Here is a 72,089-nt window from a genome sequence, read left to right as displayed (position 1 = left end):
CACTCTTCTCTTGTGATCTATTCAATCGTTCCTCATGTGCCTGCAGTGACCCCATGAGTCATCCACAGTGAAGACTGACAGATCCTTTGACTCCTCAATTACTGCAACCACGTGATCAAACCTTAGAGTGAGACTTCTCAAGATCTTTGCAACAACAGTCCCATCATTGATATTCTCTCCATAAGACTTCATGTGATTGACAACTGCTTGTTCTTGATAGAAAATCCTGAACAGATTCATTGGATTGCATTGACAATGTATCAAACTCCCTTCTTAATGATTGGAGCTTGACCATAATAACTTTGGATGATCCCTGGAATTCAGTTTTCAAAATCTCCTATGCCTCCTTTGCACTTTCTGTTGTTGAAATTCTAGAGAAAAAACTTTCATGAAGTCCTTGTTGAATGAAAAAAAAGTGCTTTTGCATCTTTCTTTCTATTCTCCCTCAACTTTCTTCATCATCAATCTCGCTATACCCATCTTCTACCACCTCCCAAAGCTCCCGAGACTTGAAAAGTGTCCTCATCTTAATCCTTCAAAAATCGAAATTCTCACCCTTGAAGACTGGAATCATTAACTGCATTGAGTTGGATCCTGATGAGGCCATTGTTGTTCAAGTCAAAACCTAGCTCTGATACCAAAATGTTAGAGTAAAACTTTAAAGATAGTGGAAGATATGAAAAGTAACACAATGCAAGAACAAAGCAATCCTTTTATTTGATGATTCAAATAACACACCCTACATAAAACATAACAGAGAACAAGCTAATAAATAGCTAAACTTAAATAACTAAACTCCTAGAAACCAGAACACTACATGATAACGTGGGATCATGATTCCACTAAATAAGGATCACTAATGACAGTTCCTACAATCAAGAAAAATTATCAAGACCACTTCCTACTAGCTGTTAGTGGTTTGAATCACATTCGTAACATCAGTTTCCTTTTCTTCAAGAAACTTAGTTGGACACTTTTGCCATTGATAAATCCAGTCAATTCATAATCTTTCAAGGCTGGAAGAACTTATGATTTCCAAATGAGATAAGTATCTCTATCCAATTTTCCAGAAACAACGGTGTTAAATGTTGAAGCAAATGGTGAAATAAAGCTTGATCTTTGATCACTAAAAAAAGAAGCACCAAGAGAAAGAGCTGAGGTTGAAGAAGAATTAGTATTCTAGAATTGATATTCTCGATTGAGATCTGCCATGACTTACATCTGTCAGCTCTGATACCGAAAGAAAAACTACGCAAGAGAGAGAATGAGGGTTTTTAGGGAATGAATCTTCTTGTTAACTGATCTTTGATAATTTCAGTTGCTCTATATATAGAGCTTACATTAAGCACAATATCAATACTGCTAAACTGTTACAACAGAATTCCTAAACACATTTATGGCGGGAAAGTTTGTTTCACTAGAAACCTCCTTGTTGACTTTTCTTTTACGCACTAACCACTTGAATGCTGAGTTGGCTTCACAGTCTTGATATGTTGTAGTGTGCTTTTCTTAACTTGAGCACCGACTGAACTCTTTATCTCATTACCACTAGCAGATGCGTTACTATTCTCAACAGTGTTGTATGCAAAATAAATGTTATAAATATTATAGTTAATATGAGAATACTTAAAATATTAATTACATTACTGCACCAAGTTTTATTTATTATTTAAATAGTCTATGAAACACCTATTACATAGCAAAATAATTTTGACAAGAATATAAAATGATGACTATAGGAAAAAATAATTAGTTTATTATAAATTTAATAATTAAAATAGTACGAAATAATTGTTCTATTTTAAAAATAAATTTTATTTATTATTGTTTCGTTAGGTCATTTTTTTTTACATTTGTTGACGTGGTTGCGTTTATAAATTCAATAAGAGTATTTAAAAATAATTTTTAATGTAAATTTCTTTTATTTAAATAGATGACACAATTATTTTCAAAATAATTTAATAAGAATAATTTTTAAAAATACAAATCAAGTAAACTATAATGGAAATTATAGTATACAAAAGTTATAATAAAAAAGTTAATTACTATTTACCTCTAAGCTTATACCAAACTTATTAGTCAGATCTGTATTTTATATTATTAATAGAAACTCCTTATATTTATATTTAACTAACTAAAAAGCATTATAATGGATCGCCCCACTACAATAACTTCACAAAATGCCACTTTTTTTTTATATATATATATTATTATTATACCAAACGTGCTTTTGTATTTTGAATAAAAAAATAACTATTTGATTTGCAGCAAACAAAAGCAAAAGAAGATTGTTGAAAAATAAGAAACAAAGACAATATTTGATTAAAATGGACAACAGTTGCATCGACAAGTGCAGAGAACCACTAAGGAGGTTTAGCATATGAAGTAGACAAAGCAATCCTACGCACAACTTTTAACCCATTCGAAGACATCAAGGATGTGAAAACTCCAGTCGTTCAAGACACCCAAAAACACAGTGCATCTTACTATTGATAAGGGATACAAATAGTTAGGAGATGAGAGAGAGGGGGAGAGAGAAAGAAAGAGGAATACTAGATCTGGTGTAATATCAATTATGTTTAAGAGTATTTTGGTCATTTTAAATGCATTTAACGAAGATATTCTGTCATTTCCAGTGGAGGTGTGTTTAGTTAATTAAATATAAATAAAAAGGGGTTTTTAATATATTATATAAAATACAAATCCTGACTAATGAGTTAGGTATAAACTCAGAGGGTAAAATTTTACCCTTAATAAAATGCAGTAACAAAGTTAGAACAAGAATGCATTTAGGACAGTTCAAAGAAAAAGAATGCATTCAGGAAGAAAAACTCTTAAGGTCTTTTAGTGAGAGGAGAATGGCCCATAAGCAGAAATAGATGAAGTAATGGAAATAGCTTATCACCTCTTCTTTTCCTCCTTTTTGCAGAGGGGCTTTCTCGCACTCGAGCTCAGCTATCTAATGATTGGAAGGGTCTGGAAATAGCTAAGAGTAGTTGAGCGATAAATTATCTACTTTTTGCTGACGATTCCTTATTTTTTTGTGATGCTAATCAGAAAGAGATGATGTGTGTTCGTGATATATTACAGGTGTATTCTAAAGTTAGTGGTCAGACTCTCAACTTGGCCAAATCAACTATTTATTTTATCCCAACCACAACATTGCCTTGTCAACTACATATAACTGGTACTTTGCAAGTTTCTAATATTGGTGCTCAAGATTAGTACTTAGGTTTTCCAGCAGTAGTTGGCTGTCAACAAAAACAAACCTTTTCAACTTTTATCTCCAAAGTGAATAAAAGAGTGACGGGATGGAAAGCCAAATTCTTATCAGTGGCAGGTAAAGAAGTACTGACTAAAGCAATTGCTTGTGCCGTTCCTGTTTTCTCGATGAGCTACTTCAGAATTCCTGTAGGGGTGTGCCGGGAGATAAATTCTACTGTTGCAAATTTCTAGCGGGGCCAATCAAAAGATGAGCATAGAATGCACTGGAAATCTTGATTGTCCATATGTCAAAGCAAAGCTTTTGGGAAAATAGATTTTAAAGGCTTGTAGAGTTCCAACACTACCTTATTGGCAAAGCAAGTTTGAAGAATGCTCACAACACCTCATTCTCTTTTACTCGAGATTATGCAAGTTGGTGAAAATGCAAACTCCTCCTGGGCCTAGCATAGTTTGTCAGTGGGCAGAGATATGCTAGCTTAAGGTTTAAGATGGCAAGTGGGCAGTGGGCAGTTGATCTCAACTCAGTCGGATATATGGATTTCTTCAATATTTCTTGAGAAAGTTAACCTTGTAAATCCTCAGGATAACCCTAATAATAAGTCTAGCCATTATATGATCATTTATTCAAGGCCTAGACTAGGGCTGAGCGCGGATTAGTCCAATTCGGTTATCTATAAATTACTAGTACCATACCAAACCTCGGTTATTTTAAAATTGAAGGTACCAGTACTGTACCAAACATAAAAAGATCCAATACCGTATTGTACCAATTTTATGGTTAAATACAATTCGGTTTGGTGCTATTTTTGGTTCTAAAATATTTTTAAAACACAACTTTAATCTCATTTTTAATCAAATACATTTAGAGAAAATATGATTACCAACCTAAAAAAAGTAGCATGAAAATCTGAATTAGAATTGCAATCACATTCTTGAACAACCTATTTTGCAATTCAGTCACTTGCAAATATAATAATTCATTCAATACTCAAATACAAACTATTAAAATATATGTTACTGCTAGCATAAAAATATTTTGCAGATGACAATCATTAAAATAAATAAATTTACAAACTTTATGTAGCACTAAAATACATGTCCAAAATTAGCAAAAGAATACTATTACCTCCCCTCAAAATTAGCACTCCACATTTAATCTTGGCATAAGGGACTCACCAATCTCAGGATCTTGAATAATTTTTACAATAAAAGTAAAAAATTACGTCGATAAAACTTAACAGCATCAACAATAAACAAACATATGTAAGAAGTAAAGAAATGTTACATGACTCTATGCTTTCAATATCCTCTATTGATTCTTCTAGTTGGATAGGTTTATTTGAACTTCTAAGCCAATCTTGACAACAAATGAGGACCTCCGCTGTTGTAGGAAGTAAAAAACTTCTATATTGATCTAGAGTTCGTCCTCCAGTACTAAATGCAGATTCAGAGGCTACTGTTGAAGCTTGGATAGGCAATACATCGTGTGCAACATTGGACAAGATAGGATACCTTACTCAATTTACCTTCCACCATACTAAGATATCAAAATCAATGGTGAATTTTTCTGCAAATTCTTCGAAGTACCTATCTAACTCAGATATCTTAGACAAATTCTGCTGCGCTTCTTCCTCTAAAAAGAACTCATCAATCTCTTCTTCTGTTTCCGTATCACTTGGCCCACTATCATATGCAGATTTCTTTGAGCTCTCTACAACCTCACCCATATATAATTGATCCTCAATTATCTTGTATTCATCCACCATCAACTCTAAAGTTGTTTTCACCATTTTTTCCAAATTTTTTGCCTCATCTTCATCATAATAAATGGTATATTTAGCTTTCAAGTACTTTAATTTGCACCTAGCTTTCAAGTACTTTAAGTCTAGTATTATAGTATGTATACTAGATTACTAGTATCAGTATACTATGTGACATATTAATATATATAACTTATATTTTTTATAGAGTATAAAGTATATTATAATATTATAGTTATTTTTAATATGTATTATTTTTTTTATTTCGATAACAATTGCTTGAATTATATAAATGATAAATATAAAATAATTATTTTATAGATTATAAAGTATTTTATAATATTATAGTTGTTTTTAATATGTATTATTTATATAATATAAATATTATTAATAAATATATGTAAAAAATTCAGTTCTACGGTTTGGTCCAGATTAGTACAAGAGGGATCGGTTATGGTACGGTTTTATAAATCTGACACCAGTACCATACCGTAATAGTAAAAAAATTCGGATCGGTTCAATTCGGTTATAAAAACTTTTAGTTATTTTGATTCTGGTATTTTTCGGTACGGTTATTTGATTTGGGCGGAAATCACCGAGATCCATGCTTAGCCCTAGCCTAGACGGTTAGTCTTATTCGACATTTTACTCCACTTCATATTGATGTTATTCTCCAAATTCCTATTCCAGTTCATATTGATGTCGATTTTACTCCACTTCATGTTGATGTTACTCGTGTAAATGACAGGTGTCTGGGTCCTGCAAATGATTCTGGCAACATTTTGCTAAAGGTGCAAATACTAAAACGCCCATAACAAAACGTCCCTGTTTTGTTGGCCAGCTCCTAAGGTAGCAGTGAGAAGATTTGTAAATGCAGAAGTCCCAAATTGATTTCAGTTTATTGTTACTAAGGCATAACACTCTTATTTTATTACAATAAATTTTAATTAATTGACATATGCTTGAGACCGTGTTAAGAGTGGAACGTGAAATTAACTTATATGATATGAGTCGTATGTTCACTAATTATATGTTAAATATATTTCTTCAAATAACTGCATTAGGGTTGTAATCAAACCGACTCGAGTCGAACATCAACAAGTTTAGGTTTGGTTTGTTTAATTCTGGTAGAGGGTCGAGGTTGGCTCGAGCTTGATTCGAACTTTTATAATGGAGCTCAAGCTCGGCTCATTTGAAAATAATTAGGTTTGCAAATAGCTCGAGCTCGGTTCGCAACTAGCTCAGTTCGATGAATAGTTCGAGCTCGGTCCGAATTTGATTCATTAAATAGTTGCATAATAAGAAAAACTCGAGTTCGAACTCATTATGCACAATTCAAGCTCGAACTCGGGCTCGTTAAGTATTTTTCAATAATTAAGTTAATCAATAGCAATATCTAAAAATATAGTAAGGAATGATGAAAGTATTAAATTTAGCAAAAAAAATAATCAAGATCGATATATAAAAATATAGCAAAACATGAAAAAAAAAAATATTACTAAAACAACATGAATAATGAAAGTAAAACCCAACAATACATAAAAATTACAAGAAAATCATACTAAACATATCATAGGCCTATATTAACTTAAAAGATGATATAAACCAGCCCTATGATTTTACTTTTTAGTGGCACTTACCTTTTAATGAATAATATTTATAAAATTTAAAATAAACTTTAAAATATAAAATAGTCGAAGTGTGATATAATAAAGTTTTTTAATAATAATATATTAACTTATAGAAATTACAATCTTGATTTATTATCCTTTATAAATATAAACATATCCTCAATCTAAAATTTTAATTGAATTATCATTTTCTCAAAGAAACTGTATGATCCACAATACTCAACTCTATTGATTTCAAGATTCAAGTTTGACAAATATGAGATATCTAAGAATTGAAGAATATGAGATTGAAAAAAAAAAAATACTTTGTGTTAGATTAAGATATATATAAGGTTTTGCAATAATGGCAATAGCACTGACTATACTCATTTAGACACAATGTTTAATTTTTTTTTCTGCGCTAGTGTCTGGTTAGTCATGACCTAATATATACTAATTAAGATTTAATAATAATTTTTTTTATTAAATTAGTATAATTAGAGGATGCATTTAAAATATTTTTATCGTCGTAAAATTATAATTAAATTTTAATACACAATAATTCATAAATAAAATAAAAAATGTAATAATGAGTCCACTTTATTTTATCTAATTTGAAGAATACTTATTTTATTAAATTGTTTATAGAATACATTTATTTATTATTTATTATTTTTATTGCAGTTGTTACTAATAATAATAATTGCATTTAAATTGTGTAATAATAATAATATAATAATAATATAATAATGTTATTATTATTGTTAATAATTTAAATTCGAGTTTGAGCCAATAAACGAGCTTGCTCACGAATCTGCTTGTCGAGCTTATAAATGAGTATTTATGAGCTTTATAAATGAGTTGGATCGCGAACCTATCTGCGAGTTTTATAAACGGACCGAGCTTGAGCTTAAGGTCACGAGCCTGTTCGCAAATCAGTTCGCGAGCCAGTAAACAAGCAGATTCGCGAGCTAACGAACTAAACTTTGTTAAGCTCGAGCTCGACTTATTTAAATTAACGAATGACTTCGAACGAATTTTTTATTGATTTGAGCTCCGAGTAGCTTGTGAGATGTTTGGTTCATTTACAAATCTAACTGCACATCGTCCTAAGTTACTATACACTCAAATTCTATTTATAAAAAAGAAAAAAAAATCTGACACCTTTTCTAATAGAGAAAAAACGTGAATCTTGGCAGCAATTTGATTATGTTACTTTCAACATAATATTAACTAAATTAGATTTGGATTAGTTAGTTAAGACAAAAGAGAAAAAAAGAATTGAATGTACTTTGTATTATACATAAATAACTTGTCCAACATTCAAAAGACTTTCATGAGGAACATTTAAAATCATGCTGTTTTCTCTACACAGCTTCCTCAAAAAAGAATACCCATAATTAATTGCTAATTTCTTGTACAACACTGAAGATTTCCTTGCTAGAACTACTGTATTTCCTAGTATATGCACCACCCCAGCATCTCTGCAATTCCTGAGAAGTGTCAACTCATCATTCTCCATTTGTTTTGCTTCCACCGGTGAACCACTTGCGGGCTCCCCGACAGAGGAAATTTCATCAGTATGGCCATCTTTTGGCTGCTCAATCTGCTCCTGATCACATGAACTGTACGCATCGGAATCAGAACAGTAATCCATCATGGAATCAAGCCGGACAAATGCGAAAAGGGTCTCGAACAGCTTGTTCTCAAACTCATCGTCCCTTTTATGGAGGTCCTTGTAGCCATATCTTGCAACACAGCGGAACATATGGAAATCCCTGGGTCCGATTCGCTTCACCAGAAACCTTTCTTCTTCTGGAACTGTGTACACAGGGAGATGCTTGACGCAGACGAAGATAACAACAGAATGGATGGCTGGCAGGTTGGTGATGAAGTGGGCAAAGATGTGAGGCACCCCGTGGGCTAGCTCTGTGTACATAAGTCCAATGCCAGGCACCCTTACTAGCCCTAAACTAGGGCCAAGTCCCAGAATCCATGCCATGGAAACCTTACTCTGCATTTCAAATTCGTAGCGTTTTGCACTGCCATATTGCCATAAAGACATGATTATGAAGAAACTTGCTGCGATGACAAGAGGAACCCAACCACCTTGGTTGATCTTGAAAAGCACAGCAACAAAGTAAGTGCCTTCCACGACAATAGATAGGCTCGTGAAGATCAGGACAAGGATCCAATGGCAGCGCCATACTAGGAGCATCACTAGAACCATAAGGAATGTTGTCACCAGCATGACAATGATAACTGCAGCTCCTGTAATTTGAAAATTAACTTCATTAATTCTTGTCAAACGAGACAAGACGACACTGAAATATAAAATTTATAAAAAAAAAGTATTACAATAAAAATATATATTCTTATATTTATATACATAAAATATAGTATAAGTATTAATCTTAGAGAAGTTTTATTAATAATACAAGATAATTGAAATTGATCATTATAAGTTAATGACAGTATCTTTTGATAAAATAAAAATAATAAATAAAACATCCATTATAAACTAAAATATAAAATTAAGAATATTTATTTTTATATTGATATAAGAAAAATTAAATAAATATAAAAATTACAAGATACTATATATACTATACATATTTATCTTATCTTTTTAAGTATATAACTTTTAAATTATAATCAGACTTCATTTCAATATTTTTAATTATTTTGCCAATTCTTGAAGTTTCAAAAAATAAAAATTGTTTGAAGTTTACGAAAAGTGTTCAAAAGTTTTCGAAGAGATTCGGTCGCCAAAATCTGTCGGACACGGAACCACTGCTCTTCTAGATGTTTCCATATCATTTCAACTTTATTTCAGTAAATCTTATTAGAGATTTAAGCTTACCAGAAGCATTTCCAATTTGGATTTGGTTTTTGAATCCAACAGTCACAGCAATGCAGAGAATCATAAGGACCCAATTAATATCTGGAATATATATTTGGCCTTGTAATTTCTTGGACGTGTGAACAACTTTAACTCTTGGAAAACAGTCAACTGCGAGGGCCTGCTTGATTAATGAAAAGGTTGCAGATATAGTGGCTTGGCTAGCAACAACAGCAGCACAAGTTGCAACTACAAGCACTGGCCAGTATATGGTTTCTGCAAAATGATGAATAATTACCATTTTTTGTAAGACATGCATTTGCCACAACACAAGGAATGAGATATCTATCATTTTTTTTGATAAAATTTTCTATAAATTTTATGTAATCTACGAGTTTTAATGGTGTTTGTTCTTTAAAGATTCCAAACTAAAATCCGCCCTTTCAATTTTAATAAATTTCAACTATTTATATTAAGCATTATCCAATCTCAACAGGAGAAGTGATAAGGACATTCTCTTTATTATATTCCCTTTACTTTCTCTCTAAAAATGAGACATGTAAAAATGGCATTTTCATAATACTCTTACAATTTTAAGATCTTTTTAATTTAAACACACTGGACCTTTGTCAATTTTTTCTTTTTATACTTTCTCACTTTCTAAGATTTTTTGTCCATTAATTTCGTTTTTTATTTGTTCTATTAGTATAATAAATTTTTAAAAGAATATTTCATTGACTCTACAAATATATCTATATATATATATATATATATATAAAAGAAGGTATAAGTAATATTAAGAGTCTAATTATAACCCAAAATCTTTTTAATATAAATTTTTAATCAGTTAAGAGTGTAACATCTTTAAAATTCAAAACTTCAATTTTGTGAATACAATCATTTCATATAAAAATAAATATTCCATTATTAATAAAATACGATATTTTTCAATTAGCAATCTATTTAAAGATATCAATGAGGTGTTGAAATAAAACTAGACAATAATATTAAGTTAGCATCATAAAATAAAACAAGAAAATTCTAATATTTTAAGAGTATTACAAAAGTGCCATTATTAGTTATCTTATTTAATATAATTATATTAACTTTGGAATATGACCCATGTTTTATTTATAGAGAAATGACAAAGAGATAATAATAAAAAGAATGTACTTAGAATTCTTTTTTCAATATATAGTAATAATATTTAATTTTTGAAAAATAAAATATTAAATTTAAATCACTTTTTCGAACTATATAAGTTATTATTTTTATGAAAAGCGGAAAGAAATAATTAATTCAAATTATATAGCCCGGCCATTCAAAAGTTAAAAAAAAACATCTGAAACCACTAAATAATAAAAATCTTGTGTAAGTACTACAAGAAAATAGAATGTCAGAATTATGTATTGAAGAAATTAGCTTTCTTATTGCTTCCATTTATTTATTTTTATTTATTTGGCTTCACCTTTCCCATATTAACTGGTGCTTGATACATCAAGAGAGGATAAGGACACAGTATAAGCAAGCAAGAAGTGGTGGAGCTTTAAAGAATCACTCAGTTACTCATATTCTTTTTCCATCAAAATTTGAGTGGTAACAAAAGAGAACTGGAAAAAAGAAAAGAAAAAAAAGAAAATCTTTTGATCGTTTTATGATTTATCTTTATCTAACAATCTTGTTATACTCTAGTCTTCCAGAACAATCTTCTTATATTTTGGTTGGTGTTTAAGAATAATTATTCTATGGCATAGTTATTCTTTACTTTTATAGAATACTTATTCCATAGTGAATTAAAGAATGATTATTTCGCGTCTAAAGAAATAATATATTTTTTAGTTATTTATCTTAAATCCACTTGACATCATTTTTAATTATGCATTGCTACAATCACCGTATGTATGTTAATCTATATAAAAATGATAATAATTAACATATAGAAACCGTTAATCTAAATTCATGAATTAAAGAGTGGAATGAGAATTATCTAGAAATAACTATTTTATTCATACTTATTCTATTATTTAGGAATTCTTATTCTATTCTGTACCGTTTTATTTTATGAACCAACAATAGCTTACGCCTTTAAGAATAAACAATTTTTGAAAAGTACGAGAAACACAATCAATTAAAATATAGTATATCATAAAAAATGCAGAAAAAGGAACATCATAACATGATAGAAGGTTCTGAAATCGGGTGCACCTCTTCAGGTGCCCTGTAAGCATATGTGAATGTGCTTTGATTTGCTTACTGCTTGGGGGCTAAACTAAATGGCACATAATCCTTGGGACTTCTAACTTGCCCCCAATCCCAAGGCATGCTTGAAACTACTTCTATGGCATATTGGGTAGCACCCTAAGTCCGAGAAGGGACAATTTAGAGATAAAAGCTTGAGATTTCTACTAGGTCTCAAGCTAAAGACTTGTGCCACTACCACAAGAGCTTTAATGTAAATCCTGATAGATTGAAAAGCTGAGAACAAACCTGGAATAGATAGATAAAATGCGTCAAGTACATTCTCTTTGTTTTTCATTAGGTAGGCAGCTTGTCCAGTATAAGCCAATAGAAGGCTAGGAAATACTACAACTGTAAAAGCAATTTGAATGGCTGAGACTGAAAAGTGGGATAAATCTGCAAAAAGGGCTTCTGTTCCTGTAATGGACAGTAATTAAAACCATTAACTGTAAAAGAGGTAGAAAAATAATCAGTATTTTAAAAACCAAACTAAATGGACCTTCAGAACTAGTTGGGCTAATAGCCGGTGAGTTTTTTTAGATCTTAAAAACTGAAATTTTTATTAAACTAGTATCTAAACTAGTCAATTTAATAAAATTTTCCAATTGAAACAAGCTTGTTGGATATGTTTTTATTATAAATATTCAAATTGAATTTTTTAAAAAAATTTCAAACTTTTATCAAACTGATTGAATGGGTTGAACTGGCGACCGAACTCTTAATCAGTTGAATCACCAAGCTCGGTTTTTAAAACACTAAAACTGAAAATGATTAAACAAGAAACAGGAGTATACCTGTTATACTAAGTATAACACCTCCAAGGGAGGTCCAACCACCTCCTCTCCCTTTCTTCAGGTACCAATATATATATAGAGGTGAGAAGGCTTTTAAAGCATTCCTATCATATTTGCAAATATTGAATATGCCAATGCCTCCAATTAGAAGGAACCACAGGAACACAATTGGAGCAAAGAGCCAACTGAATTTGTCTATGCCATGGTATTGCACACTGAACAAAATCACTAATATTGCGACTGCAATAATGACCACCAAATCTGTATAACAAGAAAAAAGTAAGAATGTTTCTTCAACAATGAAAATATTTAAAGAACAGTAACAAACATTTAGCCTCCTTTACCATCACTAATCTCAGAATGCTCCATTTTGATTCCTTTCACGGCCGATAAAACTATCAAGAAAATGTATTGATTAGTATCTTTTTCTTTGTACAATCCATGTTGACAGTATGGTGATCTTGAAAATATGTTCACTAGATGGGAGTGATTAACATTTTACAGATAATTAATAAAACAACATATAGGTGCTGTTCGGATTAAAGGATTTTAGACGAGTGATTTTATAAACTTCATAGTCGTAAGTGTTAAAATTGTAAATTTTAAAAAATATTCTCTATTAATATTATTTTATTATTTTATAAGGTTCTAATTCCCCATTTATGAGGTGGGCGTTTTCATAATTTTTAATAAATGATGAATTAATTAATTATATATATATTTTAAATTTTAAAATTACCTCTATTAGTTTATAGATTTTAAGTTTAGTCTACACAATGAAAATTTAAAATCCATTGATTTCACTATCTATGAATTTAGAATCCATATATTTTGATTAGATCTGTCGATTTATGAATCCTTTAATTCAAACTATGCTAAATAGTAAATAGGAATTCGTTGCATAAAATAGTCTAGGTAAGCTTTGAATGCTAATAAAGCATGATTTGAGACCTGAAATTGCAGGAGTGAGAATCCCATCTCCAATCACCATGCAAGAGCCAACAAGTACAAGAATAAGAAGTGCATTCTTCCTAAATGCATTTTTCTCCAGCCACTTCTTTGTCTTTGCAGCAACTGATTTTTCATAGAATGTGCAATGCCTATAAGTTGTTAGCTCCTCATCAGTTCGATCTTGGTTAGGGATAGTCTTTATGTTTGCATGTCTACAGAGTAAAGAGTAAAGAGCAAACGTTCCTCCTGCATCAAAATAGTGATAAGTTTAGGCCTTAAACGACATCATCATATAGCTTGTTGCATAACACATAACTAAGACAGGCAATTCGGGTTGTCGTGTTGTAAAATTCCTTTTAAATATATAATAAGAGTACAAAAATGATAAATTTTAATTCGATCCATTTATTAATTATGTCAAAAATTAAAGTTTTAAACTCTGAACTATACATGTTTGTTAAGTGGGTCACTAAATATGATTTGTTTAATATACGAATTAAAATAAATATTTATATATTATGAACATATAAACCTGTTCAGACTTATTTAATCATACAATATTTAAAGTATAAATATATCTATAACATATGAAATAAATAAAATTGAAACAACATAGTATAAATGTAACAATATGCAGCTTTAATTTTTTATAATTAATATGTTTAAATATAATTATCATTTAAAAAATTATAAGAAAAGAAAGTAAATATTAATGCTAAACTTGAATAGGTCATTCTTCATTCTTCATTCATTAATATAAAAATTTAATTAAATAAGTTATCTCATATTATTTCAAATTAGATGATTAATCCATTTAAATTTAAATTTTTAATGTGTCATAGACTGATTGGTTTATTTATATCCAAACACTACTATTCTCAATATAAACCTGTCTAATTACATATCATATCATATTACATAAAAAGATCATGTCAGAAATCACCAGCCTATAACAGAGATTTTACCTTGACCATTATCATTGGCTCTACAAACAATAAGGACATACTTGAGAAGTGGTATGAGAGTAAGGGAATATATAATCAATGAGAGAGCTCCAATCACTTCCTCAGGATCCTTAATCTCATCAGGAAATGTATTATAGAAAACATACAAAGGAGATGTCCCCAAGTCTCCATAAACCACTCCAAGGCTTTGGAATGCAAGCTGCAGCAGGACTAAAGCTGAAACCTGAAAACAATAAAACGAACCAACCCTCTTAACCATCAATTATATCTTCACTCATCTTCTCACTTAGGGCTAGTAATCAAGATATTATATTGCACTATAGTAACTATATATATAATCCACAACTATATCTATAATTACCATTCAATTATAGATATATATAGTGATTAATTCAAACATACAAGAAAATGTTGCTTACCTTGTTATCATATCTATTCTTAAGCCTCCCAGCATCATTATCCATCGGTTGATCAAACTCCTGATGTACAGCCCACATTCTGCCTTTATTACTACTAGGATCTTCATCATTCGGTGAAGCCATTTCCAACTTGGTTCAAATTATATCATCCTTTCTCTCGAGAGCATGTTTAGAATTATTATCATTTTTTCTTGGTGGGAGAGTAGAATGAACTGCACTGCCTGTGCTATTCAGTGTTAAAAGAAATAGATTTAGGAATTCTTTTTAATTTAACAGAATAATACTTTTAAATTTTCTACAAGATATATATATATATATATATATATATATATATATATGTATACCCTTATCTCCGAAAGCATTTTTCAGAACTCAAAAGAATTAAAAAAAGAATTATTTTTCTCAAAAAATGCTTTTCCGAACACCACTAATTATTCACTTAAGTTCTTATTCTTTTAATTTGATTTATCAAAATTAAAATGATCAAACCTCATAAAGCTTTGAATCTAACACCTCAAGAAAGCAATAGAAACTTAATCTATGTCAGCTTTTAATACAATAAATAACTAATCAAATTAGGCCATAAAGTGCAAGATTCAACAAAAGGATGAAGAGATTGATGCATCATAATGACAAGTTGTATCCAATTTGATGTTAGGACTTTGTACCTGAATGATAACGTTTCTCAGCTAAATCAACTCAAGTTATCACCACCACAGCATAATGTGAACAAACAAATCTAAAGATTAACAAAGTCATGATGGTATCAATTCACAATATACCCAAATAACTTTTGAAATCTCCCTGAAATCAAAAATCTATCAAATATGGCTACTTCTCCAAACCCACAAAAAGTAATGGTGAAAATTTTCAAAATAGACATACCCGTATAAAGAGCAGGCCTTTTCAAACCCCAGAATAGAAAGATTGATTCATAGTGGCATAAGCCATGTAGTTGCTTAATAGAAAGTTTTTAGTGACAAATGTAAAGAAATAGATACACCAAGAAGATCATAGCCTATTTAAAGAAAAGGAAGAGATTAATTGCCAAATACATTCTAAAAATAGAGAATTAAAAATGCCCATGCAATTCCATAAGCTTTTAACTGAAAAATTAAAAGAAAAAAATGACAGCAAAACTATGGCATATCTAACAATAAAATGTAATATAAAGAAATATAGTGATTTAGCCTAGTATTATAAAGTCATATTACTTTAGAATTGTGTGATTTTTTTGTACAAGGAAGCGAAATTGATTAAGTAATAAAGTGATAAGTAGAGTATTTATCCCGTGAGATTTCATTGTTAAATACCAAAAACTATATTAAAATTATTATTATCTAAACTAAACAATGATAAGGAAGCACTTGTTTTAGTTAAAACAATCTTATTTAACTTAATTGATATGAAAATCCAATTTTAGTTATCTAAATAGTAGTTGAATATTCCTAATATGCTTAGCACTCTTTCTCGATGTATAATAAGAATACTATCTAATGCTAATCATTTTATTTTCCAATAACAATAGCTAACATCAAACAAATACATTAAGCACTTTGAATAACTCATTAATCCACACAAAACAAATATTTTATTAATTATTCATATTTTCATAGTCGCATGTCGAATTCTGAGCTTTCTTGTACTATGATGTGTTTGCTTTGGCATAGATGGAATGTGGGAAGTCATGCAGCTTAGCAGTTACAGGTATGTCCTAATAGAACAGGTTGCTTCTCTGTTATTGCAAGCCTTTACTACTGTCTGCTCTAAGCCTCCTCCTCAGAGGGGCTGATACAACTTGTCCGAGAAAGTAGGAGCAACCCCCTCTTAAAGACAAGATGGCATTTGCATGATCCCTCCCATGAAAGATTGCTTGTTGAAACAGTTTTGAACACTATTTGTGGCTTGAAGATTTAAGTTTTGCTTGTAAATTTGGTATGTGGATACCTAAAAATGTGATTCTCTTAAGACGGTGGCTGATTCTAAATCTTCTTTTTTCTCTGAAAGAATCCTAATATAGAACAGATTTACTAACTCTTTCCCTTATTAGACAATGGTTCTTGTCATTTTGTTTCGAGAAATTGCAACAAAGTCGCCCAAAAATGTATGTTGGAGCTGAACTGCAAATGATAGGATACTTAATAGTAATATAGAATGAATGGAGTCACTCGGATGTTGAATACCAAAATTGATTATACTTACTATCATTCAAAAACTAAAATTGAATTTAAATATTAACCAAAACAAATTTACTAAATAAACTCAAATTGAGAAAACTTAAATTAAACATCCTATGGTTAATTAATTATACTAGTAAATACTTATGTAATTGACGACTAGATACCCTAGTGCATATGTTATTCCCAACAGAACTATAATACAAATAATACCCATTAATGAATAGATGGTATGAAAAGTATTTCAAAACAAAACAGAATTTGATAGAGAACGTAAAGTGTTTGTTGTTCATGAAGAAAGCTTGCACACACACACACACACACACACATATATATATATATATATATATATATATATATATATATATAGCATTACAGTCATGTGAATCAGGAATAAATTTAGCATCTATAAAGGAAATCAAATCTCTACCTAATCAAGAAAATATTTTTCTCTGTCTACAAGACTATACAGCTAATATACAGAGATTATTTCCTATTACCCCCCCTCAAATTGGAGCATGAAGATTAAGAATGCCCAACTTGCAAAGGAGATGTTCAAATTGATGACCACTTAATGCTTTTATGAAATTATTGGCTAACTGAGAACCAGTGGGAATATACATTGGTCGAATAACCCCATGATGAACTTGATCACGAACAAAGTGACAGTCAATCTCAATGTCTTTAGTGCGTTCATGGAATACTGGATTTGAGGCAATATGCAAGGCTGCCTAATTGTCACAATATAATTGTACAGGTGCTGAATGATGTACACCAAGATCAAGTAACAAACTTTGCAACCATTTTAATTCACAAGTAGTCATAGCCATAGAGCGATATTCTGCTTCAGCCGATGACCGAGAAACAGTCTGTTGCTTCTTGGTCTTCCAGGAAATGGGAGAACCACCAAGTTGAATATACCAGCCTATCAAAGAACGACGAGTGAGAGGACAACTCGCCCAATCAAAGTCGCACCAAGCAGAAAGATGCAGATTATTCTATGACCGTAGCAATATACCTTGACCGGGTTTCCCTTTCAAGTAACGAACTACTCTCAAGGTTGCCTCCCAATGTTCTTTGCGGGGTTGCTGCATGAACTGAGCCAACACATGCACATAATAGGATAATTTAGGTCGGGTCACTGAAAGGTAAATAAGTCGACCCACCAACCGCCTATAACTTTCTGGATTAGGCAAAAAATCACCTTTTGCCATTGCAAAATTATGATTTTGTTCCATAGGGAAAGAAACTGGTCTAGCACCAAGTAAACCTGCTTCAGAAACAATATCCAAGGCATATTTCCGTTGACACAAATAAATTCCTTCAGAACTACGTGCAACTTCAATGCCCAAAAAATACTTCAAGACTCCCAAATCCTTCATATGAAAACAACTACTCAAATACTGTTTAAATATTTGTATAGCTGAGTGTTCATTGCCTGACACAATAATATTGTCAACATAAACAAGAACATTGATTTGCACTTTGTTTTGTTGCAAAGTGAAGAGAGAGTAGTCATAATAAGATTGCTTGAAACCATATTTCTTTAAAGCAGAAGCTAATTTCGCAAACCAACATCGAAGAGCCTGTTGTAGCCCGTACAAAGATTTCTTCAAATGACACACCATTCCTAGTTTGTGAGCATAAAAACCATGAGGCATGCGCATGTACACCTCTTCTTGCAAGTCCCCATGTAAAAATGCATTTTGCACATCCATCTGATGAAGTTCCTAATTTTTAGCTGCAGCAACTGTAAGAAAAGTACGGACATAAGTCATTTTTGCCACAGGTGCAAATGTCTCATTGTAATCTATTCCTTCAACTTGCCTATTTCCTAGAACAACTAATCGAGCCTTGTAATGTTCAATTGTTCCATCTGGATTATACTTTATGCGAAACACCCATTTGCATCCTATTGCTTGCTTTCCCGGTGGTAATTTCTTTACTGTCCATGTTTTATTGTCCTCTAAGGCTTGTATTTCCTTTGCCATAGCATCTCTCCATTGTTTATCTTTGATAGCTTCAGCAAAAGAATTGAGTTCAACTCCTACAGTAATTGCTGCCAAGAAAGCACAGTGACACAAAGAAAATGTATCACAGTTCACATAATGTGTAAGAGGATAAGGACTAACTGAGGAATGCTAATTATCTAAGTGATTTTGCAGAGGGGCTCATTACTTTCAGAGTATGTAAGACAAAATCCCTTAACAAAATATTGTCACATTTTTCCTTGTGACCACAACCAAGCATCTCTTCGGGTTGCAAATCTTAACTTGTTTCAGTTTCAGTCATACCCCCCTCTGGCTATAGTCATATCTTGATCTTGCTCATTATTGGACTCAATTACTTCTTCATCTGTTCTATCATTGTTCTTTTGTTCAGGCATTTTATCGAAGAAATCTAATTCTTCTTCAGTCAAAAGATCATCATTTGTATTGTTAGTCATTCTTGGTTCATCGTTAGATTTTTGTATATAGGGAACTGATTTTCTACAAAAATCACATCTCGAGAGACAAACAAGTCACCTGTTTCAATATCATACAAAGTCCATCCTTTCTTTCCAAAAGGATATCCAGCAAATGCACATTTATCTCCTTCTCGTCGTTGATTATGAGCATAAGCCAAGCAGCCAAATACTCGAATATTTCCATATGATGGAGCTTGACCATACAATAATTCATAAGGCGTTTTTCCTTTTAACAACATCGATGGAGTCCTATTAATTAAATAACCTGCAGTCAACACACATTCTCCCCAAAATTCAATAGTTAAGGTTGCCTGAAAACGAAGAGCACGAGCTACATTTAGTATGTGTCGGTGTTTTCGTTCTACTCTTCCGTTTTGTTGAGGTGTTCCAATACAACTTGTTTGGTGCATTATACCATTCTCTGCAAAGTACTCATGTAGACAAGTAAATTCAATTCCATTGAATTGTCTTTATATTAATGCAAAAGAATTACGAAGAGACTGTCCCACCTCAGATTTATTTTTTGTAACAAATAAACCCACACACTTCTTGAAAAATCATCAACTATCGTCAAGAAATAATGTGCACCATAAAAAGTTGGAGTTTTATAAGGACTCTATAAATCACAATGTATCATTTCAAAAATGCTAGAAGCTTTGCTGTTACTAGATAAAAACTCTCCTCTAATTTGTTTTGCTCGAAAACAAATTTCACAACTATCACACTTATCACTACTAACATCAACAACAGGTAACAAACTAACAATCTTATTGGAAGGATGACCCGACCTCTGATGCCAAATTCCAAAGCTGTCATTTGGCACCTTTTTCAAAGCCATTGCACTCTTCATTCCTCTGTTTTGCTTGAAGTAATAGAGCCCCTCATGCTTCTCACCTACACTAATCAGTATCCTCGAATTGTGGTCCTGTATTACATAAAATTTATTAGTGAATAGAACTGTGCAATTCATTTCCTTAGTCAGCTATAATATAGAAATCAAGTTACACTTCAAATCAGGAATATATAAAACTTTATTCAATTTTAAATGTTTATTCAACATCACAGCTCCTTTCTTCACCATAATCTTCTTTCCATCTGGCAATCCAACCGGGACAGAATGAGTATCTTTCACATTATTCATCAATTCAAGACTTCCAGTCATATGGTGAGAAGCTCCGCTATCAATTATCCATTTCATGGTGTTATATGTACCATTCAATCTTCCTTGATTTCCATCTTTTTGTGCATTCAAAAGATTGATTAACGTGTTCCATTGCTCACCACTCAGTCCACTCAATCCTCCTTTTTCTGTATCAGTTGCATCATTACCCTATCCTGGTGTACATGTCACATTAGCTCGAATTGATCCATCACGTCCCCTACCAGCTGGGTTAGTGGTCTGTTTTGATCCTCCCTATCCACGACGTTCGCTGCCTTTTGGCCTATCTCCCTACCAATCTAGATAACCAACAAGTTGGAAACATGATTCAGCATTGTGGCTCGTTTTGTTACAGTTGGTGCAGACCATGGACTTATCTTTACTTTCAGTTCGTCCTTTTGATGTCGAGCCTGTTTGTACTGCAAAGGCCATGTGCTCACTTCGTTGTTCCTTTCCATGAGTTATATTGCGAACCCATTCTTCTTGAACCACCATAGCATATGCTCGATTTAGATTCAATAATGGTTCAGTACTCAAAATGTTAGAACGTATTGTTCCATAAATTAAGTCATCTAATCCCATTAAGAATTGATGCAGCCTTTCTTCCTCTCGTTTCTTATCCAATTCTGCAGCAATAATATAATTGCAGTTCCCACATCCACACACTGGGTTCTGCTCATAGTTTGCCAATTCCTCCCATATCATCTTCAATCTTCCATAATAGTTCACTATTGCCATTCCTTGCTGTTTGCATTCTGTCAACTCAGTTTTGAGCTGATGAATACGTGGTCCATTCCCTATAGAAAATTGTTCTTTAATGTCATCCCAAAGATCTTTTACGATTTCCATTAATGAGATGGTTAATCGCAAACTTGGTTCTATTGTGTTTAACATCCATGAAACCAACATGGAGTTAATAGTCCACCAACATTCCATCTCTAAAGAGTCTTCTGTAGGTTGTTTTATAGCACCATCAATGAATCCGTATTTCTTTTTGGCTCTAAGCGCCATTCTTATTGCTCTTGCCCATTCGTCATAGTTCTCTCCTTTCAGCTGAACCTGTATAATGATATTTCATGGGTTATCATTTGTTGAAAGAAAATACGGAGACATCATTAATTTTATTGAGACATCACTGCCTCCCTTTTTATCACCACTCTCGTCCCTACTCATAGCTCTGATACCATGAAAAGTATTTCAAAACAAAACAGAATTTGATAGAGAACGTAAAGTGTTTGTTGTTCATGAAGAAAGCTTACACATATATATATAGCATTACAGTCTTGTGAATCAGGAATAAATTTAGCATCTATAAAGGAAAGAAAATCTCTACCTAATCAAGAAAATATTTTTCTCTGTCTACAAGACTATACAGCTAATATATAGAGATTATTTCCTATTATGGTGTGCATGACCTATCTATTGACAATGGTGATCAAGCATTCATACACACAAACATCATGTTTTAAAACATGAGATCATAAATAGACATTCATTAAATTTAAAATCAAATATGCAATAACAGAAGTTAAGAGATTAATCCAAATTCTAGTGAGAGAAATTAATTCATATTCATAAGTAACATGAACTTAAGAATAATATTTATAAAAGGAGCAAACACATGTATTAAGAAAAAATAAATTCCAGAAAGAGATTTTTAGAGAGGACTAGTTGCTTTAATAGTTAATTTTCGCTCATACTGTTTTTTTCTTAGACATTTAATTTGTTGTATTCTCATGCATACTTCTTATATTTCAATAGTTCAGGTTTGTTTAATGATTAGATTAGAAGTTTTCATTTTCAAAAACATGAATAAAACTCTCTAAGTAAATTGAGTATTATGAGTTGAATCAATAGAGCAAAGGCTTGGATTCATATCAACTAAAAGCTTAGGACTCAAAATTTGATTTAACTTGATCGAACATAAATCTTTTAAGATATCTTATGGCAATCAAGAGGCGGGTGAATTGGTTGTTTATAAAAATTAATTTAAACTAAAAAATTTTACTTTGAAAAACTTGAGTACTAAAACCAATATTAGCGGAAGTAATTAACTAATCCAATATGAGAATGCAAGCAACAAAATAAACACAATAAATAAAAAGAGCTTAGGGAAGAGAAAATCAAACTCAAGAGCATATAAGTGTAAGCTCAAACCCAAGTGTTTTCAAGCTCACACTCAAACTTCTTACAAATGTTTCAATGGCTAACACTCAAACTCAAGTGTTTTTTTATGGCTAACACTCTAATCCAAGTATTTTCTATGGATAACACTCTAACCCAAGTATTTTCTCAAGGCTCACACTCTAACCTAATTTAAGATTTTCAATCTTAGTTACAAGAGCAATTAATCCTTTACACAAGTGCTTAACTTAACCCTTTTGAGTTTTGAATGTAGAAATCAATCACTCAACTACCCAAGAATTCAAACTCTCTCTTGAATCTTCAATATAAGATGAATTTCATGAAGAAATAGAGATTGTTGAGAGATATAACAAATAGGAGGCTCCAGTAAATGCTCTTGCTTGACTTAGAACCATTAAAAATAAAGTTTAAATAGTTCTAGATGAAATATAGACGTTATATCCTTATTAAATGCAAATATAATCGTTCAACAACCTTTTTAAATACAGGTTCATAAGTGGGAACAATCCTTCACGGCCGTGAAGCATCAGCGCAAAAAACAGATTTGAAAAATTAGAACCCATCATGGCCATGAACTATTCTTCACAGTTGGGAACTTTGGCTGTGAAGGCTACTACCCTTATGAGAAAAACGCTATTCACGGGCATAAATCTTTGTTCACGGTTGGGAAGATTTTTTAATGGTCGTGAAGAGCTACTTTCCCAGGTGGGAATGTTGGCCTTGAATCTTTGTTCACGAGCATGATCATTTAAAAACTCAAAATCTTAAGCTATACAATTCCAATTGGTAAACCGTTTTTTGTTAAAAATATTGGTCAATCCACTACAACATTTTAGTTTTGAGAAACTCCAAAATCAACAATTTTCACACTCCAAAAGATCGAAATATTTTATTGCTCGTCTAGTCTTGACAGTTTGTATATACTACAGTATTTTGGCTATTGCACTTTTCATACACCTCGGATTGATGTAAAACCTTTTCCATATGAAAATAGACTCCCAATGCTATAAATAAAAAGAAAGGAATATTAAAATTTCTCTTATAGAAATAATGCCACTAATTCTAATTGACCTCATCTATTCTAGTCCAATATAACAGATTGAGCATAATTCACTCAAAAATTCGAAAATCTATTTTCTAGCTCCGAAAATTATTCTAATTTTTATTCTTGAAAGTAGATTGATGTAGTTATCCATCCATGCATGGCTTGCCCTAATAAACTCTTACAAGGAGTACAGTTTATTCTTTAAACTTCAACAACCAATTTTTTTCCATGGAGATCATACTTGTTCTTATGAATTTCTTGACTCCACATGCTCTTTGCATTGCGCTTATATGTTCTATAACTCTTTCCATGTTTATTACTTCATTATTTTATCTTGATCTTATATTGACTCAAGTATTCAAGTCCTTGACTCTTAAATCCATCTTCACACTTATGCTTTCATTTTCATTTATATGCATCAATGATAACTAAAGATTACCTATTAATAACAACAATACTAAACAAGATTGTTAGTAGTAATAATATTTTACATCATCAAAATCACATATGAAACCTTGGGATCAACGAAATTTAAGCACAACTTAGTTATCATCGTACAGTGCCATAAAGTATTTATTAATTTTAATTTATATCTCAAATAGACTTGTTATCTATACCCTGACATCTTATGAAGGAAATGTAGTAGAAAAATGAAGATGAGAAAAAGTAGAGCTAGATGAGAGAGAATGGTAAAATAAATATGAGAGAAATAAAGTCAATTGTATTCATGAATGATTAAAAGATTTTGTGTATAATGCATATATTATTCCCTATGCATAATTTTACTTGTACAAATTTTATTACAATTATGTGATGAAAAGTACACCTCGGTAATCATTCAACCAATCATAGTTACAAGCTAACATTGCTTAACTAACAATCAACTAATCATTCCTCGTCATTCCTTAGAGAACAATCCACACCTTGCCATATCAACAGTGACCATTGTTGAGCAATCCATAATCCAAGGCCAGCTCAATCATTGATTATTAATACAGTCACAATATTACCCTCCCCTTCAAAACGAGTCTTCTCCTCAAGACTAAAGTCTAGAAATTGAGTTTGAATCATAGAAACATCTTCCCAAGTACTATCTTGAGGAGTCAGATTAAGCCAATGGATCAACACTTGCAGAATAGGAAGTTTCCTTCAAAAAATAGTTTTGCTACCCAAAATAGCTAATGGTTGGACTTTAAACTAGCCATAAGGACAAACAGGAGGTTAAACTTGATGAATAGAAAATTTGTAGGAACTTGATTAATAGAGAAACATGAAATACTAGATGATTAAAGAGTCAGTTTTTAAGTTTATAGGCAACATGACTAATCTTATTGATTATCTCAATGGACCATAAAACTTTGCAAATAACTTCAAAGACTTTCGAAATGCCATAAAACTTTGCTTGTAAGGTTGCAGCTTCAAATAAACATAATCACCAACTTCAAAATTTATGTTTATTCTCTTAGAGTCATCATACTGTTTCATTTTATTATGAGCTATGGATAATTGCTCCGTAAGCAATAAAGTGAAATGTTACCTCTATTATAACCATTCATCCACAAGAGCTAAGGATGGTGACTAGTCCACCAAATCAGGAATTAAAGGAGGAATGTAAGCATAAAGAGCTTAAAATATAGACATTTGTAAATTAGTATGAAAATTGGTGTCATGCCACCATTCTAATAATGCAAGTCAAGAATACCATTGCTTAGGCTTGAAAGCTATCATATATCTTAGAGAGGATTCAATGCATCTATTCAGTCTCTCAGTTTGGTCATTTGTTTAAGGATGGTATGTTGTGTTCAAGTGCAACTTAATACCCATTAGCTTAAAAGATCCCTTCCAAAAAAGGCTAGTGAAAATTTTATCTCGATAAAAAATGATAGAAATTGGCATGCCATAAAACTTAAAGACATGGTTAATGAAGACTTTAATTAGTTACCATAGGAGCATCAAAAGGGTAAGCTAAAGCAATAAAATGGCCATATTTTGTAAATCTAGCAATAACCACCAGAATAGTATCAAAACCCTTAGATTTAGACAATTTTTTAATGAAATTCATAAATATGTGAGACCAAGGCATAGATTCACTCTTGCATCTCTAATAAAGATCACATTGAGACACTGCAGTGTACACATTCTTCTGCATAGCAGGCTACAAAAAGTAATACTTAAGCCTTTGATAAGTACCACTAGTTCCAAAATATCCACCAATGCCAGGCTCATGATATACTAAGATTAAATGAGATATATAGTTGCCATTACTTCCAATATAAACCGTACCCTTCTTCCTCAAAATTCCCTGATGTAATTGATACTTATAATTAATATAAGCATTAACTAATAGAGCTTGAACCAAGGAAGCATCAAAAGAATCTCTTATATAGCTCTACTGGACATCATTAATCCAAGTAGAAATTACACAACTTGTCAAGGTCATTATAAAGCCATGATTGAGATCAAAGTCCCTTATCGAAAGTGCATTAGCAGTTCTATTCTCCATCCCTTTCTTATAAAAAATTATGTAATTGAGTCCTAATAATCTTGTCATTCTTTTTGCTGAATTGAAGTGTGCAATCTCTACTGTAAGAGATGCTTAATACTTTGGTGGTCAATTCTATTGACAAAAGGAGAATATGAAAAAGTGCCTCCATTTTGAAATAACAATCAAAATTACCAAGAATTCCCTTTCATAAATCGACAACCTTTAATGCTTAAAGGTAAGGTTTCTACTCATAAATACAATTGGCTTGTCATTTTGCATCAGCATTACTCCCACACCAGTTGAATACGCATCAGTCTCCAAGATGAATTCCTAAGTAAAATCAAGCAATGCAAGCATATAAGCTTTTGTCATTACTTGCTTTAATTGCTCAAAGGCATTAGCTGCAGCTTCACTTTACACAAAGCCATCTTTTTTAAGTATATCAGTTAATAGTCTATTGATGAGCCCATAATGCTTAATAAAGTTTCTATAATAGTTAGTAAGGCCTAAGAATCCCTTGAGAGACTTAAGTGTTGTTGGTGTTAGCCATTTAACCATAGCTTTAATCTTCTTAGGATATGTATAAACCCCTTGTCAGAAATAATGTAACCAAGATACTCAATTTAGATATTTTGGCATAGAGTTGATTACTCAGGATATTAAACACCTCATACAAATGCCGCAAATGCTCTTCCCGACTTATGTTGTATATTAATATATCATTAAAGAAAACAAGTATAATTTTTCTAGGATGACCTAGAAAAACATGATTCATTGGGGCTTGAAAGGTTGTTAGAGCATTGGTTAGCCCAAAAGGCATAACCCTAAACAAATACAATCCTTGGTGAGTTTTAAAGTCTGTCTTTGGACAATCATCAATTTTCATTCGAATTTAATGAAATCCAACCTTTAGACCAAGCTTAGAGAAATATTGAGCACCTGTTAATTCGTCAACCAAATCATCTATGATAGGAACAGGAAATTTATCTTTGATAGTCAAATCATTGAGCTGCCTATAATAACACATAAATCTCCAACTAGCATCCTTCTTATTAACTAATAGCACAAAAATAGCATAAGGGTTATTACTTACTTGAATGATATGATTCTGCAACATTTCTTTAACAAGCTTCTCAATCTCATCTTTCTAGATATGAGAATACCTAAAAGGCCTAATAATGACAGGTTGGGCCCTAGGTTTTAAAGGAATTACATGATCATGAAATATTTGAGGTGGCAGTATGGTAGGCTCCGAAAAGATATCCCCATATGCATCAATCAAATTCTATAAATCTTCTGGCAACACTTTTGATTTAGAGCTTGGAGTAGCTTGCAAAGAAAACAGTTAAGCCATGACATGAACTACTTTTTTAATCAACTTATGTAACTTCCTACCACTCAGAATATGGATGGATGCATTTGGTTTAATTCCTTGAATTAACATGGGCTTACCATCCTTATGTATTATAATTTGCTTCTGTATTAAATAAGATAATATTGGATTATACTTCTTCAACCAATCTACTCCTAACACAATTTTATATTCTTCTAACTCTAAGATACTTAAGTTATGAGAAAATGATTGATCCTGCATAGTTCAAGAGAATTCAATACACTTTTGATTACTAACCAATTTAGAACCATTAGCCATAGCTACTAGAAATGGAGTAGCTTTAACCATTATGCATTACATTTCCTCAACCTATTTTCTACTTATAAAGTTGTGAGTATTGCCCCCATCCATTAGTATAATAAAATTTTTATAATTAACCATGCCATTAATGGATGTGGTATTAGCAGACATTTGACTCTCTAAAGTGCTAATAAACATGCGCAAAGCGTCTTCTTCAGAATTGTAGCACATCTCATTCACATATGCTTTTATTGAATCTTCCTCCAAAACCTCATCTTCACCATCTGCATTTAAGGCTAAAAGTTGTTTTGCTTTACATTGATGGCCAGGAATAAAATTCTTCCCATGTAAAAAACATGCTCCTCGTAGTCTTCTGGTGTCATTAGATCTTGTTTGGTAAGGCTTTGTGATATGGAACCTCCATGAATAAGCTTGAGACCTTTTGAGTTGTGGACCCCTAACACATTAACATGAAAACCATAAAAATCAATATGGTTCAACCCCTAAGAAAGATTAGAAAATAGATTACTTAGAAAGATGATCAAGAATTAGAATTTAGACAATTTGTTCCTAAATCCTAATTTCGAAATACTCCATAAGTAGATGATCGATCTACTTGAATATTTCTTAAGCATGCATTCTACACAAAAACATAAAGACAAAGCAAACAACTTTAAGGTTTAGTAATCAATTATCATACAAATTCAACTTCAACTTTACATTAAAATTCGTACTAGCCTTCTATAGGCCTTAGAAAACCCTAAATCTTAACTAATAAGGATTTACATCTCATATAGGATAAAAATAACCTTCCTAACTAAAAGAGATAACTTAAACAAAGTCCTAATTAGGTTAAAATACATGTTTGACCATTCAAGTCCAATATACCGAATTAGATTAATGAGACTTAAACTTAAATCCAATTCTTCAAGCCTTGATGTGTCCTTAGCCCAAATGTCTTGGATAAGCTCATTGACTTGTAATTTGAATCAGACTAGGACTCATAGTTGAATTAGGATACTTTTTGTTGCTTGAACTCCTAATATCATCAGGACTCCTTCCTAGATTAGGATTCCTAGTTAAGTCAAGACTCCTTATTAGATTAGGATTCCTTAAGCTAGTAGGATTTGCATAGTCAAGACTCCTTGTTGGAGTAGGACTCGTTGTGCTAGTTTGGTTCGTATCACTTTGATTGGTTAGAATAGGTTGGGTTGGTAGTGTTTGTATTTTGGTTAGTACTGCTAGGATTTGCAATGGAATTGGCTAATGAGTTTAGTTAAGAAAAATGCTTTTGAAAGGTTGTAGTATAAGTTCATGGAGTTTGGTTTTGGTTAGGTGAACAAGAATATCTATTATTGAAGGAGTTGTAAGGTCTAGAAAATGTTTTTTAAGGGTATCTCTGCTAAGTAAGGGTTTTATTATGTTTTTCTTGTAATTCGGATTGTTCTAATGCTTGATATAGTGAAGTTGGCTTTATCATTTCCATAATAGGCTTTAGAAAATCATTTAACCCACTGATATAACTTTGAATGAAGTAAGTCTTAGTTAACCGACACATATTTCATCATTAAAGACTTAAGCTCTTCAAAACGCTCATAGTAATCCATAACAGTTCCCTCTTGTTGCAGCTTATTAAATCCTTGTATTATTGCATTGATTCTTTTCTCACAGTAAACTTCTCCCAATTATGAGCATATTATCAACCACCCTTGAAATCATATATCCACTTTTAGAAAAATAAATTGATGCTACTTCAACTTTTTGGTTTATAGGTATCCCTAGGAACTGAAAGAATTTCTCACACTTCCTAATCCATCCTTTGGCATTAGCACCATTAAACAGTAGATTTTTTGTTTTCAAAAATCTAAGTTTAATTCCACTATTAAATGCTTGTACCATATTCACAATATCAAGAGCTTCCTTTTCTTTTTTCTTTAGGAGTAGGTAGAATGCCATGATTGCTCCCAGTTCAATATTTTTCCTTTGAACACCAATATTAGCTCCAAACCTTATATTTTGGTTTCCCTTAGATGGACTAAGATCAAGATTGGCAGGTGATACAAACGTTGCTCAAACCTGTATTCAATGTTGATGTCTTTACCAAGGATCGTTTACCTAATCAAGCAAGAGAACTCTAACTCCCAACAAGACTCTTACGTAACTTATACTTAAGAACCTTAATTATAAAGAATTAAAGGTTGTTTAACATAAACATTAGTTTAGATTAAACTAAGTTTGTAAACTACCAAGCCTTAACTTGGTAAATTCATCAAGTTCATAAAGAACAAATGAAGCAAATTAACTCCAAAATAATCAATATTTGACAACTCCCCTTATATAGAAATTCATACTAGCTTATATAGGTTTTTATGATAAGATAACAAAATAACAATAAGACTAGGAGTATAACTCCTAAACTAAATAGATAACTTAAAGCAAAAAACCTAACTATTAAAAGACTTCTTTAAATGAGCAAATACTCCTAAAATTAGTCCAACCCTAGCCTATATATAAACATGACAAATTGGCTTAAGTAACAAGTGATATGCGGCCCATTCTTGAGTATTGGACTCCAAATAGCTTGACTTTATTATCTTAGGCCTATCTTGTCTTTATCATACTTTCATATGTTGAATTAAGTTGATGAAAGTATCTTGAATCCCATTATTTTGATTAAGCCCAATCTCATTTGGATTTTGAATCGGACTAAGACTCCTAGTTAGATTAGGATTCCTAGTGGAAATAAAATTCTTTTCGTCGCTTGAACTCCTAATATCATCAAGACTCCTTGCTGGATTAGGATTCCTTGTTAAAGTAGAATTCCTTTAGCAAGTAGGATTTACATCATTGGGATTCCTGATTAGAGTAGAATTCTTTATACTACATGGGTTCTCATCAACAGGATTAAGAGTTCATTTCCTTACCCATAGACTGATTCTAATACATTTGTAAGAATTGATCAAATTTCTTTCACAGATCTTCAACCTTTTCAAGTATCTTTGATTGTTCTTCAAATTTCTGGTCCAATATCTATATTTGCCCATTGCCATTGGTGCCATCAAAAATTCTTGTTCCATATTTTCTTCAAAGTCAGCAATGTCTATGGGGGAACCTTTGTTCTTGTTGCCTTTCTTTGTATTTCTCATAAAGAAAGCTATAGTCACTCCAAGATCGGAATGCTCCGATACTAAATTGTTGTGTCTAGTAGCCCTCATAGATCATAACAATAGCTCAAGAAGGAATTGTAGCAAAAAATGAAGATGAGAAGAAGTAGAGCTAGATGAGAGAATAGTAAAAGAAATATGAGAGAGAGGAAATTTATTGTATTCATGAATGAATAAAAGATTTTGTTTACAATGCATTTATTCTTCCTTATGCACAATTCATGTGTACAAATTTTGTTACAGCTGATGTTATTTAACTAACAATCAACTAATCAATCTTGGCCATTTCTTAGAGAATAATCCATGCCTTGCCATATCAATGGTGATAATTGCTGAACAATCCACAATCTAAGACCAACTGGTTCATGGATTGTTAATGCAATCACAACAAAACTCTTGCAAGCTGAAGTAACATTCATAATTTAAATATGAAAAATTCTTGTCTATGTTTGGTGTATGTCCACACCTATACACCAAAACAATAGATAATTGACACATATTTATTAGTCTTAAATGAAGGAGTATGTGTCAATCATCTAATACCAACATATAAAACATTCATACATGCGTGTCACTCTCCTATTAGTTGTGTTATATACACTCAGCCTAAATATAAATCTCTTTTTAAATATCATATCATATAACATATGTAAAAGTACGATGGAGGGAGAGATAGGCAAATTTACTAAAAATTTCTTCATGATTATTTAATTAATTGAATTATTTAAAATTGATATATAATATTAATAATTTATTAATTACATATCCAATTTTAGATGTTCAACTCTATTAGAATTTTTAATATTGGTTATAAAGAAGAATTTAAAAAAATAACAAATTTAAATTAAAAAAAGAAAAGAAAACATAACTTCTTTTATTTGAATAGTTGATTTCTTTTTTTACTGTGTAGATGAAAGGAGACAGGGGAGGCAGAAAAAACTAGTAAGAATATCTTATAACTAATGATGTAAGATTAGTTAATTTAATCTTTTACTAAGCTAATATAACTAATAAAAAAATAATTAGATTGACATAATCGGATTTAGTCTCATATTTATCAAGTCTATTACACAAAAATAATTATCACTTGCATCCATCTCAATACTTATTAACTAAAAAAATTAAATAAACAAAAAGAAAAAACATTTAAATAATCCAGAAAATCATCAAATCAATGAAATAATGGATAGCTCAAAAACAAAAGAATTTTATTAAAATTCAGTATCAAAATAAAAAAATATTTTATAAACATATACTAATCCCAATTCATCAAAACGACTTTAGATTAAAACAATAATAAGCACTAAATTATTAATCGGTAAAATAGAATCTCAAATACAAAGGAAATCTTGCACCTATATAAATTTGAGCTCTTAGAGATAAATCTGAAACATATAACTCTGATTCAATAAAATTAATTTTCTTAATGATTTAATAAAATTATTATCTTTTTAATCGATTTTTTGTTAATGATTTCTAAGATTCTCAATTCACCTCACTTAATCCTATAAATGGCAACAACCAAAGAATAAATTAATGAGTTTTATTATGACAGTCTAGTCTAGAGGAGCGGTCCGATGAGAGTGGGAAATGGACGTTGGGGCAAAAATAGAATGCTTAGACAAGGAACGACTTATGGCAAGCTTTTAGGACGGCAACACTCTAAGGTATGGGGTACATAAATGAATCGAATTGTATATCAAAATGGGATGGGAAATGGTTGATAATATATATGAAAACAGTTGGAACTAATCATATGAGGTGATTTTTGGTTGTTTGATTGTGTAGTTATAGAAACTCTAAAGTTAAACGTCTGGGAAGTTCTCAAACCCCCCATATGGACAAAACCGTAACTTCAGTGGAGGGCTAAAGCGGACAATATCTCATATAATCTGGTTCTAGATTGTTATATTTATATTTTTAATGTAAGAATTAAAATATATTAATATGTGATACAAGAAAGGCTTTCCAAGTTTTTAATTATTTATTTTTGAAATAATTCCAAGCAATTAGTAATAGTTTTGATGTATATGAAACGTTATGTTATAATTTAGTAATATTTATATTTTTTCATTAATGAAATATTTATATTTTTTTTGTTTTAGTAACCCCATGCAGATTAAGTGATACTATATTAAGCCTTTCAATTCCAATAAAGATTAACATTAATTTATATCATATCATAATTATATTATATCATAATATGCATAAAAGTGTAAAAAAAGGAGGACGGACTAAAAGAATCTTATTAATTGTTTAATTAATTGAATTAATTAGGTCAATATTAATTTAATATATTATTGACAATATTAATAATTTATTAAATCTGTATCTAACTCTAACTAAAAACTGAATTCTATTAGAATTTTTGTAATTGGTTATAATATAAAATTTTTAAACTATTAAAGTATTAAAAAAAAGTAGAGCATATTTCAACGGAATAAATTTTCTTGTAATTAGAGTGAGATCAAAATTCTTCTAAAATATTTTAATTGAAGCTTTTTCCTTTCAAGAACAAATTAGCTAAAGTATTCAATAGCTTTAATTAATTATTTAGTTTATAGTAATAAAATTTATCAAATGCACGACTACAATTATACATTCATAGATTTAGTAATATGCATTCATTGATTGTGATTAGGAGGGCTAAAGGATCAAATTTGCCCCTCAAATTTGGAATCATGAGCAATTTATTTATATTTTAAATTTGTGACAAATTTATCCAGACACTTGTCAAAAGTGGTCAGTTCACCCCAATAAAATATTTAACTCACAAAAATAATAATTTGATCTTTGACTTACTAAGTAAACTCTATTGAAATACTTTTCTAAATTAAGTTAGAGTATAATTATTTAATTTTATATAATTTAATATTTAATAAAAATTAATAATTATCAATTATGATAATCAATTATTAATAATTATAGATATGATAATTGTAATACCCCAAATTTTTATATATTTAATAATAAGTTTTTATTTAAGTTAATTTTAGCTTTATTTTTATTCGGTTTAATTAGTTTGATTTTTAAGGAGTTAATTAAATAAATTATTTGAGGAATAATTTATATTTTTATTTAGTTATTCAAATTTTCTCCAAATGCATATTTATATAAATAAAATTATATATTGAGAAATTATGATAGAAATTGTAAGGGATATTTTTATAAAAGAATTTTGAGAAAATTGGTATTATAATTGATTAGTAGTATTAAATTTTGAGTTGGAAATTGATTATTTAATTTAATTGTGTATTTTCAATAATTCGGATTTGGCCCAAATTAAATAGTTAAGGGTTTAATTGAAAGGATAAAGGAAAGTTAGGGGTTAAATTGAAATTCTGCAGGATGAGATTGTAAGTAATTAAGAAAGTAGAATGATCAAATTGTAATAAGGAAAAGTTCAGGGGTCAAATGTCGGTATTGAAAGGAAAGAAAATCGGGGAGAGAGAAAAGAAAGAAGGAAGAAGAAGGAAGGGAAGAAAGGGAGGAGAGAGAGGGGCGTCGGCGTCCATGGTGGACGGACGCTGGAGGCCAGGCCGAGGGCGACATTGACGTCGGAAGGAGCGCACGTCAACGGCGAGCACGATGGTGGCGGTGGAGGCGGTGGCGGCGAAGAAGCGGCTTCGGCGCCATTCGGCCGCTTTCCGGCCTTCCCGATCTCGGTGGCGATCAGCTTCCCTTGGAGAGAGCTTCCTTTTGGCGGCAGCGGCGTCGGTTTTGGTGGCCGGAGGAAAGGGTTCTAGCGAAGTGGTGGCAGCCGTGTTTTCTGGTTTTTCCGGCGAGCTCCGGCGGAGGATGGACGATCGGAGGACGTATCCCGACTCTCCTCAACTCAAGCTTCGAAATGGCACCGGTTTGGTGGCGATCGGGCTCCGTTTGCAAATCGACGGCCGTGATCGTCCGTAAATTTCTCCGGATGATCGGGTGTCAGATCGAAAAATCGGAAGCGGGGATCGTCATCAGCGCGTCGTTGTGAGTCCGATGGTGTGTCTAGATTGTCGATCGGACTCTGGCGGCCGGAGGCGAGTCGACCAAGCGTCTCGGTAATTTTCTCTGGCCGTTGATCTTGGAAATCCTTTGATTTTAAATTTGTGTTTATTAGGTTATATTGATTATTTGATAATATTGTGAGTCAAAAATAATTGTCTGTCAGTTTTTCCTGCCTCGTATTTTGTGCTGTGTGGCGGAGTCGGGAAATAGTAAAGTTTGGGGACCCGACTCCCGTTGTTTAAATTGTTGGATATTTGGAGTGTTTCTCTGGCAGGTCCTGGACCCGTTTTTACGGGGGGTAATGTTCGTGTTGTTGGGGAGGTTCTGCCGGATTTTCGGTAGAATTCTCCTGAGTCGAGATTCTTAGACAGTCAGTCCTAGGAGTCTAGACCTAGGATTAATGATCGATTGTTTCAGCGTTTTGATAAATTATTTTCCGTGATTAGATGATCTGTCTGTTCGGCTCACTCCAACTGAGGCACCGGAGCAGAGCTAGGAGGTCGCCCAATTCTGTGAGTTAAAGTCATTTAATCATTGCACTATTGCTAAGTTTGATTTTAATATGCTATTTTGGAAGTTTATGCTTAATTTGGTTATTAGTATCGCAATGTAAATAATTTTACTGGATTATTAATTAATGAAGATAATATAAGTATTATTATAGTAATGTTATAATAATACCAAATATAATCAGTTTTCCACATGAGTTGCCTGATGTCTTACTCTTAATTGTTAATTGTTATTTTGATATGGTTGAATGATTTCATTATACAATGATATTTATTATATGTGATGATTTCGATTTGGGAAATGTGGCTTGTAGAACATGCTGCCTGATGGGTTACATCAGGACCGCGTGCACACCGGTAATGATCATGGACATGTAATAAGATTTTTATGGGTTTGCCCTGGTCGAGCATGGCTCTCTGGGCTGATTTGTGTAAATTCGCCGGGAGGTAAGGTCCCTGGTCGAGCATTGCTCTCGGGCTTGATCTTATTGGATTAAGAGAGCCAAAATGGTCGTTAGAATTTGGGGTTAGGGTTCTACTGAGCCACTCGTCCCGTAAAAGTAAAAATATATTTTTATTTATTCATTTATTTATTTATTATGGTATGATTATAATATGGATTGTATTTACGTGCATGGTTGATATATTGATTCGAATGATCAATATTTTCTGTGAAGAAAGTAATATGGTATGATTATAGTATGATTGGTATTTATGTGCATGGTTTGATATACTGATTTGAACAATCTATATTTTCTGAGAAGAATGCAATAGTTCCCAGATTATTTGATTTTAACTCACTCTCGAGACTGACAGTCTCATTTTTACTGTTTTTCAGATTCGTGACTGTTACTCCTCTCGCGACTCTTATTCAGTAACCCGACTCCTTCATTATCGGGTGATGTGTTTGATTTGGTATGTAAATTGGTAAATCTTAGATTCTCCGCAGTAGTAATAGTAGATGTATCAGTTGTAAATTTTCTGAGTTGCAGGTCTCGCTTAGTTTTTCTGGCAGACCGAAGTATTTATGTAGAATGTAGCTGTTAAGATAAATTGTGGCTTTAATAATATTAATTTGAGATGAGATTTGTTTAAATCAGTGAGTGTCAAGCTTACTACGGGTTTCGGTGGCCTTAAGCCTACCCATTCCCTAGTGCCGGTCACGGGCCCACGGGTGGGGTCGTGACAATAATTTATTATATTTATAAAAAATTATTATAATTATACAATTATATAAATAATAAATTTAAAAAAGTATTGCAAAAGTTGAGATAAATTTTTGGCATATTATTCAAGTTATTTGAAAATATTAAGTCATATATATATATATATATATATATATATATATATATATAATGGTTGAAGCAATGGTCCATTATTCCGGTATGTTCACTAGATTAAGATATAAAACGAGTCCGAGACTGAAAAATTATTAAAATATTATTTTTATTAGAAGTTAAAATTAAATATTACTAAAATGTAAAATTTAAGTTATATGATCCATTATTCCAATATCCTCATTGGATCAAGATGTAAAAGGATTGTTGTACTTAAAAATTATTAAGTAATTATTTTTGTTAGAAATTAAAATTAAATATTACTAAAATATAAAATTTTACTCTAAATTGTAAAAGTACAATCCTATATAATTTTGGTACATTTAGTAGCACTTTATTACAATTAACATTACTGAAATCAACTTTCAATGCATGACATATTTTGCATATTTTTCATCAATAAATTACTTGGCCGCATGTATTATCATGTGGTTATTAAAACATTGTCAAAATCAAAAAATTCTATAAGAAATGAAAAAATTATTACAATTTAAATACATGTTATTATTATGTTGACTTAATGGGTTCATTATGCATATAATTTATAAGCTTTGGTATAATTAGTATCTATTTGACAAATTAAGTCAGTTTTACATATAGTTTACTGTTGTTATCCTATAATAATATATCATGGAGCACTATCAAATAAGTTTTTGCCATGTATTGATTAAGACATTAGTTAATGGTATTCTGTTTTATTTTGATTATGATTGTGAGAATGTAATTAAGCTTCAAATGTGTTGAGATGTATCTTAACTAATATTATTGATAATATATTTTATTACAACTTTATGTTGTGATCGATAAAATACGAATTTTATGATGATAATAATAATTAATTTATGAAAAATATATATCGGATAAGGAAAAAGACAACAATAGAGAAGAAAAAAGATTGAAAAAAAAATTGATAAGTAAAGGTTCAATAGAATAAAAATTTAATGAAAAAAAAAACTCAAATAGAAAGAGTCCTATTACATTACCCTTATTAGAAATAATATTTTTCAATGCTATCACATTATTCTATTAAATAAATATACTTTTACCATATATGTAAATCTTTAAATTTTTTTAATAATATATTAAATTTATTTATTACTAGCTATAAAAATAATTAATATAACTTGTATAAATTATAAATTAATTTATATGTAAATAAATTTATTATAATAAAAGAATTTTATCATTATTTTAACACTAAATATACTTATAATCTTAAATTAAAAGATATATATATATATATATTGAATAATAACGAGTTAAATACTTAATTTTCACATTCAACGCAAGTGAGTAAAAGATTAGTAATATAAATATATTTAAATTATATAAAAGTCAAAAACTAATATCCGAATCGAGTATTATACTACTTAAAACTACTCCCCACTCCATAAACTCAAAATTTAAGTATTTTACAAGTTGAAGTCGAGTAGCTCAAAAATTGATCGACCGGTTTACATTCCTAGCAATGAGTAGCAAATTCACAAAGAAGACAAAAAAAAGAATTATCTGTAATAATCTGGTGCGCAATCGTGCAGGCTACTGCCTAGTTTTTATTAAAGCCTCAAGACCATAGTGCATAATCCTTGTCTTCTAATGACTTAGGCAAATTATTAGAAAGAAAATATGACCTACTTGTTTGTATTAACCATAACAGCCAAAAAATTTATACATAGAAAATCTGTCCAACGTTCAAGAGACTCTCATGAGGAACATTGAAAATCACACTATTCTCCCTACAAATCTTCCTAAGAAATGCATAAATATAATCAACAGCTATCTTCTTGTAGAACCTTGAATCCCTTCTTGCTCTCACCACTGTATTCCCTAGTATATGCACCACCCCAGCATCCCTACAATTATTCAAAAATTCTAACTCATCAACTTCCATTTGGCTGCTGCTTGTTTGACCTGATGACCCAGTGGTGAGATTAGCATGTAATGGTGACTTGACGGGCATGATTGAGTCGACCGATGAAAATATGGAGTCTGCTGCAGAACAAGTTGTATTTCCATTATTATCAGTGAGTAAAGCTTCCCTCGAGCGTGCAGTTTGCTGACCATATAAACTATACTCATCCGAGTCAGAACATCCTTCCATCATCGACTCGAGCCGGACAAATAAGAAGAGGTTGTCAAAGAGTTTTTTCTCAAAATCCTCGTCTTTCTTGTGTAGGTCTTTATAGCCATACCTCGCAACGCAACGGAACATATGGAAATTCTTTGGCCCAATGCGCTTGACCAGGAATCTCTCTTCTTCAGGAACTGTATAGACAGGAAGGTACTTCACACAGACGAAAACAACAACAGAATGGATAGCAGGTAGATTTGTGATGAAGTGAGAGAAGATGTGGGGAACGCCACTTGCCAACTCGGTGTACACGAGTCCAATTCCAGGAACTCTTACCAGTCCTAAACTAGGGCCAAGACCAACAATCCATGCCATGGAAACCTTACTATGCATCTCAAACTCGTAGCGTTTCAGTGTACCGTAATGCCAAACATACATGATGATCAGAAAGGCTGCAGCAATTACAAGGGGAACCCACCCGCCTTGATCAACCTTGAAGAGTACAGCAGAAAAGTAAGTGCATTCCACAACCAGTGATAGGCCTGTGAAAAGCAGGACAATAATCCAATGGCAGCGCCACACTAGTATCATGATTAGAGACATGAGCAATGTGGTAACCAGCATGACGATCACAACAGCTGTCCCTGTTGATGAAAACATTTTTGTTCAGTTTACTTGCAATGTATCAAATAACTAGTGTGGACAGTTTTCAATTACTGAAAAAAAAGGTTCTTGGAGTATTAATATGTTAATGGATAACTACAGATACTCTCCAAGGTTTGCCCTATTATACACTTACATTCCCGCAATTTTAAAAATAACACTTTTCATGCCCCACCCAAATGATCATTGATTGTCAATTAGTAGGATATGAAACGACAAAAAAAGACCACTCGAGTATAACACAGTATATACTATCTTACAATTTGATCCCTCACTTGTTGTTTTGTATAGCAAATTGGTCCCTAATATTTGTAGTATAAAACACTTTATTTTCTAATAGAAATGACACCTCCGAATATTAACTAATTATATATACTTCGACCTTACGGATGGCTGAAAAGGCTATCATGTGGAACTGTATATACATGAGATGAAAGTACTAACTTTATATTTAAGAATGGAATTAAAAGAGCAAACCTCATGAGGGGTAATTCAAGTTACCCTATGTTTATTTGTAAACTGTAGGAAATATTGGAGAACTTCCTTTAAAAAAGAGAATATAGCTATGTATTATTCAATAATGCCAAAACAATCACTAAAGAAAATCCTCTTTAAATGGCACTACTTACGCTCCAAAAATATAGAACTGCACCCCAATTTTATTATTTTTTTAAGTTAGAAAACAAAATTACAAAATTAATTTCAAAATTTTTCTCTTTAAAGCCCACCCCAAAAGCAGTTTTTCTCGTCTACCTGGTAGCAATAAAGATAAAAGAGACATGAAGAGTACACAACAAATGGTGGAAAAATCCAAGTGTGATAATAAAACAACAAAAGGAACTGTATTTCATGAGGGCAAGTTAGTTTTTCATGAGGTGCTGAACGCCTGCTTGCTTTTGTAGCTTTAGTATATATATTGATAATTTAACTGGTATACACAGATCAGTAATCTGCTTTCTGTCTTAATTTACTGATCTGAATTGACTGATTTTTAATTTGTCTGGTCATGATAGGAGATAAGGTGACAGATCCTAGTTTCCTGTTTGGCCCTAATTATTTAAAATTTAAAATCAGTAACCAAGATTTATCTTCCTCTGCTAACTGGGGAAAAAAAAAAAGAAAGAAGGAGGCTCCCGAATTAAGACCCTACATACGCATGTATAAAAATCACTCCTTCAAATTCTAACATGCACGACTTAGCATTACCTTCCTGACTCAGATACAGAGAAAACAAAATAAAATGGATGGAGGGGAAAAAAAAAGATAAAAGTTTAACACCATTTAGAGAGGGTAACTTACCATAAGCATTTCCAATTTGGCTTTGATTCTTGAACCCGGCAGTCACACAAATGCAAAGAATCATAAGGATCCAATTTATATCAGGAACATATATCTGGCCAAGGAACTTCTTTGATGTATGTACAACTTTGACTCTTGGGAAACAACCATGTGCATGAGCCTGCTTGATTATTGAAAACGTTGCAGATATCGTTGCCTGACTTGCAACTATAGCAGCTGCAGTTGCAACAATAAACACTGGCCAATATATGCTATCTGCAAGAAATTAGCAAAAAGAAATGGACAAGAAGCAATGCTACTATTAAGGAGTTGTAAAAAGTAAAAGATAAAAATAGAATAATTTAGCTGCGTCAGTAGTAAAGGAATAACCAAACTGAGCCAAGTAAAACAATATATTTTTCGAACTCGATTTGAATTTGATTGGATTATATTTTCATACCCAGATTCAACTAGGCTTAGTAGGTACCATTTTTACCTTCCTACAAATGTAATTTATTTATCTAATTCAACCTTATAATTCCATACATCCATTTTGAAATCATCAAAATTCTTAAACATGTTCATAAATTACAGCACTTAAAAAGTCCTAAGCCACTAAAGTCGAATATTTTAATACTCAAGTTCAAGTTTTATTTGCAAAAGCCAAAGTCAAATGCGAATATGTTGTGGGCTGAGCACAAGTAATTCATCAGCAATTTAACACATTTACACCTTAACTGTAAGCTACTCTTCTTCATTTAATTATGAAGATTGGAAAAAGCCTACTTGTTTCACAGTTGTGTACATCTTTTACCCCATATTAAAAGAACTTGTGAAATCCACATGCAACCCCACAAGGATGAAACTCTTAACAAACTTTTTATACTATGAAATCTTTGAATACTAATTAAATACTATATTAAATGGCCTAGTTCCCACTGATTTGGTCCAAGTGTCTATGTACAATGCTTCAACACAAGTCAGCCAAGTCCTACTCCCTGACTAGTTGAGATAAGTTATATGAACTTTTACTCCTTTTTATTTGTTTTTTTTTTTGGTTAAACTAAAACTTTAAATTACAAAGAAACATTCCTAATCCAAGCAACTCTCGTTGTACCATCCATCAGCAGCTTGCACAAATCAGAGGAGAATCATCCGAAATCAAAATTAAAACCCAAATTGGCTAATCAATCAGCAGCCACTGAAGCTGTTCTCCATGCCATTGTAGTAATGAATAATTTTTACTGATTCCACCCATTATTGATAGAATTGCCTTTCCTTTTCTTTCCTTCTACCTAGTTCAGGTCACCCAGACAAACACACTAATATACTGAGAACCCTATTCCAACAACAATTTCAATTGCATATATTTCCACTCCATTCTCTCTCTCTCTCTCTCTCTCTCTCTCTCTCTCTCTCTATATATATATATATATATATATATATATATATATATATATATATATATATAATGAAGTGGAAAATAGTTCTATAATTATAAGAAAGGAGAAGGGAAAGAAAATAAAATGATTACCGTTACATTGTTTTATCCTACTAGGAATCTAGTGGTGACTAAAAGTGTTTTTCTATGGTTGTAAGACAACTGTTACTAAAAGGCCTAATTGCAAAATAAATAAATAGATTATGACCTTTAGCAACTTTTGTGAATGTGACATGACCTTTTACTTTTGCATTATCGTGCATGAACTGTTCAATTTTTGCAATTCAATACATTGATTAAAATCCAGCATAATCTTTCTGACATGGCAACAAGAGTTGATTTTGAGCTAATTCACGTGGATGCCACATAAAAAAAAAACCCATGTTTTGCCTAATTGCCAAAACAAAAATCACAAACTTTAGCGCTTTTTTGCAATTTTCATCACAAAGTTTTAATTTGGCAAATTGGTATACAAATATAGATAACCTTTTAAATACAATTCAACTAAAATAAATAAATAATAAACTAAACTAAGAGTAAAGAGAGATTAAAAATTAAAAAGCATTGAATAATTTAATATATAATTTATTGTAATAAGGAAATTATGCATTTAATTAGAATGAAAAAATCAAATAAGACGGGCAAATTAACAAACCATTATATTTTTATGATGATAGAAAGTTATTTTTAAATTACTAAAATTGATTAATAAATCATAAATGTGAAGCATAAATTTTCTTATCTTATAGAGAGTATAAGTTAGTCTAGAAAAACCAATAAGAAACTTAGGCAATTTAATGTTAGACATAATTCTAATTATTAATGCAGGTAAAGCATGTGTGCCCATATCCTATAAAGAGAAAAAGTAAAGTTTAGATTATGTTAAGTATTGAGTATTAATCATGAAACATCTTCACTTAAATATTTCTTAATTGTAAAAGTGTAAATCATAACTAAGTATTAAAATTCTAATCTAATTCTTCATATAAGTTAATAATTTGATCTCAATTGAGGACAAATGGATCTACAGGTGGGGCAATAAGGACACTTGCCCCATTGCCCCCACAATTATTTTTAAATTGGTATATGGGAAAATTTTCTTTGTGCCCCTATATATCATAAACATTACTTATTGCCTTATTCCTCCCAATTGTCCTCTAAATTTTGTTAGAATAGTATAAATGGATTTCCTTCATCCGCAGATGTTAATAAAAATGAGTAAATACTATTTGCCCCCTGTGTTTTTCTATATTATACTAGTTACCCCCTAACATTTAAAAATAGCCAAGGACTGAAGTTGACTAACCTAATATTTTAATCCTAAACTAAAAATAACTCTCAGAAAGTATTAAACCAAATGCTCCCAAGTCCTTAGAAAAAAAGAAAAACTTGTGCCAGAATCAAAATGTTGTGGTTAGATTGCAAAAGACTCCAAAGTTTCTGAACAATTTTGCAAATAGGCAAAACTGGGAGTTCTGCATGGCATCCATGCTGATTAGCTCAGCCAACTCTGATTGCCGCGCCAGCAAGATTATGCTGGATTTTTTATCGGTATATTAAATTGCAAAAATTAAAAAACTCTGTGCATGCCTAGCCAAAAAAAAAAAGTCAAATTAAATTCACGAAAAGGGCAAAGGTGTTTTTTTCTTTTTGCAATTTATCCTTACTAAAATAGTAATCAGCTTCTTTGACATGAAATAAAATGTATGGAATAATCAGATCAAACCTGGAATAGAACGATAAAATGCATCAACCACATGATCCCTGTTTTGAATAAGATAAGCAGCTTGTCCAGAATATGCCAAAAGAAGGCATGGAAATACAACTACTGTAAAAGCAATCTGTACAGCTGAAACTGGAAAATGGGCCAAGTCGGCAAAGAGTGCCTCTGTACCTGTAATGATTGATTAACAGTAATCAAGATACTGCCACAAAGATAAACAATCTTGAGGAATATCAGACAGGACAAAAGCAAGAGGAGTAAATCAGTTATTTACTATGAAAAATAATTATGAAATAACTATATGAATAATTACCTGTTATACTAAGCATAATACCTCCAAGAGAGGTGAAACCGTCTTTACCTCCCCTTCTCAAATACCGATAGATATATACAGGCGAAAAAGCTCTCAGAACACTAATGTCATATTTCCATATGTTGTATATTCCAATACCCCCAATTAAGAGGAACCAAAGCAGCACAATAGGAGCAAAGAGCCAGCCAACTCTATCTGTTCCATAGTGTTGCATGCTAAACAAACCTACTAATATTACAACAGCGACAACTACCACTACATCTGCGCAAAAAAAATAAAAATCAAGCTACAGGTGGAGAATATGGAGGTTAAACCAACAGAACGTGCTGCAAAGAAAAGGATGTAAGGACAAAGATATATCAATTTTGAGAAATGGAAAAAATACCATTACTCATATGTGGGTGGTCTACCTTGATCCCACCAGCAGCTGAAAGAACTGCAAGAAGTAGTGTGGTTAAACATGCCCGTGGTAATTAGAAAAGTATACGTGTGTGTGTGCATGCTTGTGTCAGCAATGACACAGATATTATAAGCTCATAGTTGCAGAAAACATTTCGAAATGACCTTAGATATATATCATGAGCACATGGTATAAGCTGGTCATGAGACTAAAAGGGGTCCAACTCTTATCTTTGTGATTTTCTAAATTTAGGGATTCAAATTAAGTTGTGAATTCATTCTGTTACCAGTGCCACTCAGTATCTCAAGTCAAGAATGGAAATGGAATCAAATTCGGGTTATTCTTCAGCCAGCATTCCCCAAAAACTATCAAGTGTTCGAACACTTTTTACAGAACTCTATTGAAAAATTCAATGGCTAATTATGTAAGAAAATCATTTCAAGTAGTTAAAAATTCCGGGGTTATGATTTAATACTTCTTTTCAGGTACCTATATAGGTTCTTAAATTTCTAGTGCATTTTATACTTCCAAATAGTCTTTGCCTATTTTTACATACACACGTGAAATAGGTCATTTTTCCATGATGGGAAGCAATTATTGATCGTTAAAGTAGAGGAAAAGAAAAAGATTAGAGCACCGTCACACGCTACAGATTTAAATTAGGAAAATATGTCTTTGTGATGTTTTTTCCTAAAAGCATCATATTTTCCTACTTAAAGGCACTGAAATGGGAGTATGACCCATTAGTAGGTATAGTGAGATATCTGAAAATGGAGGCTATAAGTTCTTCCTAAGACATAAACGCTAGATGAGTTAAGGGATAATTACTATTTGCCCCCTTTGTTTTTCTACATTATACTAGTTATCCCCTAACATTTAAAAATTAGTCCTTCTATTTTGTAATTTTATACTAAAAACCCATTCCGTCAGAATTTCCATTAGAAAATCATTAATTAGGTTTGGCTTTATACTATTTGCCCCATGATATTTTGTGTAATATACAAATTGCCCCCTATATTTTATTAATTGCATTAAAATCCCCTTGTGTTTGAAAATCAATGCAATTAAAGAACTAAATTGATAAAAAAAATATCATTTGATCCTAAAACTTCTTATCAAAGTTACAATTCAAGTGTAACAAAATTAATAATAAGAATATTATCTATTTTATTTTAAGTTAAATTATATGAATTTTCAATATTTTGATAAATGTAAGTACTTTTAAAATATTTATATTTTACTAGAATTTAATACGCTAGAAATTAAAATAATTAAAGAACACTAGTTAATTATCTTTGTACAGACACTAAAATTGATTTTTCCACAAAAATTAGGGGGTTCTAGTATAATAAATAAGCTATAAGGGGCAATTTGTATATTATACCAAATATAAGGGAGCAAATAGTATAATATCAAACCTAGTTAAAGTTGTTTAACGTAAACTCTGACAGAAGAAGTTTTTAGTATAAAATTACAAAATAGAAAGATGAAGAAATATAATTTTAAATATTAGGGGGTAACTAGTATAATACAGAAAAGTACAGGGGGCAAATAGTACTTACCCCATGAATCAACAATGTTGGCAAGACTATAAATCAAAACTACATCTGATTATGTGCTTGAATGACTATATGTTGCAATTCCACTTACTAGGTTGCTATTAAAGCAAATGCATCCACATGATATCTATGAAGGTATGAACATAAAGAGATACAAAATTGGTTAAATCAGTTAGCATGAAGTTACCAGATATAGCCGGAGTGAGAATACCATCCCCAATCACCATACAAGTGCCAACAAGGACAAGAATAAGAAGGGCATTCTTTCTGGAAGGTTGTCTCTCCAACCATCGCTTAGTTGTAGCAGCAAATGATTGTTCATGGAAAAAAGAACGACTATACGTTGTTAACTCCTCATCTGTTTTGTGTTGATTTGGAATAGTTTTTACTTTTGCATGCCTACAAAGCAACGAATAAAGAGCAAATGTACCACCTGTTCACAAATAAGTATAAAATCAGTTCCTCGTGAAAGGTGCATGACTAACATCAAGAGGAAGACAATTAAGTATTATTCATAATAGGAATATGGTTGAATTCATATGGTAAACAATAATAGTTAAAAAATGCACATACAGTGTTTAATTTTAAAAAGTGAAATAGCTTTCACAATCTGTTGAAAGTTGAATAGCATTTAAACAAATGTCTGTGGAATATAAACTCAGCTTTATTTGTAGCATTAATACAGCAATTAAATAAGATAAGAAGTCGATACGGGTCACATCATTGGGTAAAAGGGAAAAAAGGAAAATGGAACAACGGATGCATAAAGCATCAACTTTCATTTCTCAGTTTCTTATTATTACAGGATGTATAATAACAAAATAGCAACATATGTTGATTAGGAAGATTTGATATAGCTGAATTATAGGAATTAGAATAGTTGTCCTTCCTAAAGTAGGATTGGCTTTGTGTGTTTGTATATATATATGAATGAATACACACAGGAATATACTGTTTTCTCAAATCTGATTACACAATTACACTTATATCAATACTCTCAAGCCATATGTTTCCTATTGGTCATAATTGTATTTATTACAGTTTGATTTCATCTAAAAAGCATGTAAACATGAAAAGACAACAATTAAAAGAGTAAAATTTGACCAAATACCTAAATCTTAGGCAATAAAAGGAGAATCTAGAAAATTAGGTTCACTGACATTATTTGCACAACATACAAGAGAAAATAACCTAAGATTTGTTATCCATTTAGCTTTATAAGAATACAGATGAAAATGTGAAAAAAACAAAATCCAAACATGGAATGGCATAGTCCAATCCCTTATTGACTTTAGAAGGTCATGAATCAAGATTGGTTTACCTTGACCATTATCATTTGCTTTGCACACGATGAAGACGTACTTGAGGAGTGGGATAAGAGTAAGAGAGTATATAATCAAAGAGAGAGCTCCAATAACATCCTCCGGATCTTTGATTCCATGAGGAAATGTATTGTAGAACACATACAATGGAGAAGTGCCCAAATCTCCATAAACAACTCCAAGACTCTGATATGCAAGCCGCAGAAGCAAAAGCAGCGAGAATTTCTGAAAGAATTGCATGTATAAGCAAAGAAAACAAAACCAACTGAAGAACAACAGTATCCTCAGAATCTACTTAGTTAAAATCATAACGAGCATAACTCAAGATAGAAATTCTCAGATATACAATACTTCAACTTAAAGTCAATAAAGTAGCAGATCAAAGTCCAGTTCAACTAAAACACATAGACTCTAAATATTCATATTGAACATTCTTCTTTTGTCCATGAAATCAATCAATGAGCAAATTATAAACTAGAAGGCCTTTGCAATTGAAATCTCAAGCTGGGTATATAAATTGGACTTTAAAGCAATTAAAGCAAGAAGCAGGGGCTGCCCAACATGGAGAACATGCAACTGACTTTTGTCTAATAACTAAAGGGAGGACTTTCTATAAAAAAGAATAAAAAATAAAAACAAAAAGAAAAAAACTGTACTTGCACCTTTTCTCTGTACATATTTCTAAGCCTTCCAGCTTCCTCATCCATAGGCTGATCAAGCTTCTGATCCAAATCCCACATACTACCTCTGTTGTTGTCACTTTCGTCATCAAGCTCTGTTCTTGAGGTCATTTCCATTTTTGATTGAAAATGAGTTCCTTATCCTTTTAACAAACAATTCTCACTCTCTAGATTTCAATCACAAATCCCAAATAAAAACCAGTTACCAAATCCTAAAAATTCAACTTATATGAAACACCAGAAAATGATCCAAACCCAATGTTCACTTGAAATCCATCCTTCCAAACCAAGAAAGAATTGAACCCACTACAAAACTCTACAAATAGAATTAAAATAAAGAATCAAATAAAGATTTAATACTTTCTTTATCTTTGTTAATCCAAAATTAAGCAGGAGACTAAAAGCAACAAAAAGGAACTCAGAGAATAAAACAAACAGTTGTAATAGCTATAATAAACTACACAAAGAACTGTAAATGAAACAAATAAGAAGCTTCATAGCAATTGAATTTTCACTGTTCAATAAGGAAAAAAAGACCAAATTGAGGATACACCAAGTTGAATTCACTGCTCAACAAAACATCTAATACCACAGGGGGAAAAAAAAAAAAAAAAACCTGCAATGATAAAAGAGACAAAGATATTTACATTAAATTTATGTGCTGTCACCTAAAAATTCCTCAGTGGGGTCAATTCAACCTCAGCCACAGGACCCAAAACCGCTTCCTGGTTCACTCAACACCAAAAAAAGAAAAGAAAAAGGAAACCAAAAAGACCATAAAAAAGAAGAAGAAGAAGAAGAAGAAGCAAAACCCAAGTCGATGCTTGAAGCACGTAAACAGAAAGATAGAGAGAGGGAAAGAGAAGCTCTAATAATCAGAAGTCAGAGAGAGAGGCAGAGACACATAGCTTTCAAAGTAAATAAAATAGTTAGCTGACAAAAACTTATTTGCCAGTTTTGACAGACTGAGAGAGAGAGAGAGAGGGTGAAAGTTGTTAGTTTTTTTGTTTGGTTTTGGTTATTCATTGTCTAAAACGTTAAAAAGATTAATAAAATTAAAAAATAAATGTTTTTCTACATTTTTATTATTAAGAGAAGTTCAATTTTTCTTTTCCTTCGAGAGAATGATTGTTTTGTTCTTATTTAATTTTTCTGTTAAATTTCTCTAATTTTTATTATGCATGATTGAACTGCAAAATTAGTAATTGGAATAACTCGTATTCAATTATTGTATTTTCATTTTTTATTAAATTTTTATAATTTTATTTCATAAAAATTAGAATATTTATAATAGTAGTTAAGAGCGTATATTATATGTATTATTAATGTATATAAAATTTAAATTTTTAATATTATATTTTTAAATTTTTATTTTATATATTAATTATTTTTATTATTAGTTCACAATATAAAATTTCTATATTTTTACTTCCGTTTATTATTTAAATTCTAGCTTGCAAAAATAATAAAGATTTATTATAGATTAGATTTTCATCATATTTTTATTTTAATAATAAATTATTAATTTAATTAAAATGATAAAGTCTCACTTTAATTTATTTAATTTAGAATTCTAATTTATCATATTAAATTAGTTTTATTACTTAAGACATATGTCTTAATTGACAAAAGTAAGAGATAAACTAGTAGAAAAAGAAATATAACTATTTATAAAGAAATAATTATAGAAAAGATGTAATCTTTAACAAGCTAAATAAAATTTAATAGTAATTATAGAGATATTCAATTAAGACGATAATTAAATCAAATATTTATTAATTATATATATATATATATATATAATAACCAAATAAAATATTATAATTCATATATATGTCATAAAATTTGAATATTTATTATAAAATAAATTTCTATGTTCTTCACTACTATATAACTTAAAAAGGATTTTTTTTATTTTTTTAAACAAAGTATATAATTTATTCAAATTTTAAAATTACTGAGTTAATTAAATAATTTTATTTAAGAATTTAATTGTTTAAAATTAAGATCTATAAAATTAAAAAATATGGATACCAAATAATATATCTTGCATATTGAATTAACATCATTTATATTTTCTATAAAAAAAATCTTTAGATTTTATAAAAGTAAAAGTGTAAGGACTCAATGTTAACAAATGAGAGTATAACGAGTCAATCTAAAGAAGAAGAAAAAGTACATGTGGAAATTATTCTTTTATAATTTAAGAATAAATATTGAAATTAATATGTAATTAGGTAAGGTTTTATTTATTTGGAATTGTTTAACAAAGATAATTCTATGTTATTTAGTTTAAGAGTGGACAGGTGGCTAATATTTAAAGCCTATCACATGATCCTATAATATTTAATATAATCATATATAATATTTCAGGTATGGTATTTATATGTATGAAAACTTTTAATATTTAGAAGTAGGGTCAAACTTTAGATTCTATTAATTAAAAAATATTTAGTATTTTATATTATACAAAAGAAATTTGATAGATGAATTATTTTTCTGTATTTAGATATTATTTTTCTAAAGTCTTTATGTTTGCTAAACATTTTGCTAATCATATGTTACCATCTTATGTTTCAAAGTTTTCTTGTAAGCCAATTTTGTTTTAAGTTTTATGATTTAATGCTTTTTTACTTGAAAGCTAAAATATCTTTTTGCTCTAAAATTAAATAAATTTACATATTTATTAATATTTAATTTTTTCTGTTAATTTAGATCGAATTTATAAATTTTTGTTTTACAAAAATAATTTTATTCCAATCAAGATTATGGAGTATTCTTAAGCTTTCTATCTAGCAAACATTTCTCTAAAAGGAATTATGAATAATCATAAGATAATGACATTGAGGAAGTCTTTGTAGTTATGTTTATGATGTTTAAATTATCGAAAGACTATAAAATCGAAAAAATAAATATATTTAAATTTTTTATTATGAGTAATTTTATCAACATGATTAAAATAGATTTATCTTTTTATTTATAAAATGTCTAATGAGCTATAAGCTATAAAACAGAAATAGTCATTTTTTTACACTCATTATAAAGACGAAATCTCACTTAGTGCGGAAGTGGGGTTTGAACTCAAGACCTCCACTTTTTAAGAACAATTGTTGTTGTTACTTGTGCTAAGTCTCAAGTATAAATAAATTAATTTTTTCTATTTCAGTAAAAAGACTTTATATTTATATTTAATATATTTATACTTATAAAGTTAATATAGTTTTTTTTCACATTTAAATTAAATTTTAGTGATAAGAATGTTTATTTTAAGAAATAGATATGTAGAATCTAAATTTCCATTTATGCATGAGATAAATTATTATTTTAATAACCAATATAAATAGATGACCGCTTCTTGTTATATTATTATAATTTATTCAACCTCTCATAAATTATTATTCCTTAAAATGCTGCATTGTTTTCTTTTTCTTGAAATCTAAAATGTTTACATTGTTTTCTCTTTTTTTTTTTTTTTGAAGTCTAAAATGTTAAATTGTTTTTTTTTTTAACAATTCTTAGTACATAGATAAAATTACATATGTGATTAAGTGCAAATATTAAAAAGAAAAAAAAAAGAAAGAAAATAATTGTACTAGTAGATATGGGTTAAGGTTTTATTTATTTCTTTAATGAGATCATTCAGTCTTTTCAAGTTAAGTAGTGGGACATGACATAATTTAAATTTTAATTATGTCATTATCATTATTCATTAGATAGATTTCATGTTGGAGTATACATATCTAAATCTTTAAAATGTCCAGCTTATTATTATTATTATTATTATTATTATTATTATTATTTTAAATTTAAGCCTAATCGAGCATGACTTTGAATAATCTAATTATTCTTCAATTTGATTTGATAATGATTTAAATAAGTTCAAATTTGTTTATGAACTTTATTAGCTGCTTAAATAAATTAAATTATTTAAAGTTGTTTTTTCTATCATTAAAAAGATTTAATAACAATTTTTATATATGTTTAACAATTAATTGTGGTTGATTGAAAGAAAAAAAAACAATTATTTATGGTGGGATATATGTTGATCATATGTGTATGTTTCTAAATTAATCATATAGAATATAAATTTTGGACCCTTTACATACTTCCAACTAAAGCTTTAAAATAACTCAGTTTGGAACTATGATTGATCTTTGCTTATTTAATTTATTAGTAAGCTGAAATAAATTTAGTCTGAGTTTAAATAGTACATTGATTTACTTTTTATGAATCAAATGATATAAACACTTTGAAAAAAGAAAATGAAATTTAAATTAAAAATATTTCTAAATTAAAAGGAATGATTCAATTGGAATATAAAATACAAAGAAATTTAAATTCGTCATGAAAATTAATAAATAATTTTAAATGGTTGACCCAAAAACCTTCTTAAATTCATAGCTTCATGGATTCAAATAGTGAAAGTAATTCAACACTAAAAAAGATATAATTTCTTAGTTAATTATACATATAGTAAAAAAAAACAGTAGAATTTAAATAACGGCATCAAGAGAAATAGTAAATTAAAAAATTGGTATATATTCAAATTCAATTATTATTATTAAATTAAATAAAGAAATTATCAAGTTGGTACAAATCAATAATATAGATCTTGTGATATTTGGCTGTTGAAAATAAGAAAAAGAAAAAAGTGGACTTTTCTTCCTATTGAGTTTTTATTTATCCCTAATTCAACTTTGGGTTCCCAATCATACAAAAGGAATTTATTTGCGATGCAAAGAATATTCCCAAGAATTTCAAGATCGAGATGTCGCATGGCATCAAAATTTTTTATTCCCCCCCTGAATTTAGACATTTATGCTAGTTCATCCCTCTATTTTTTATAATTGTACAAAGACTCCTCAATATATCTCTTGTTTATTATTTCTCCCTTTCATTAGTTTTTTTATCCATTTATCGTTAGTCTACGTATTTTCTTGTCAATCAAAGAGGGAAAACTCCATTTAAATCCTAAATTGCTCTTAATTGTTGGATATAAATGAACAAAGTTGCTCGAGAAGGCATTGAATGCCCCCTAATCTATTAATAATATGTATGAATCTTGAATTGCAATAAGACTGATTCTTGCGGATGAACAAAGAAGTCTTTAGCCAGTGTGCAAAGAGCCTCTGCGCCTAAGTTAAAGAATAGATTGAATTGAGTAGGTTCTTGTTTCAGATTGGAAAAGGATAAAATGACTCTTTATAGTACGAAATTGTGCATTAGTCAGGCCTTTTATAGTAGACAGTCGTTGCTATCTATAGAGAGAAAAAGATACTCATGGTGTTGCTCAATCATGAAATTTAATAGTATAAATGTACCATTTGAGCCACCGATTTCTTATATCAAAAAGAGTAAATGGCATGTCTTATACGTCAAGGGTAAATGACACCATGTGTCAATCCGGGTTAAAGTAGCTGTCTGATAAAGCTCATTTTAATAAAATAAGATATTGAAGGTTGAGCTAAGGGGAATTAACCTTAGAGAATCATGTATTGATATAAGACCTTAGACCTTTTTGAGGTTAGTCTTACAAAAATAGCCAAATCATAGTTTGAGTAATGTTGATTTCTAGTTCTAGAGCACTACTTATTATTTTAGGCATAATTTACTTTACAAAACTTGGATTAAGGCGATTCAAAAGGTATTGTAAAGCTAATCGATGTGGAACTTTCATATTTTGAGCTTCAACTAGTTCTCTTAGGTTTAGGGTTAAAAAGGATCACAATTTTAAGCTTCTAGAAAACAATATCTTGACATGTGGTGCGAGAGGGATAGGCGTCGTTGCTTGGATTCTAATTTAGTTTATCTAGCTTTGTTTTATTTTATATCAAATGTTTGAAAATGTATTTAAGCTCTAGCTATATTTATTTAAGTCCAAATTTAATTTGTATTTTATTTTAGTTTGTTTTGATATAATTGGCCTAAACTCTTCAAGTTAAGCCCAAAATTTATTTGTTTTATGATTATAGTTTAATTACCTTGTTTATTTTCAGAATTAGGATTTGTCTAATTTTAGTGATTGTATATATGTATCTTTCTCTTTACAGAGAAAAATAATTAAGTGAAATAAATAAATAGAGAGTATTCTCTTTGCCTCTAGCAATGACATTAGTTCTTATTGAACCTTGAGGTTCATGGCGAATGACTATTTCACTTATCGTTCTATCTTCCAAGTAATATATTATGGCATCTTATAATCTAGGTTCTTGTTTCTTTATAAACAACAGGTCTAGCTTTATTTGGTTTGTTTTAAACTAGATTGTAAATTTTTTTTTTTGTGAGCACGTGTTATGATTCTTATTATTATCAGGTTTCATTTCTCTATAGATAGAATTTGTACCATTTGGCATTAGAGCTTAGCTCAAGTCAGGTTTCATTCAATTCTATTCAACGCATCCTTAATCTGTCAATTTTTTTTTTTATTTTTCTGTGTTTAATTAACTTTTATACTTTTGAATTCTGATATATTTTCAAATAAATTATATTTCATATTAACTATCTTTTTGTAGTAGCTCACTTGGATTAATAAAGTATTTAATAGGCTTAACTATAAGAAAAAAAGTTAAACCTACAAAATTCATTATACATATTCCAACACAAAGATAAAAAAAAAAAAAAAAGAAACAATTAATATTGAATTAGATATATAAAAGTGACTAATAATTATAAAAAATTATTTTAAAAAAAGATTGTTAGTATGAAATAATAGAAACATTATGTTTATTTTATTTTAGTTAAAAAACTTTATTTTTTTTCCACACTTAAATTTAGTATTGTTAAATGCCTTTAAAATTTATACATTTAGAAAATTGTTACAGATTAGGTTAAACATGATTAATTTCATATTATTGGTGTAGGGTTTCAAAATACATGTGTTGGAGTTTGCAATTCCATATAATTGTAAAATATCAAAATATAAATATTGTAGTTTGCATCATTTGATTTCAAAGTATTACTTATGGAAGTAAGAACTAACATTATTAAGATCTAATACTAATATTTATAATAAAGATAAACTAAAGGTTTAAAGAAGGATATCAACGCCACACTCAATAATAAAATAAAAAGGTGAATAGTAAATCACGTTTTGAATGCGAGAAGCCAATGACTTTATAAATTGATAAAGTTCATAAAAGGATTTAGAAAAAGAAAACTCATTTTTCAAAATCTCATATATATTCCAATATCTATTAACTCCTCTTACAAAATATTTCTTCTTTATTTATATAACCAACAATTGAAAGAAAAAATTAAATACCATAGGTAAGCACAATATTTTATCTTTCTTTTATAACCTTTAGAATTTGATAAATTTTCTCTATTAATATTGTTTCTTCATAAGTAATACAACCGCAATTGTTTCTAAACACATATAAGGATTATACATCTTTAACAACAAATGTGGTTTCTCTACAATCAAAACTTAATAAACAAAGTCTAGTAAAATGTATTTGCCTCAATTTTTTGAAACTAGGTTAAATTCAGTAAGTAGATACTTGGATCATATTAACAAGCTTAATGGATCATCATTATTCTTCCTTTCTTCGAAAAGATTCGTCTTAAATTTTCACATATCTTTTGTAAAAATGTAATCAATTTTTTTTTTTAACAATCTGAATATTCGAACATAAGAACAAGAATAAAGATGCAGAAAATTTAAAATAATAAAAATACAAAAAAAAATTAATAATTAATTTGCAAACATAAAAGAAAAACGCATTACCATAAAATTATGAAATAATTAAAAAAATAACCAAAATAAAGAGACTCAAACTCCAAGGATGATGATTGAAACTTTAGATCACCAGCTTTGATACCAAATAATGTAAAATCTTAAATAAACACTTTGACACCCAAAGTCTAGATAGATTAGACTCCAAAAATGCTAATTAAAATCTCATATCGTAATTATGGTTTGAACTTCACACAAAAAAAGATAAACTCTGATGCTTAACAAGGTTTTTTCCACTAAGGAGTGTTCTAATTCAGATTCTTAAACACAACTAATTTTTCACTTATATGCTTTGCACATAATAATAATAGTTGGACTCGTAAAGTTTTAAAAAATAAATGACAAAATAATTAAATTTAGATTAAAAAAATATTAAGATTTACATAACTTTTATAAGATAAAATTTTCAATCTAACTCGACGTCTAATTCAGCATATCTAATATTATTAAACTATAATCTTAAATAATTAAAATAATTAATACTTAGAATTTTTTATTTTGAGAACAAAAATCTTTAATTTTCTTATTTTATAAGATTGTAAGAAATATCAAAATTATTTTTAATCTCGCATTTTGTTTATTAAACATTGTTCTAATTTTACGTTTTCCATCGTTGGTGCTTTAAAGTGATAAATATATTTTAAAGAATAATTAATTATTTTTCAATTAAAAACTTTAGCATCTTCTATTTTTGTTATGTGTTAAAACTTTCATTGTAGGGTATATAATCGAGTTCAAGTCGAAAAAGTGTTAAATGTAGTTTTCACTAACTAATTATTTTACATATTATTTGGATTAAAATAAATATTAGAGAACCTTATTATTTTATTTTTATATTATTAAATACTCTTTTTAAAATTTTTTTTATATGCTTATAAAATATTCTGAATTTTACCTGTTTTTACTTCTAATTAGTATCATAATTCTTTTGAAATCTTAACAAGTAGATATTTTATTATTCATATAATAAAAAACAAAAATAATTATTATACTTAAAATTATTAATACTCTTAGTAGTTAAAAAAATATATTAATTATTTGAAATAAGTTAATTGTGCTCCAATATTATATATATGATATTAAAATTAAGAAAAAATATAATATTAAAATTTATAAATTAGTGTTGTATATTTAAATATTTGAAATTAATCAATTAAAAAGATTAGCACATTGATATTAATTACTTACTTTTATATTTAAGTTGGAATTATTAAATATCAATATATAAATATATGTATTAGAATTATAACTTTTATAAAAGTTATAATTTGGTACATGCACTTAATAAATATTTTATCATTTAGTGTATATAGCAGATAAATAACAGTTGCTGATCTAGAATACTAGAATCAGATCATTAATTTAGGTAACTTAAAAAGAAGGGAAAAAGGTGTATTATGGCCTCCAACATTTACCATCAGGAGCAAATTGATTTTTATAGTATTTTTAGGTGCGTATAACTAAAAAAAATAAGTTTTTTTGTTGTTGTTTTGGCCCCTCTACTAATGGTGGCTCCTTAAGCTGGAGACACATGTTTTCTCTAAGCTGATGTGGCTTATTTTTGCACTGTTAAGCTTGTATTAGGATTCAAGAAATACTGACATGGCATATTTCATTCTCTCTCTATATCTACTTTCTCTCTCAGCTTCAATATAATTCTATAAATCCTAAAATCTGACATTATAAAATTTGTTAAGGGAAGATAATCTAATTAATCAATACTCAGCATTATTCTTCCTCAAGCAAATCGATATGGTTCCATCGTCTTCATCATCTAGAAGCTCAAATTGGAAGAGTCGAACAAATATAGAGATATACTATGAGGGACCTCAAAAGTTCTGTAAATACAAATATTTGGGTGTGAATATGAAGGTTCATCGCTGGACATCATGTACTAAAAAAAACCTTGGCCGAAGATAATATGGATTCCTAAATTACAAGGTAAATTTCATACTCAATTAATAAAAAAAAATTAATTAAATTGGTTATGTGATCTATGGGTTTGCTGGTTTGCAGATTAAAAGTTGTGAGTACTTTATGTGACATGATCATATATTAAGTGACAAAAATAAAGAAGTTATCAATGAGTTGAAAATGGATAAGAAAGTATTGCTAGCTGAGAATAAAAGATTAATGGCAATAAGGAGAGGATGTGAAACAGATAAAAATATGGAATTTGAGATTGCAGATTTATGAGAAGAGTTACAATGCTTGAAAAATCAACTTTATTGAAGTTTAAATCTTAAAAAAGAAGAAGATGAAAATAGCTTATGTGCTTTTGTTTGTGTCTTGGATGTTCCTTTTGTTTTGCTATTAATGTAAGATGAAAGATGAAAAGAAGTTATATTTGATATTTAGACATAATTAAGTTAATGTAAAGCTGTAGTTCTGCTAATTGGACACAAGAAATTTGATGTAACTTCTATCCTTTATATTTTGAATGAAATTGCATTATTTAGGTACATTTGTATATATACTCTTGTATATAAGTTATATATGTTATTGTAAAATATTAGTTGGGAACATCTGCCTTATTCACAGAACATATAAATTGAAGAATTGCAACAAAGTTGTTTTAGCATAAATAGATACTTGTAACATAAATAGATACTATCAACAACTGACTTTGTAAATTGCAAGTTTGCAATAAAAATAGCATATACCAGGTACATACTCTCTAATGAAACTTGAAAATTACAAGTTGTAACGAAAACGTAACTAACAAATAACTAATATGTTTAAGTAGCAATTACATATAAGTACTAAAATCTTTAAGAATTGTTGTTTTGCAAACTTGACTTCCTTTTTTCAACTTCCTCAAGTAATTAGGTAGTTGTTATTACTGGTCCCCCTGATCATTGTAGACCTTGAGGCTGGAATGGAAGGCCTGTTGCAAATATCACTTGTGAGCCATCTCTTGTGAAATTAATTGACCTTATACCCTTAGGAGGTATATGTTGATTTTTGTTGTGCTTGTCTCAACTTTCTTGTTTGGTATAGGGAATCTGACAACATGATCTGGTTGAATATACATTGGTTCCTCACCCTCATTTATAACTGTCTCATATGACATTTTGGGTTATGAGTAAGCACATTGAAATATGTCATTTAATAAGAAAATGCATAATATGGCATTAAAACTTAACTGACTTTAATACATTTTTACTTACATTAAAATTTGTTCTCCCTGCATTGAGGTCAACATAGCATTCATATCCAACTGTTTGCTTCTTTTTTGTCTTCAGACATGTTATTACCAAGCTCTTAGCTGTATCTTCTTGTCTAGGCTAAACATAAAATCTTTGAGAATTGGTTGCATTCTTGCCTCTTGTTGATACATTTACATTTTGCCTTAAGGTGGAGAGCATCACAAACATAATAGCATAATAAAAATAACTATTAAAAAGTCAATTTCACCAAGATTTATCATTAAAGATAAAGAATAACTTTAATGTCACTTGGTTCTCTTTGTTTGGACATCTAGACCTATTGTGTCCTTCTTTCTTGCATATGCCACATAATTACTTTTGATGTTTCCTACCTAATTTAGAGCCTTAATGTTGTTGTGTTGTCTCATTTGTTGCCCCAACTCTCTTCTTTTTAGGTATGCTACTCATTTTAGGTAGTGGTGGGGGATGTATAGGCTGAAATTCATCAATTCTCATAAATTTCTTACCAGGCACAGGTAATAGGGGATACCAGTAAAATGCCTGAAAGGTTGATTTATAGTAGTACTTAGATATATAAGATTGAGGGTTTTGTCTTGAATGGTATACAACACAGATGCGATGAGAGCGTGGGATTCCAGTTAATTTCTATGCCCTACAAATACACAACTACTTGTCCAAAAAAACTGTGTTTATCATGTCCTTTCCAATTTCATACCTTACATCTTCATTAAAAATCACTTTACAACCAGCTGCCTTCTCTTTATTGTGTTGGAACAGCCTCATGCATGAAGGACTCCGCTCATTGAACCATTTCTCAGTAAAAAATTTGTTGACCCTTATTTTGGACATACACTGCAATCTAATGTCTTCCAACATGCTTACAATAGGCTTGTGCCTTGCTAATAGAACCTGAAAATTAAAGCTCTCAGAAATATTATTATCCACCATATAACTTCTGCATTTACTTGAAAAATAAGCTCTGCACCAGTTACCGGGGGGGGGGGAGGAGGAGGTTTGGTGTGTGTTACCACATTAAATCTTCTTACTTAATTGTCCAAGATCATCTACTTTCAGCTTCAAGTCTTGCTCGAATGTGCTTTAAGCACATACCCAAAACTTTTTCATAAGTTATCCTCCATGCCACTTCTTAGACCAACTAGCAAATATATGCCTAGCATACCAATTGTGCTCTACCTAAGGAAGAACTGATATTATAGCATTAACCAAACCCTACATGATCACAAGGATTGAACATTCATGCAATTAGTAACTAAATAAAGAATTGACAATGCAACATCAATAAAATGTCTTAGAAAATGCTTAAGAGGTCACCTTTTGCATGTCTGAGGTTAGTGTGAATTTAGACCCATCACCAAGCTCTAACTCCTGTTTAAACTAACATAAAACCACCTCCAATTTAGCTAACAGCCTAGGCTATAGGCACCATCTGATCATCCCCATCAATCCCAACAACTGTAAGCAACTGCTTTTTACAAACTCCTTTAAGGAAACAACCATATAAACCTATTAGAGGTCTGTAACCACCTTTCCACCCTATAACTCCCATCTAGTTCTTCAATAATCTTCCTTTTAGGTCTCTTACACTTATGAAAGTTGACATTGATTTTCAAAGCAGTCTCAACTTTTTTCTGTATATCTGCCACCTTGTAGTTGGGATTCCTATACACTTTATTCTTGAAATACTTGGCTAGGAACTTAATTGTGGCACTTGGTATTGAGAAATGCCTAAAATATCTATGCTCAGAGACTGGTGTCTTAACTGCTAAACTAGGGTTTTTTTCTATCTCTTAAAATGAATAAATGGAATGGACACCCCTCTTCATTCATATACTTCACTCTTAACCTAAAAGGTTCATTTAGATTTGTTTTAAGCTTATAACCAAACTTCAAACCATAAACAATTGCTTCTCTTACCTCTTGTGCATTTGCAAATATCATTCCAAGCACAAAATACCCCTGACTATCCTCCTCATTATAATGAACCCTCTCTTCAGGTGGTTGGATAGCCTCTCCATCAATAACTAATCACTAGATTCCTCTACTTCATCATCCTCACTCTCACCCTCATCATTCACATACCCTGTACGATGCACATAACTATTTAATACTGTATCACTTGCATTGACTAACTACTTTGTGTTGGAATGTGAGGATTTTCATCAAACCTAACTTTAGTTGCAGAACTACCTGCCTCATTTTCTTCATTGGCAGCCCTACCTTCATTAGCCCAAAAGCCAGGTGGTAACTCACCTTTTCCAGCTCATGACTCACCAAACTGAGCCACACCGTTAAGCCCAACTTCATCAATCTCATACCTACCTTTCTAGCCTTCATTGCCTTCAGGCCCAATTTCATTAAAATCAACCCCTCTCTTACTAATAAGCCCACTAGGTGGACCTTCTAATTCAATATCCTTTGTTGCAAAAATAAGAATATCGATTTCATGGTCTGTATAGAACTCAATTTCACCAAACTAGTTATATTTCCTTATGTAATATAGCACTTTCTAAATTCCTTCATCACCTTCCACTAATTACATGCCATTTTCTAAGTCGTATCTAGGTTCTAACATAAATATATTCCTAACATTTTTCAAACCTAATTCTATATATTTATGCTTAATTCCAACAAAACTTAAGAAATTAGGATCAAAATCAGTAATAATTAGCTGATAACCATCAACATACTTTATTTCAGGTTCTAACTTCTAAGTACTCCCATAGTTAAATATAAGATCAATACACTCTTCCATTCTCTGAAATTAACAATAAAATAAAGAATAAAAACACCTAACCTAATTAAAACTATAGTAATTTTTTAACTAATAAACTAATGCAAATTAACCAAAACGAATAACAAAACAAAACATATTTTTAAAGCTCTAAACTCAAATAAATCTGCATGCAAACAAGTTTAAAACGTCACCGAAGAATTCCCAACCTTTTTTATTTATCTTTTACTTGTAGCTATCTCTACTATGTATCAGCAAAACCTAATTGAACAACAATGATGAAGCGCCCTCGATTTCCCTTTAACTTACCATCATAATGTGGTTTTGAGAAGTAAATAGCATTGCACTTTAGGGTTAAGAATTTTAGAATTGTCAAATTTGGCATTTTACTTGCATAGGCTGGAAGTTACTAAGTTAGAGGGTTTAAAGCTTTTGGTAATTTTCTCCCGACATATTTAATGCCATGTCAATATTTTTGTGTCTCAATACAAGCTTAATTGATATAAAAATAAAGCTACATCAGCTTAGAGGAAACGAACGTCTCCAACTTAAGGAGCTGCCATTAGTGGAGGGGCCAAAATAATGAAAAAAGCTTATCTTTTCAGTTATACATATCTAAAAATACTATAAGGGCCAATTCGCTCCTGATGGTAAACGTTAGGGGCCAAAATGCATATTTTTCCTAAAAAGAATAAAATAATAAGAAAATCTTTAAAAATATTTGCTTTTAGTGAACCGTCCCTGCTGCCACTACCATTACACTACAAACGCTATAGTTTAATCGATATTTTTAAGGAAATCTTTATTTAATATTGAGCAATACTAACTCTTCCACAACCACCACCATAAACATCTAAAATAAAATTAATTACTGTTGACAATGATAATTTTGATTGTAATATTAATTATTAATACTTATGTTTTTAACATATACAATAATTATTTATATTTTTTTATCTATTTTTATAATCTTTAGTATTTAAATAAAAAGTTTACCTTTTCTAAATGTTGAGATTATCTTCTACTCTAAAAACAAAATAGAGTTAACTTGTCCACATGAGCTTCTTTTATAGTGGTTGGTTCCACACACTTAAATATAAATAATTTTTAAATTTAGACATTCAATTATAACTTTTAAAAGTATAAAAGTTTGATTATCAAATTTCAAAAAGCATACACATCATATTTGTAATTATTTTATAATTAACCTCATAATATGTCAAATTATTTAGGCGTTTAGACTTTAAGTGTGCTAGCACCTTACAGATCGTGCAAGTCTCTTATTTTGTGTAACTTCCTAGGTACATTATTAAATTAACAAAACATTATGGCACTTCATAACCACTAATAAGCGATATTACCAAAATATTGTTAGAGTTCTTATAACTCATAAGTGACACCTATCAATATATCATGACTATCCAGACAGTGATGAAAAACTATTTCATGATTGAACTTGTTATGATATAGATTACTATATGACTGATTCTTCCATTATCTCATATTCCAATTAAGTTAGAGTCATGGTTATGTCAAACCATGTTAATTTAATCTAATGCATTATCACATTATTTACTTGACCATCAATAATTCAATAGAAAATTCTTTCTAGTAGTCAATATGCCTTACTAAGAACTTACTGTTAAATATTTGTATGACTACATAGAATATCTTTCATTTTACTTCAAAGTAATAGATTTTTTATTTAATGAACATATATCTTCGTGTCTAACTAATTAGAGTTATCATATGCAAGTATCAATACATGACTAAAATCTACACACAAGCATTAAAAAAATCTAATTACCCATATAAAAGATAATTTTGTCATTTAAAATTTAAGAATTATATAAACCATCTAAATTTCATAATAAATTATTGGCAAGAAGTAAGCTTCATGTAATTTATTATCAAGTATGTCATTGTTCATAATATTTATCACACAAGTATCTCCTATTATTTATTTCAGTATCAAATAATGAATAGCATAAATCTCACCATTATATTATCATTAGTGTTTCATACTAATCATAAAAAATAAATATTAGACAACCTTGCAGATTATAATGTCTAATCAAAATCCCACGACTCAGAATCTTTTTCATAATACTAGTGTGTTGTGTAAAATTCGTAAGTATATGAATCACTAATAAGTAATATAGAGTTAGTAGAGTATTAATCCCATAAGAAGGATGTCAAATACCAAAAATGGGTGTGCTTACTATTATCTAAAAGATGAATATTTATTAAAATATTAACTAAGTAAATTAAACTATATAACACAAATAAACACAAATTTAAAAACCAAAGCTTTGAATTTCATCTATTAAATATCTTACGGTTGAGTAATGAAATTGATAATTGGAATGCTTAGCTAATTAAAGACAGATTACCCTTAAATATCTAATATACTGGAGCTATACTAGATGTGCTCAAGTTAATTTCAAACTTACTCTCACGATCATGAATAATAACTAATACATATTAAATTTTATGGTTAATCTCATCAAGGTCTCAAAGGATAAAGATCATCTTCGACTCTCACTTTCTTATGCTTAACAGTTGAATGAACTAATATTAAGCTTCAATATCGAATGCTACAAATGGAGAATATAGGTAGGCTTTCGGATCTGATATGGAAAGAAATCAAAAATTCTTTATTCTATTTCATACGGCTAAGCCTAAGGATCAAATCAAATTGATTTAAACATAAGGATAGACAGAAAACATAAAAGAAAGGAATGATGTGAGTGATAAGAATAGGTTGGCTAGTACGGGTCTTTATAAGTTCACGACGTTCTTGCAAGAACCCATAACTTGATTTCCCATAAGGTAGAAAACTAAGTTGTATGCCAGTTACAGTTTTAACTATATTTTTGTTTTTGTTATATTAATTGTTGCTTAGAATACTTTTTTTAATATTTAAATGCATTGTTATTAATTATTATTTCTTTTTTTATTATTGATATTCTTAAATTGGCAAAAGTATGTGAAAAAGAAAGCAAGAGAAACAAGGTGATCCTGAGAGCAGTCTTTGTAATTGGACAGAAGCAATGGATGATTATCTTATTGATTGTTTAGTGCATGAGAATAACATGATTGAAACCTTCATTATTGAAGCTTTTAATAATATGGTTAACACTATTGGTGATGACTGAAAAGAAACAAATTGAAATTTTATGACTAAAATGAAACTAAGTGCAAAATTTAGTGACTATTTATATCATTCTCCATTCTTCAAGAACTAGAAATTAATTAATATTAATCAGTATCAATTAATATATCTAAAACAAATAGATAGAAATAAGATAGAAATAAAATAAAACTATGATCCTACAAAGTATGCAGATAAAGTTATAATTGCAATATAAACTAGTATTTGGTTAAAATAAAGGAATTCAATAGAATTTCAAAAGCTACAAAACCAAAATAAAAAAATAGGTTCTACATACTCATTAGGACTAGCAAAATGGATTCTTGTGAATTCAATAATGGTGCTAATCCTGGTTCAATTCTAATTCACACTAATGATAGACATAATCAATAAATTACGTGAGATGAGGTGTGATATCTACTTAATTCCCAATGCCACCGGTCAAGCTTGTCAATTGCACTTCCACTTCCATGATTCTTTATGCCAATCCTTGTGTTATCATGAGTCCTTGTCCTTAGAGGAGCAAAGAATGACGAAGATCTCAAAAGTGCATCTCATGAATAAGAATATTTAGGCAATGCCTTGATTCTCGCAGTTTCCTCTTTCCTCTAAAAGATTCATCTACGATCATTCAGAGAATGATATGAATACTTGATAAATTAATATTCTTTTTTTGTATTTGTCCATGTATTGGATCGATGTCTATGATTGTCGCTTCCATCGGTGCCAAGTAAAAACAAACCATCATATTAGATAGAAAAATGTGACATATCAATTTTTATTTGCAAAGCGACTAAATTGCAACTAAAATGAAAGTTAAATGATTGAAACAAAACAAATAAAAATTGTAACCAAAATGAGACTAGTGCAAAGTTAAATGACCATTCATATTATTATCCCTCAAGAAGAACTAGTATTATATATAGTTTCTGAAAAACTTATATTATAAATTTTAGTTCCTTAAGAACTTGTATTATAAATTTTAGTTTTTGAAGAACTTGTTTTATAAATTTTAATTCCTGAAGAATTTGTATTATAAATTTTATTTCCTAAAGAACCAATACTAGTTTTAATTTTTGAAGAACTAATTAAATAGATAACTAAAAGTATAAATTCCTGAAGAATTTTGACCATGAGTTCTTGAAAAACTAAATATCTTGCAATATAGTATCCCAATTTATTAAAAAATTAATATTTTATGTTCCTGAAGAACTAAATATATTAGTCTCTAAAAAATTGATACTAATTGACATGCTATTTATTTTTTTGTATAGAAAGGTAAAATATTATAGATCATACTCAATCATTAGTATGATTAAAAATAAATAATGCACATTTATGTCTTGCAGACAGTACTACCATACAACCATATTAAAAGATAAGAAATATTTTTCTCACTTAACAATAAGAAAAACTTATGTCAATACAATATTTGGTAGTAAAAGAATAATTGAAGGCTCCGGAAGAGCAAATATATTACTACCCGGAGGTACATATTTCTTTATTAAAAATATATTATTCTCCATGAAATCTCGTAAAAATTTATTTAGCTTTAAAGATATTCAACGAAATTGATATCATATTGACACTACAAATGTGGGATTAAATATCTATATTACAACCCTCACAATGTGAAAGAAATGTATATTGGAGAAATTACATGCTTTCATTTTTTACTTATATTACATATATATGTATACTATTGAAACAAATGTGGTAGTAAACCAGAAGTTTACTGACTCAAATATTAAAAGCTCTTATGGTCATCCATTGAAGAACTAGAAAATTCTTTAGACTAATCAATTATCATGTTCGGCTTGCTTTCAAGAAAAGCTGATTATTAGACCTTTACCGAGCAAAATTCAAAATGAATCACCTAGATTTCTGAGACGTATACAATGTGATATTTGGGGACCGATTCATCCACCATGTGGACTATTTAAATATTTTATGGTGTTAATAGATGCATCAACAAGATGGTCATATGTATGTTTATTATCAACTCAAAATATGACATTTGCTAGATTTCTTGCTCAAATAATTCGATTAAGAGTACAGTTTCCAAAATATGGTATAAAGACAATTTGTCTTGATAATGCTAGTGAATTTACATCTAAAGCCTTTAATAATTATTGTATGTCAATTGGAGTAATTTTTGAATATCCAGTAGCTTATGTTCATACTCAAAACAGTCTAGTAGAATCTTTTACTAAACGTCTCCAATTAATAGCTAGATCATTGCTTATGAAAATAAACCTCCCAATAATTACTTAGGGACATGCAATTTTATATACAACAACTATTATTTGCATCAGTCCAACTAGTTATCATCAATTTTCACCATTACAGTTGGTTTTTGGCTAGGAGTCAAATGTTTTCCATTTGAGAACTTTTGAATGTGTTGCTTATGTCTCAATTGACCCTCCATTATCGCATAAAAATAGGACCTCGAAAGAGATTGAGAATATATATTAGATATGAATCTCCATCTATAATTAAACATCTTGAGCCATTAATGATCGATGTCTTTACTACAAGATTTAATGATTGTTATTTTAATGAGGCTTTGTTTCCTAAGTTAGAGGGAGAGAACAAAGCAATTAGAGAACAAAATTATTTGAAATGAGCCATCATTAAATCATCTTGATCCTTATTCTAAACAATGTCAGTTAGAAGTTCAAAGAATCATTCATTTATAAAGTATAGTAAACCAATTGCCATATGTATTTTGTGATTCAAAAAGAGTTACTAAATCTCATATACCGGCTGAAAATGCTTTAGTTAGAATTGATGTCTCAATAGGAGAATATGCTAATATTATAGCAAATAAGTCCATGTTACCTAGAAGCGTGGTAGGCCACCTGGTTCCAAGGATAAAAATTCAAGAAAGAGAATGAAATAAAATAACCAAGTGACAATCTCAAAATTGATGTGCTTGAAGAGCCTATAATAGAAGACATAGATGAACAAGTAACCCTAGAAGAGGTTCAAGTGCCTGAAGATAATAAAAATAATAAGATATTAATCAATTGTCACTTCAAGTAAGAGATAGAACCGAAGTAAAACTGTTTTCAACAATGTATTTGCATATGCAGTAGCTGAAAAAAAAAGTGAGGACATTGAATCTAAGTCTGTCATTGAATATTGAAAAAGAAATGATTGACCTAAATGGAAAGATGCAATCTAAGCATAATTAAACTCATCAGAAAAATGCTAAGTCTTTGGGCTCATTATCTTAACACCTGAAGATATTAAGCCAATAGGCTATAATTGGATTTTTATGAGTGAACACAATGAGAAAAATGAAATCGTGAGATATATAGCACGACTTGTAGCATAAGGGTTCTCACAAAGGCTTGATATTGATTCTGAAGAAACTTATTCCCCAGCTGTGGATGCAATTATATTTAGAATTTTAATTAGCCCGATAAGTTTAGAAGAACTTTATAAGCATCTTATGGATGTCGTTACAGCTTATTTATATGGATCACTTGATAATGATATTTATATGAAAGTTCATGAAGGACTAAAAATGTCTGAAGTATGTAGCTCAAAATATCGAGAAATGTATTAATTAAGCTACAAAAATCCTTGTATGGATTAAAACAATATGGATGAATATGGTATAATCGCCAAAGTGAATATCTTTTGAAGGAATGGTACACTAACAATTCAATTTGTCCATGTATTTTCATTAAGAAAATAAATTTTGGTTTTGCTATAATTGCAGTTAATGATTTAAATATCATTAGAATTCCTGAAGAGTTGATAGAAATAATAAATTATTTAAAAAATAAATTTGAAATGAAAGATTTGGGACGAATAAAAATTTATCTCGGCCTATAGTTAGTACATTTATTTGAAGAGATTTTTTATTCATTAGTCAACTTATATTGAAAAGATATTAAAATGTTTTAATATGGATAATATCATCTAATGAATTCTTCTATGATTATTAGACACCTGGATGTGAAAAATGAACTTTTTCATCATTGGAAAGATGGCGAAGAAATACTTGGTCCAAAAGTACCATGTTTTAGTGTTATTGGAGCATAAATGTCTCTTACTAATTGTACAAGACCTGATATAGTATTTTCTGTAAATTTGCTAGCAAGATATAGTTCCACACCAACTCGAAGACATTGGAATGCTCAAACAAGTTTTCCGTTATCTATATGGTACATCAAATTTGGGCTTATTTTATCCTCAAGACTCAAAGTTATAATTAATTGGATATGTATATACTGGATATTTATCTGATCCATATAGAGCTAGATCACAAACGACTTACTTGTTTATATATGGTGGCGTTGCTATATTTTGGTGTTCTACTAAGTAAACTCTAACTGCTACATCATCTAATCATGCTAAAATATTGACAATGCACGAAACTAATAGAGAATGCATATGGTTGAGATCTATGATCCAATATATCAAAGAAACATGTGATGTCTCATTTGATAAAAGGAGCCCAACAATGCTATATGAAGATAATGCTCCATGTATTGTCCAATTCAAAGGAGGATATTAAGGGAGAAAGAACCAAACACATTTCACCAAAGTTCTTTTTCAGTCATGAGCTTCAAAAGCAAGGAATTTTAGATGTTCATCAAATTCGATCTATTGATAATCTGACAAATTTGTTTACAAAAACACTCTCTACAACATCTGAGAAGCTGGTGAACAAAATTGGCATAGGCCGACTAAGAGATTTTTGTTAGAAGTCATTTTTTCATGAGGAGATTTTGATGCACAATATACTCTTATTTCCTTAGCTTAGATTTTGTCCTATCAGATTTTTCTAGCAAGGTTTTTAACGAGACATTGTTATGACGTGAGCTTCTGCATTAATAACGTATTCTTTTTCCTTTGCTAAGATTTTTTCCCACAAGATTTTTCTTAGTAAAACTTTAACGAAACAATATTCATTATAATGGACATTCAAGAGAGAGTGTCATGATATATTAAAGTATCTAGGTTATATCTATGGATAGATTTTTTTATGTAAATAGAATTCTATTTCTGTAATATTTTACACCTATATATAAATATTAAAATCAATGAAATAATATATATATACAAAAAATTACTATCTTCTCTTTTTATTTTTTATTTAATAACGATCTTATTTTTATTCTTTATTTTATAATAAAAATATCGTCAATGAAATATATATAAAAAATAATAATTAACAAAAATAAAATATCTTACTCTAAACAAAAGTCAAGAAGTGTTATATATTTTCTTCCTAATATATATATATAGAGCGTAATGTTATCATGACAGGGCCTGGAACCTTCAATTATGTCCACAAGTGATAACATTCAAGAGAAATAATAATTACAGAATTCTATCACACAAAACAATAATTGGAACAAAATTATGATGACAGCTTTGCATGGAAACTTAATTTGATTCGACTCTTTATTAAATTCTAAGATTTTGCCTAGATGTTATTATTGTTCTTGTCTTTTATTGTGTTATGATTATGATTTATCATTTTATTATTAATAATAATAAATAATAATAATATTATTATTATTAATCTTAGTGATCCTCAACAAGACAAAAATGACATCTCTTTTTCAATATACTAGTAACCTTAGTATTCATGCTGTTTCTATTCTAAAAAGAAATATTATTATTAAAATTAAATTCTGAAGTCCATTTTAAAAGTGTTACATTGATAATGTGTTAATGCACCCATAATTGATTACTTTTTCATACATTTGATACCATCAATGTATCATTTGTTTCTCTAACTCTTAACTCTATAATATTTGGATTAAAAAACAAACCCTAGAATATTTATTAATAAATAAATAATAGAAAAACAAAAAAAAAAAAGATCATCATGAAGATTGATGATCATTTAAACTACAAATAATTTAAGCCCTATATTAGAATTGTTTTTGAATAGCAAAGGTTTTTTTAAATAAACAAAATTTTTAAAAATTCTTTGTAAGTTATTATTATATATTTACTATAAAATAAACATTAATTTATGTAATTTCCCTTAAAATAAATTTTAAAACTCAATTTTTTTTTTAATCTCAAAACGGATCTTTTTTCACAACAAAAAACTCATTAATTTAGCCGAGGAAAACTAGCTAAGCAAACCAGGTTGACTACTTTAGAATAACAGAACAGGTAAACATCCTATAAATATAAGATTTTGAAGAAGATTAGTCATAGAAGGATCTAGAAGGCTCGGAAGTTCTCCACATAGATTGTTGTACTGCGAATAGGACTAAAAGACTTCAAAATTCTATATAAATGTATGACTGTCCGAACAATATCGTGTGGTACTCTGCTAACATTTTTTTAGGATTTTTAGAGTTTAAATTAATTAGAAAATTATTATTGATAGTCGTTCGTAGTTATTAATTAGTTTACTTATTTTTCAATAGTAGACTATTATTCACAAATAGTTATTGATTTTATACTTTTTATTATTTTTGTCATAAAATTTTAATTTATTTTATCTTAATTTTTTAATTTTTATTCTGTTTCAATTTAATTAATAAAAATAAAATATTGGCACATCGCCGAAATAACTGATTACATCTTTTTTTTTAAATAATGTATCAATATCTATTATCAAAGTTCATTATATTATAACTAAAATTTTATGTCAAATGAAACTAAATACAAAAATTAAGAACCATGCATATCATTATCCGGATCAGTACTATAACTTAGATATAGGAATGGTGAGAATAATATTAACGTAAATTTTCCTTTGAACAATTCTTCATTTCACCTGCTTTTGCTATGATGCATTAGCTTGTGAACCCAATGGATGGTATGGGAGACATGATGTTTCAAGGTAGCTTTGAGGGTCCAACCATCCTTATAGTATAAGAGTGAAGTGGACACTTCCTGTATGTCATCTTATTCCTTTTCCAAG

At 30.0% G+C, this 72,089-nt stretch overlaps 2 protein-coding genes across 5 annotated transcripts; both read right to left on the bottom strand.

Annotated features, from left to right (window-relative positions):
• Nucleotides 1-7,873: 7,873 nt before the first annotated feature.
• Nucleotides 7,874-15,675, bottom strand: LOC107261614 (potassium transporter 10-like). Its single transcript, XM_048372654.1, has 9 exons — nucleotides 15,473-15,675; nucleotides 14,805-15,025; nucleotides 14,386-14,608; nucleotides 13,421-13,666; nucleotides 12,814-12,864; nucleotides 12,470-12,730; nucleotides 11,925-12,092; nucleotides 9,459-9,713; nucleotides 7,874-8,866 (listed from the first exon to the last, which is right to left on the bottom strand). The coding sequence occupies exons 2-9, from the start codon at nucleotides 14,925-14,927 to the stop codon at nucleotides 7,893-7,895; spliced, it is 2,301 nt and encodes a 766-aa protein (XP_048228611.1). The 5' UTR covers nucleotides 14,928-15,025; nucleotides 15,473-15,675; the 3' UTR covers nucleotides 7,874-7,892.
• A 22,856-nt stretch (nucleotides 15,676-38,531) lies between these two features.
• Nucleotides 38,532-49,353, bottom strand: LOC107261615 (potassium transporter 11-like). Of its 4 annotated transcripts, none has more exons than XM_015722055.3 (9): nucleotides 49,016-49,353; nucleotides 48,351-48,684; nucleotides 47,688-47,913; nucleotides 46,554-46,799; nucleotides 44,793-44,843; nucleotides 44,408-44,668; nucleotides 44,098-44,265; nucleotides 40,952-41,206; nucleotides 38,532-39,633 (listed from the first exon to the last, which is right to left on the bottom strand). In XM_015722055.3, exons 2-9 carry the CDS (start codon nucleotides 48,483-48,485, stop codon nucleotides 38,585-38,587), a joined length of 2,391 nt encoding a protein of 796 aa, XP_015577541.1. In that variant the 5' UTR covers nucleotides 48,486-48,684; nucleotides 49,016-49,353; the 3' UTR covers nucleotides 38,532-38,584. The 4 variants fall into 4 exon arrangements, with proteins under 4 accessions (XP_015577541.1, XP_015577543.1, XP_048228682.1 ...); XM_015722057.3 differs by having other exon boundaries at nucleotides 48,351-48,535; XM_048372725.1 differs by having other exon boundaries at nucleotides 49,037-49,353.
• Between the last annotated feature and the right edge of the window lie 22,736 nt (nucleotides 49,354-72,089).

Source organism: Ricinus communis, chromosome 4, assembly GCF_019578655.1.
Source record: "Ricinus communis isolate WT05 ecotype wild-type chromosome 4, ASM1957865v1, whole genome shotgun sequence".
NCBI lineage: Eukaryota > Viridiplantae > Streptophyta > Magnoliopsida > Malpighiales > Euphorbiaceae > Ricinus > Ricinus communis.
The sequence above is the reverse complement of the archived record's forward strand: the minus strand, read 5'-3'. Positions and strand labels throughout refer to the sequence as shown.

What these genes read in the sequence shown, in the direction of transcription:
- LOC107261614 (XM_048372654.1), bottom strand. Translation starts at nt 14,927, where the DNA reads ATGGCTTCACCGAATGATGAAGATCCTAGTAGTAATAAAGGCAGAATG. An exon ending in TCTCACTCCTGCAATTTCAG is followed by an intron (nt 12,865 to 13,420) that starts GTCTCAAATCAT and finishes TTTTCTTGATAG; the next exon opens with TTTTATCGGCCGTGAAAGGA. An exon ending in CCAAATTGGAAATGCTTCTG is followed by an intron (nt 8,867 to 9,458) that starts GTAAGCTTAAAT and finishes TTCAAATTACAG; the next exon opens with GAGCTGCAGTTATCATTGTC.
- LOC107261615 (XM_015722055.3), bottom strand. Translation starts at nt 48,485, where the DNA reads ATGGAAATGACCTCAAGAACAGAGCTTGATGACGAAAGTGACAACAAC. An exon ending in CCACCCACATATGAGTAATG is followed by an intron (nt 44,669 to 44,792) that starts GTATTTTTTCCA and finishes TTTTTTGCGCAG; the next exon opens with ATGTAGTGGTAGTTGTCGCT. An exon ending in CCAAATTGGAAATGCTTATG is followed by an intron (nt 39,634 to 40,951) that starts GTAAGTTACCCT and finishes TTTCATCAACAG; the next exon opens with GGACAGCTGTTGTGATCGTC.